The following is a 59,411-nucleotide window of genomic DNA, read 5'->3' on the forward strand; positions in this document are numbered from 1 at the left end:
TGCACCATCTATTCACGCAGTTGGCTGGACATCCCTGGACGTAAGACTTCCATTTTGTTGAATTGAATTAAAAATTTCAGGTCACTTTCACAATCTGCTCAGATAACACTAAGTCCAGCTTCATTCCTTCAGTAACTCCTCCACCTCCGTGGAATTTTGAAAGCCTGTTGCACAAACCCTTTATTCACCCAAGCTGCGGATGAAAATGCAGATGGGTCCCCTGTCCCAGCAAGACTCCTCTGAAACTGTGACTGATGCATACAATCCTTTGGGCAATTGACGTACTGACAGCTGCTGATCTCCACACCAGACTCGATAGAATCATAGAGTATTTTAGGATGGAAGGGACATTAATGATCATCTAGTTCCAACCCCCCTGCCATGGGAAGGAACACCTTCCACTAGATGAGGCTGGTCAAAGCCCCATCCAGCCTGGCCTGGAACACTGCCAGGGATGGGGTATCCACGGCTTCTCTGGGCAACCTGGGCCAGGGGCTCACCACCCTCACAAGAAAGAATTTCTTCCTAATACCTAATCTAAATCTACCCTCTTGCAGTTTAAAGCTGTTGCCCATTGTCTTATCACTACATGCCCTTGTAAAAAGCCCCTCTCCAGCTTTCCTGTAGGCCCCCTTTAGGTACTGGGAGGCTGCTGTAAGGCCTCCCCGGAGCCTTCTCTTCTCCAGGCTGAACAACCCCAACTCTTAGCTTGTCTTCATAGGAGAGGTGCTCCCGCCCTGTGATCATCCTCTGGACTCTCTCCAACAGGTCCATGTCCTCCTCCTGCTGGGGGCCTCAGAGCTGGACACAGTCCTCCAGGTGGGGTCTCACCAGGGTGGAGTAGAGGGGGGGAATCACCTCCTCTGACCTGCTGGCCACTCTCCTTTTGATGCAGCCCAGGATGCAGTTGGCTTTCTGGGCTGCAAGCACACATTGCCGGGTCATGCTGAGCTTCTTGTCAACCAACACCCTGAAGTCCTTCTCAGAGCTGCTTTCAATCCATTCCCTGCCCAGCCTGTATTTATGCTTGGGATTGCCCCGACCCATGTGCAGGACCTCGCACTTGGCCTTATTGAACTGGAATTCCTTTGTGCTGCTCTTCAGGTCCTCTTCTGCTGCCCTGCGATCCCTCTCCAGGCTCTGGGCATCTCTTGCTGGCATTGGCACCAAACTGGTAAGAGTGGGATGGACTGAGGTTCCCCTCCCCTGGCAACTTCAGTTTAAAGCCGTTTTCACCAGCTTGGCAAAGCAAAGTGTGAAGAAAAACTTAGTGAAGAAGCAAAGATGCTCTTCCCCTTCTCTGTCAGGTGGACCCTATTAGCACCCAGTAAACCAGGTTTCTCAGAGCGAGTCCCATGGTCTAAGTAGTGCCCCTGGCTGCGGCACCAGTCCTGTAACCATTTGTTGATTTGCCAGATTCAGCTGGCCCCTTCCCTTTGACCGAGTGGATTGTGCTCACCCTCAGCTTTTTCTAGGCATTATCCAATGAAAATCTCATGTAAGATGGTATCAAAACCAGCAATACACATTGTTAGTGTATGACAGGTCTACAGGGGCTATTACTTATATATTGAAGCTCTTACAAATAGGACATACATTTGTTCCACTACTACTTCTGGGAATCAGAATTGAGCTGAACAATGCATTTACTGGAGCTTCCTTCTGCCCTTTCTTAGCCAGAGATACAATTTCGTTTTATGAAGTTTCTTGGTTCCTCACTGGCTACTGTGAAATTGTACAGCCAGTTCTGAAGTATCCTTGGAGACCGTCCAACTCTCAAATTCAGCTCCAACAATTTCAAAATGTTTTAGGTATTTCTGTACATTCTAACATTTTTCACTTTCCTGGTATTTCCTTTAAGTCTGAATTTGTACCATTTCTCCTCTGTTACGTTAGCTGTTTGATCATTACCAATATGCCACTAGTGAAAACTGAGTCAAAAACGTATTCTGCAGTTCAGCCTCCTCAGTACTGCTTGACATTAGCTTCCCTTCTGCAGTGAGTAGTGGACCAATGTGTCCTCTGATATTTCTCATTCCAATAATGCCTCTATAGACTCTGGTTTGCTGATTTTCCTTTTTTACTTTAATTTGATTTTCTCCCCTCCAGCGCATGCTGTCCTTTGATATTCATCCTTACTCACTTGACCTCATGCCCGTTTTCTATGTACTTCTTCCTTATATGAGTTCACTGAAGAGCTGAAATTTATCCAGACTGGTCTCCTGCTGCAATTTCCAGCCTGCCTGCATGCTGGTAGAGTTTCAATTTGTATTATAGTATCAGTTTCTACAAGGAACTGACAATTCTCCTAAACTATTTCTTCTTTAAATTATTTTCCCGCAAACTGTTATCTATTATCTTTCATTGGTTACTGAAATCTGTTTCTTGAAGCCAATTGACATAATTCTCATTTTAGTTCTCCCACTTTCTTTGTCTAAGAGAATATTCTGTCCCTTAGTAGTTACCATCAGCCTATCAGCTGCACACTCACAATGCTTTAAGCGCTCTAGGAGGGAAACAACAATGAAATGAAAACAGCCATATTTGTTTGAATTATGAAAAGGAAACCTAAAAGATTTCAGAAGTACATGAACTGTTAACTGACCTCCCACACCTACCTTGGGTTTATGTGGCCTTCATGATGCACTTTTTCTCCCTGACATTTCACTGACACAGCAGGAGGTAAATTAAAACTTAACCTACTTGCACAAGATACGTTCAGGTAATTAATGGTAACAACTGCAGCTTTAGCTTCTACTGACATTAAGGGGGGGAAGGCAGTATCTCTAGGCCGTCTCCAAGAGCCGTGCCTCCCAACGGCGGTGCAGAACAGCTTTAGCAATCAAACCCAACAGCAGCTCGCTATTCAAAGCACTGGAGCAAAATCCCTCCGTGGAGTGATCCCCACCTCCCCCCTGGCAGTGGTGCAAGCAGTGGTACCACCTGTTCTGGTGGCAGAGGACACATCAGGCCCCAGAGCCTGACATGTCACCTGTGGTAAGGCCACACTCTCTTCATCAGAACAGCAATGGAGAGGTTGCCCAGGGAGGCAGAGGCAGCACCATCCATGGAGGTCCTCAAGATTCAAGTAGACAAAGAGCTGACAGGCCTGACTTTGTCTTGTCCCGCTTGTTCTTGAGGGTGGGCTGGACATCTCCAGAAGTCCTTTCTGACCAGCACACCTATGAAGCTCCTAAGCCAGTTTCCCACGCTCTCCGAGCCAGCACAAGACTGGGATTTAAGCGGAGAGAGGTGTTATCAGCTTCCTCCCTCCAGAAACACTAGAAGCTAGTAGTGATACGTTTGCCCTTGGGAATAACTCATGCTTCCAAAATTGGCGTGACGCTGTGGTTCTTCTTCCTCCTCCTCCCTGCACAGCCTTGCTTAAGCCCCTTTTTGAAATTTATTCTTCACTGATTAGGTGTGATTTTGTGGCTGAGACTTCTAGAGGTCAAGTCAGCACTGAAGAGAACTTTGTTGAGAAGCTTCTCTGGAAAACGGGGCATGATCTGAGCTGCCATCAATCAGGACTTAGCATAAAGGTGATATATATACATAAGGTGGTCCCAGAAGGTGCAGGGTTGTACCTGGTCACCGAGAAACATCTTTGGGAGGTCACGTACAGCTAAGGCAAAGACAAGCTCTGGGTTTCTCCCTTGCTGTTGCAGGGCATGGGGGATGCTTGAGCCCCTGAGACAACCTCACTGACTGGCATAGCACCCTCTGAGCCCCTTCTTTCTTGACACCTTTCCCTTCCTGCTGCTGTCCCTCTCCTCTTGAGACGCTCTGTCCTTGGCAGGCTGCAACGGTGAGCATGTGTCCCAGGATCTCTGAAAGCAAGGCAAAGCCTGGCCTTTCTCCTTTCCGTACCTCTATAATCACTGTACAAACCCATTCTTCAGCTACCACCAACCCTTTGGACCCAGCCCTTTCCCAGCTAAACCAATTCCCATTTCAAATGGCATCACAACAACGCAGAGGCAGAAACACTGCTAGGAAGAGCTCTGTCATTAACTCACCAAATATTAAATGGCATCAAAGCAGCACAGATAAAATTATTTCAAGGACTAATTACTATACCAACCCTTCTGGCTTTAATTCTAGACCTGAAATATTGCAGTGCTAATAAAATAGGATTCATAGTACATGAGACATGTGAGAGAAGATTCAATTTGTAATATAATTTGAAACATTTTAATAGGATTTCACCAGCAATATGAAGATTGGCAGTTTAATAATTTGTGGAAATTAAGAAGTAAAGCTCTGGCAACATATACAAAGCCTTCCTAAAACACCCAGAAGACAGTGCAGAATAAGCCAAATACCTGGCAAATTCCTGATCTCCCTTTTCAGAGTAAGGCCTACCCCAATTCCAGCATTGTGGCTCTTGCTGCAAGAGCACAGAACCTGAAGTTGACAGGGGAAAGGAACTGTAAGTTTAAACTCTGTAAAGGCTGCCTACAAAAAACCACTCAGCGTTCTGCCGTACCTGCAGCAGGTTTAAGCTGGTGTTTGAAGGAGCTGCTTGGGTACTGGACTGAAAACCTTACAGGAGATGGGCAGTAATTCTCCTTAAAGACATCCTCACTTCAACAGAAGAGCAGCTGAAATTATCACATCAACAACCTGAACTTGCAAGGGAAGTGTCTTGAAAAGCCTTTAGTTTAAGGAAAACTTTACAAATTGCATGTGAGGAATAAGCTGGGCCTGGACATTATTTCCTATCATCTGCAAGAGTCCTGTGTGCCACCGAGCCCCATGCTGGCGCTGCGATCTGCTCGCAGGGTACCTTAAATTTCAAGAGGGACCCTTCTCTACCCCAACCACTTTGCAGATGCAAAGAGGGATGAGGATTTCTCCTTCTATGTTTAGCCAAGTCAGGACACCTGACTGCTGCCTTGCAAACTGGTGCAAGCACCAGCTTCACCCTGACAAGCTGGTCACTCAAACTAGGCAGCTGGGATCAGTGGTACCCCAGGAATCAACAGTGGTAGGAATAATGTAAGCATGATCATAGGCACTGCCAGCCACTCAATTCTAGTTAAATTTTGTTTTCTGATGGCAGCATACACGCCTGTTTACATTCTAATAAGAGGCAGCAAGAAAGAGAGTGCAATCCTACTTTCTGCCATACTTACCAATAAAAAAGCACAGTAGTTTTTTGCCTGTATTGCATTAAAAGATGTAAATGAAAAAGACAGTCTGGATCTATGACAGGTGCAACAAAAGTACAGGGCATGACCTTGCTGCTGTAAAAGGATATTATTCATCAGTGTGCTGGGTTTGGCTGGGACAGCGTTGATTTCCTTCACAGTAGCCAGTGTGGGGCTGTGCTTTGGATTTGTGCTGGAAACTGTTGATAACGCAGGGATGTTTTCGGTGCCGCTGAGCAGCGCTTGCACAGAGCCAAGGGCTTTTCTGCCCCTCACCCCACCCCACCAGCGGGTGGGCTGGGGGGGCACGAGGAGCTGGGAGGGGACACGGCTGGGACAGCTGGTCCCAGCTGACCAAGGGATAGTCCAGACCATATGATGATGCTGTGCCCAGCATATAAAGCTGGGGGCAGAAAAAGGAAGGGGGGGCGGTGGGGGGGGTGGGGGGAGGCATTCGGAGTGATGGTGTTTGTCTGCCTGAGTAACTATCACGGGTGATGGAGCCCTGCGTGCCTGGAGGTGGCTGAACCTGCCTGCCCGTTGGAAGCGGTGAATGAGTTCCTTATTTTGCTTTGCTTGCGTCTGCAGCTTTTGCTTTACCTGTTAAATTGTCTTTGTCTCAACCCATGAGTTTTCTCACTTTTCCTCTTCTGATTTTCTCCCCCATCCCACTGGGCAGGGAGTGAGCGAGCAGCTGCATGGGGCTTAGTTGCAGCTGGGGTTAAATGATAACACAGAGGAAAACCAAGCATTTGAAGAAATCCCCTAACTCTGTACACTTTGCCAGCCTAACAGGAAAAAGGTACTGTGTGAGCGAGACTGTAGTTCAGCTGGTGATACGATACAGGCTTTTAGGAAAGAAAAGGGAAGAAATGTCTGGAACTAAAATTGTTAAGAAGTTACACAAGAAGGTTGATAAGAAGCTATGCTACATGCTGCTCATCTGGTACCAGTAGGTTTGGTAAATTTGCTGGGGGGAAGAAAGTTTCCCATCTCTGTTTTGACATTTTCTAAAAGTGAGTGTAACAAAATTATAGCCTTGCTGAAATGCATCCACCACCTTTCAGTTCTGGCTTTTCAAACTATACAACATGAGAGACACCCAGCTTAATTTATGCAAAACGCCCTATGTGAAGCTATCTTTTCATACACAGAAGTTAGAAAATAACCTTACCTAAGAAACTGTATTTTCTGATTAGTTTTTCAGATGTTGTTGGCACTGATTAAGAGCTTATTCCATGCAGCTGGGAGACAAGGAGCACGAAAAAGCCTGCTCCACTTGTGAGAAGCAGGAGGAAAGAGTGGATCAGGCTTGGCTGGGGTTTGCTGGGGTTGTTCGTGCTCAGTACACATTTGCAGCCCATCAGTTGTGTGGTAGAATTAAGAGCTTTGTGTCTGCAGCTAGCAGTAGCCCAGCAGTGGCCACCACCTCCCACAGATGCCCGAACACATTCCTTGTGCTGGAGAACGGATGGAAAGTCCACAGGTACCCCACAGCGAGCTGCTGAGACTTGGCATTCACACCAAAGCTCTTGCGAAGGATGGGACTGTGATTTGATTTGTAAGCCTAATCAGATAGTAAAATAAAACCAGAGAATCAGCATAATTAATTCAAATCTATGTTTGGCATACAGGTTCTCTGTATGAGCCATCTTTCAAGTCAGCATAAATTGAAGGTTAAGCTGGCCTGCCCTGTTGTAATCAAAGCAACCTATGGTCGGCTTAATTTTAATTACAGCTCCTGGGGACCATTTAGGTGCTACTCTGGATGCTGCCTGGGCTTCATAAAGAAGATTATTACAGTTGTCAGTCATAGATCATGAAAGTTCATAAGCACCGAAAGAACTGATTGATACTGGTTTAGTCCCTAACCAGAGTGTAAGGAGGATTAAATAAAAAGCAATGTAAATAGGCATCTTGGATCTGTAAAGCATTTTACACTTCTGCCTGAAAGTTGCTACATAAATGCAAGTGATTATTCTTGATTTGGCTGAATGAAGAGGAAGAATGCTTGAAAATGAGGCACTAAAAATATTGCATTTCAGATGTGGAGGTTAAATGACAAAAGTAAGCTTCCTTCCCCCGCCTTGCCCTGATTTCCAGGCTCAGGGACAGCAAGTGATCTTCTACATACTTACAGAGGCTACCCTGTAGGTGTGAGGGTGGCCTTCCTCTGCACAGCCTAACCTTCATGCTAGATCACTTAGATACCTAAAAAGTTAGACATCTCTCCTGAGCTAGTCAGTGAAGTCGTCTTTGTTATCACCAAGAAAGACTGGAGAGCAGCTCCGCCCTCCATCTAATAGATTAATAAATAATCTATTTACTAACTATTCAGCCAGGCAGGATGGAGGAGGGATGTAGGCAATCAGATTAAGATGTCTAAATTGTAGGTGTCCAAACTTGCCGAGATGAACCCTGCCCCATGTCCCAAGCTACCCGCAAGCCAGGACAGAAATCCCCTGTTGGGGATGGGAGTGGGGCTGCCCCCACAGCGGTGGGGCAAGGGAGCCATTGCACCCCTTCCTGATCCCCGTGCCCACATGCCCAGCCCTATGGAACTGAACGGGGACCTTTTTATTACCTGGTGCCCCTCAAAGCCTGTTCAAACAAAAATCCAAGACTGCTGCATCGTTGATGGAGGGAAACATTTCCACAGGAGCAAGGGCTGTAACACGCGAGAGGGATGCAGCATATGCCTCTCTCTGCAGTCTAAAAATCAATTATTAATGGCAAATCGGAATCAAATAATGTACATGATATGCAATATATATTAAAAGCTGTACACGCATGAGATGGCAAATGGATAACGTTTGTGATTCTTTGAGAAGATGATTGCCTGGCACTCTCATTTGACATTGCCGTGGTTTTGCACAGCCCTCCAACGGGAGGAGGTTGTTTGTTCTTTGTGCTTCAAGGAAAGGAGAGGAATATTTTTCTGATACTTTCTGCTCACTGGGTTTCCTCACAAATTTCAGACACTCAATAATTTCAGGTTAATAGGAAGTGATAACTCAGAGCCCAAGTCATTCCTCTTGAAAATGCTAACGTTAATCTATAAATAAAACATACATTGTAAAGAAACAACTCATGTGTGGTGGAGGGTAGCAGCCAGCCTGCTCTTAAATCTTTGTAGCTGGAATGTGGTGCTGCGTGAAACCCTTAGGGATGATTTGCACAGGAAGGATGCCATACCTCAGTTGTCCCCATGCCAGCATGGGGAAGGGGCTCCATCACCCCATGCCCACATTCCTTTGAAGCACAAGGAGAGATGGCCTTCTTTTCTCACTAGCTTTCTGGGTGCCTACCACTCCCGCAGTACTGGAAGCAGCTGGTTAACCATCGCGGGTAGAGAAGGGTGGCTGAGGGCCTTCTTGTGGCCAGGGTTCAGCCAGGCAGATCACCCCAGGCTCTGAGCCCAGAGCCAGAGGAGCAGCTCACTGTGTCTCCCAAACACCCTGACCCCCTCTCCAGGCAGGAGGTACCACCGCTGGCTCCAGCCCCCATGTGCACAACTGTGTGGCCTCAGCCAATGCTGCCTTGGCTGCCAAGGTGGGCAGAGCAGGCAGGAGAAGATACCCAATGCTGTTTCCCTCTGCCTCCCTGGTGTCTTACTTCAGTGCCTGGTCTGGCTGTCCTGGTGGAGAGGGAGGTTGCTGGCAGTGGGTGAAGACAGGGATGCTGCCATCAGAAGAGAGGAACAAGGGGTTTTAGACACATTTTTCCCAATGCTGAGCAGCAGAGGAGTTCAGACACCCAGACCCCAACTTGCAAAGTGGCTTGGCTGGCATTTTACCTTTTCAGGTTGCCTTTAAAGATTTAGAAAAAGTAATAAAATGTAGGTAGCAAAATGTAAGGTGCATGATAAATTGATGAGAACTAGTTCTGAGAAAGAGCAAAGTGATAAATGTTTAAACAATACATGGGCATTACTAAATGAAGCTTTTTTTCTTTTTTCACCATGAAACAGAAATTTGCATTACTGCCTTTTCCCTAATGGCCACATAAATGCTGCGAGATGAAATAAGCAAGTTCAGCTGCAAAACCAGACCCTAGCTTATATGTAATGCTATTGAGGAGAAAACAGCATCTAAGAGCTTTAGGTGCTCAGGCCATGAATCAACATTATATAAGCATTGTCGCTGGTATAGAGAGGCTAAGAGCTGTCTTTGGACCTGAGCATTACACTGCAGGTGGACATTGTCAAATTAATAAAAAATTCTGACACATGGTCTTGCAGGAAATTTTTTGTCTTTGTGGAAGACTGCTTTTCTTGTTGCTAGTTTAATTGCTTTAGGGAAACATCTGTGAGGTAATAGGTGGTGAACAAAGAAGAAAAGAAGAAGAAAGACGAAGAAGACTACGAGGACAACGATGATTAAGAGGAAAAAGACAAAGGCAAAGACAACAATGAAGATGAAGACAAACTAGAAGAAGAAGAAAAGAAGACGGAGGAGACTAAGGTGAAAAAAAGGCAGAGAATACGAAGAAGAATAATAAGACAAAGAAGATTAAGAATAATAAGATGAAGACAAAGTATAGGATGATGAAGAAGATGACAAAGTCAGAATAATAAGGAGAAGATGGAGATGGAGAAGACAGAAGATTAATAATAATAAGAAGACAACGAAGAAGACAAAGACAAAGTAGAAGAAGAAGATGAAGACGACAAAGAAGACGAAGAAGATTAAGAAGAAAAAGAAGTAAAGAAGATGAAGACGACTAAGAAGAAGACAAAGAAGACAAAGAAGATGATGAAGAAGAAGATAACAAAGATGAAGAAAAAGAAAGAAGAGAAAGAAAAAAAAAGAGAGTCAAACAAGGCGGACATCTCCCCACTAACATGCTCCCACTTCAACCAGTGCTTGAGGTGGCTTATTGTTATTTTCTAAGTCCCATAATGGCCATTCTACAACAATATTAAGATCATCACCTCATATTTCAGTGGGATCTTTCCTACTAAGATCCATTACTCAAATGAACAGATTTTAATTATACTATTATTGCAATCTTTGCCCCTAATGTGGATTAATTAAGGTAAGACACATTTGGAGATCTTGATTCCACAATCATTTGGGCAGCACCTCTATGAGACAAGTAGCATATGTGGGCCAAGGTCTTGAAACAGAACAAGGTCTTAAAACAAAGATAGATTAGTCAGGATGAGTTTGGTACAATATTCTGGGTGATGCTCTGTTCGTGTTGAGGAAGGAATGTACTCTGAATAATTAGAAAAGGTTCCACTGAATGTACTCTGAATAATTAGAAAAGATAAGGTGGGCACATGAAGGAGATAAGGCGACCATCAAGTCAGGAAATTGTTGAACAAAGAAAATTGAAAGGTCTACTCCACCTAGATCCCACCTATTGTGAATGGAATGATTAGGTGTCAGAATCAAATGAGTACGTATGTAAAGATGTTGTGTAACCCCTCATGAAAATTGTATAAAATACCTGACTTTTCACTGAAAACTTTGGAGCTAGTTTGTCCGGTCCGAATTGGCTAGCACCCCAATGTTGCACGAAATAAATACCTTTGCTGCTTAAAGACAAAATTTGTCTCTGAGCAGTTACTCTGTGCCGTTTTGGCATCACTCTGGAGCTTAGTTCTTGCAATGAAATTTTAAAGCAATTCATATTGTTTGTCTGCTCATGCTGTGGAAATTTTTCCCTTCATGACACAGCTGTCTCTAACATGCCAGTGCCTGCCCCAGAAGTGCTGTCAGTCACCTGCGGTAAGTCACAGGAGGGCATCAGAGAACCGTCAATTAAGTAAATGGCTCTCTGGTACCCACAGACATTGGGCACGGGGATGAACCTCTGCAGGAACCATGGCCTGGTACGTCTAAACCAAGAAACATCCTCTGACATGGGAGGCTGACTCGTTTGTGTGACACTTAACAGCTCCATCCCACTCCCCACCTGGGGGTATGTGTCATTTTGTGATTTTTCTACCTTTTGCTGAGATCTGCAGGGACAGGCCATGCGAGTGCTGCAGTCTGAAAGCCCCAGGCAGATGCAGAGTGCTGCAGGCATTGGAGCCAGCAGCCACACGGGTCACGGTGCACGCTTGGCTGAGCCACCTTACTGGGCAATCCCATACTGAACTTTACAGCAGGGAAAGGGCTACCCAGGCCAGTCTCTGCTGCGGGGCACTTAAACCGTGAACTGCAATTTTGCTCTATAATTTGAAGAGGGAGGGCAACACAGCCCATTTTTCTTTCATGTACTTTACAACTTCAGAGCATGTATCTCCTGCAACAGTGCTCCCCACTTTGGCAGCAGCATCCTGAGATCGACACAGCAACTTTCCCAGGGCACAGACAGTATTACAAGTGTAGATACAGCCCCGCTCTGTCACTAATTCTCACTTGTTAATCTAAACCTCAATGTGACCATACAAGCCCCCCAAAAGCCACCAGCTACTCTCACAGGTTGGGAGATTTACACTTACAACAGCTTCTTCATGTCTCATGGACTCCTACAAGAATCCTGCCTAGGCTAGTGTTATGGAATATCTTTATCAATAATCTGGGAAGTGAAAGAAATATTTAAAAATAAAAATATTTTAAAATACCCAAAACATGAGATGCATTCCTGGGAAAGTCTGCATTTAGCCCTAGTCTGGTGAGCAGAGGAGAGTCATACCGAGCTCGCTACACCTTCTGACAGCCCAAATTCACTTGGTAGACTACCACCATGTATACTTAGATGAATTCTGGGTTCAGTGCTTTTAAAAGCCTGCTGGAAAATTACAAATATCTTTCCAAGAACAGCCAAAAATAACCCCAGTGTATTAGTGAGAGCTTAAAATTCAGTTTTAAAAATTATTTGATATAAGTTTAAGGGAGAACATGGTCTTTGTTTACATAGACTTAAAGACTTTTTCTCCTCAGCTCCTTTCTCTTTCCCTTAGGAAAAGCCTATCGGAGAAGCTTCTGAAAACCACGGGAGGAAAACCACAGAACCTCTGACCATGATTGTCCCCTCTAGAGTGGGGAAAGACTGACTTTGGTCAAATCCCTGGAGCAGCCAAGGTTCTCTCTGAGAGGACAGCATAGCTGCCTACTCCCAGAGGAAGCCTTCAAACAGAAGACGTTGGGACATGGGAGGAATTTTCCCCAGCTCAGCAAAAACAATGAGCAGAGTGAAAGGGCCAAGGACCAGTGACATCCCTGGAGCAAAGTGATCAGTCGCAGCTCTGTCAGTACCTTGCTCCTGGCCTCAGCATCAGATATTTCCTCAGGCAAGACACCATGTGTAAATCTTTAGGTGAAAATAATTAGCCACTGGAAATGTATATCTAGGAATACTGCAACATCCCTGTCAGCAGAGATCTTTAAATCAAAAGCGAGTGTCTGTCTAGATGATATTTTCTAGTGCAACGAAGGACACGGAGCGGGCGCAGAAACACTTTGCTGAAACCCCATGGCTGCGTGTGAAGAGCACTGCACATGATAAACATGGTCCCTCGTGGTCTTGAAGGATGTCTTTCCCTGAGACCAAGTGATAAAAATTGAGCAGATCAACATGGATAGTGCTGGAGGGAAGGAGCAGAGTTCAGTGTCCAATGAGCTCATTGCATGCCACTTCTCCTATCTGCCACTCCAGCATCAGGTCAGCCTTCGGATAAAAAGGGAGCAAGGAAGTTCTTTGACCTGCTCAGTCCAAAGCCTTAGGTGACAGAGCAGCTGAGATGATGATTGGGAGATTTCAAAGCTTCCAAGACACACAGGAGAAAAAAAATCACAAATTAAAATCCTTTTGTGTGCAGCAACTACACTCTCAAAACCATCACAATGAGAAGAACTAATGTCAGAGGACAGATTTCAAAAAATATTTAAGCATCTGAAGAGACAGCGAGGCTCTTTGTGTTACTTTTTGAAAATCCCATTTAGGTCCCTGCACCCTCACAGGTTCCCCAGCACACCTGCTCATGGACAGCCAAAGCAAGCAAGCCAGTAGACATGGCCAAGCCCGATGCTAAGGGATGCACAGGGTTTGAGCCATGTTACCATATGAACTAACTAGAACTTAAAGTACAACAAATCAGCTGGACGTGGCAAGGTACCGCCAGAAAGGGACTTGACTTGAATCATCGCAGAAGGAAAGCTATGATGCGAGGGATAGATGCACATCAGCGCTGCTACTGCCTGCTAAGGAAAAACAAAGACAGAACCCAGGGTGAACACACAGATAGGTCCAGAAGCTGTAAACAAGACAGCAGCCACAATAAGAACCGAATGTATTCAGCAGAACGGGCAAATTCTCCTATATGCAATCAAAGCAATTCACTTTATGAAAAAGGTGACACTTCTACCACTTTAAAAAAAAAACCACCACCAACAAACAGAAAGATACCAGTAGGAAAAAGCTCTCATGAGAGCTTTTACCTCAATAAACTTGCAAAGCAATGTTCTCCATGAGATTGGTTTGTGACACAGGAAATAAATGAACTAATATCGTGTTTCAGAACAGATACTGGAAATGAGGACAATGTAATCATAACAACCACATATAAAAACAATTAGTGACAGCCTGATGCCAAGGCAGAGAATTCAGCTTGCTCTATACAGTGGGCACATCATAAGCTGATCTAAGAGCCATTACTTTTGAGTGGGATTTTAAACAGCAGAAGAATTCTTCTGTGCTCTGGGGTCGAGAGCAACCTACAAATGATGATACACAAATGGGTGCCTCTTCTGAGCAAAGGCAAAAGACATTCTTACAATATGCGTTAAGGTACTTAATGAGCTGAGATACATTAGGGATATAGAACATCACATTGATATTAATCCCATGGAAACACACATCATGTGAAATCCTGTAGCACTGAGAAATAGAATAAAAAGCATAGCTGGATGGGAAAGTTAGTTGATACTGTGCAACTTTTGCTAAAAAATATAGCCACCAAAACCAAAACAAATGCATTCTTAAGTGGGAAGTTTAAATGTGAGCTGTGCTGCAGAAGGACAACCGTGTCTGTCACAGCACTCTCCAAACTATCGTGCTGCAGCAAGGTCTTTTACCATGACATACCAAGATACTCTTCACACCATTCCATCTGCTGCCTTCTCCTAGTTTCTCCTCATCCAGGGCACGCACTCTCTCTTCTGTCAGCTTCTTCCCCATCTCTTCCTCGGCTGCCCTCTCTTCTTTGGCTGCCCAACCACTTAACAAACCAGCCACAGCTGCACCTTGTCTACATCAGCCAGCCCTCCGCCCCTGAAGCCAGCCCACAGCTGGATATTATCAATAATAATTAACCCAGCTTCATTCCTCTACATATGTCCAGCTTGGGGAAAAAAAAATAATATGCATTTTTGACCCTAAGGTAAAGGTTATGCAAAGTGGAGCATCTTCAGTCCCCTGCTCAGAAGACAGATGCCTGGGACTGCCACCACACTCAGCCTGGCTGTCACAGCCCCTGTCGGGGCGGTCCTAGAGAGAAAGTGGGAGGCAATGGCAGATCTGTTGACTTATGTACTGCAGAAAACATTGGCATATTTCAGGAAAGCACTTTCAGCCTACAATAAAAATTCTGCATAGATGAAATAATTCTGCAAAAGAGAAAATAGGCAGTTATACATAAATACAATTTTTTAGAAATTACAACATGATGTAATTCTGGGCTAGGCACTTTATGCTATATAACAGAGCACAGAAATAGAAGTGTATTTCACAGGCTCACCTTGTTCTGGAGGTTTGTAAAAAGAAATCACAGTTCTAACCAAGATAATTAAGGTTTCAAAAATCAAATGTTCATTAAGTGCTGGAAACAACAGCACAGCATCTTCGAGCACAGCACCAAGAAGCCTTACTTCCAAAGGATGCTCTTTGGTTCAGCTGCAAGTTAGTGACCTGCTGGTGATCAGTTATGGAGTAAGAGGAGCATTTTTATGCGTTGCTGATACTAAGTGAAATTGTGTCAAATAACAATTAGGTCGACTAACATCAGAGTGGTCCCTTCTGTCCCCAGATTTACAGGATTATTGAATCCAGTTGTCAAATTCATTAAATCCCTCTTCGCTTGACAACAGCTGGAACCGGTGGGACGTGTTGGTGTTTTGGCATTTAAAGCCCAGTGATCATACAGGTAACTGAGCAGCACACAGTAAATCACTGCAGATAGTACTCTGGGACAAGGAATGTGGAGCCCACAGTTTGAGTGTGGCTTATCTCTTAGGAACATGTCAAAGCTTCACAACACATTGCCAAATGGGTTTGCAGAAAAATTGGTGCAACACATAGCTTGATTTAAGGAAAAAGTCCATATGATGCATCATTGTTTTTCGTCATTCTGACTCATGTCTTGTGTTTGGGACCAGAGAGAAAAACCACTCTGGGCTTCATGTCATGTCACAAAAGAGAAGGACCTATTCTTGTAAAAGGTACATTCAACTGTGCCTGACGAGTCTGGGCTCCGCTCTTGGCTCACAGGGTGAGCAATAGAGTGTCATTTACTGTGTTCCACTTCAGCTCCCTTGCCTGTAACACAGGTCTCAGGCTCCCTTTGTAAAGCTTTTTGCAACACATTAATGAGCAAACTCCATACAAGTTCATCACAGATCATCTCAACTGCATTATGTGTGATTCTTCTTCAGCAGCTTTTTGGTGCCTTTTTTTTTCCACCGTAGCCTCACCATCATGTTCAGCCTTTGAATCTTGTTTTTCCCTCCATCAGAACAGTGTGTTTAGGCTTTTCTCACTTCTGCATGATGAAATGATTTGCTAGGCAAACCATATATTAAAGTGATTCTGAATGGCGCTCTCTAGTACATTGGTACTATGAAATCACTTATTAAAATTAATATCTATATAAACATTTTTCTATCAGGATGTTTGAATTAAAATGTGTGAATTACTGCTCAGGAAAACAAAATATCAATCTTTTGAAGAAATGACAAAAAGATTGTCCTATTATTTTTGTATTGTATGTAGTCCTCTCATTTTGTCACTTTTTTCATTCCAAATTAGAACAGAGGAATAAATGCATCAGACATTCCCGACAAAATGTTTTCAAATCATCGGGCATTAATCTGACTTTCCCAGTGGACATCATATTAGATATATCATAGTTTGGGATCGCATACTCTTTTTTACTCCCTTTTCACACTAGCATGCCATGGGTTTAACTCTCATGTCCCATTTCAAGATTTTCCCTGTTGCTGGGCCACTGCAGTGGAAGGGAAATGAATCAAGACTATTTCATGTTAACTGACCAAGGGATTTTGGTTTTCAGTGGAATATTACAGGGAAAGAATCATGTGGAAAATGTCCGTTTCTCTGAAACATTTTTGTAACCCCTTTTGTATTATAATGTCATTTTTACATTTTCTCCTTGCTTAAGATTTTTTCATCTATTAACTGTAACTCTCGATAGAAACACATCACAGAAACTGAGCGTTGTGCAGCACGTCTCGGCATCCCACCCGTGCTGTGCAGAGCAGGCTGGTGGAGGCTCCTGCGGTGGTGATGGTGGGCAAGGACAGCCAGAGCTCCGCGGAGCAGCCCCTCTCCTCTGGCACCTGTGCCAGCCTGCCCCTGCCCCTCTCACTGCACAAGAGTGCGGCATTCTTCATACTCAGTTATCTCCACTGTTAGGCATTTTAGTCGCTTCCTCAACTGCTTTGCTATCATATTAATTAACAGTTAAGGCATTAGCACTGCCTACATTTTCATGACAGCCCCCCAGGGCTGGAAGCAATTAGTTCAATGCAGAACTACTACAAATACCACACAGTGAAGGCAGAGGCAGAGCAGCTCCAAGACAGGAAATAATAATAATGCCAAGCAAGTTCCACCCTTCTCCTTTCCTATGGTGTTTACCGAGTGCTCTTTATGTGCACTTTTTCTTTTCTTCCAAATAATGATCTTCCTGAGGGAACACTACTGATTTAAGTTTCATATTCTGCTTCAATTCATATTCAGTTCATATTTTTATATCCTGCTTCATATTCATATTTGCAAGAACAAGAACTTCAAGTCAGCCTTCTCAGCTTTTCCTTCCAAGGCTTGGAAAACAAATTATTTTATTTCCAGAAGTGCTGAGCACCAGCGCTCCAGCTGAAGTCAGCAGAAGATATGAGATGCTTTACAGTTCTGAAATCACATCATTTATTTACTGACATCTTAAAGATTGAAGACACAATGTTAGTTTCCTGGGTTTTCTTGACCTTAAATGATAGAGCTGCAAAACTCTTTGGAGACAGTTCTCTTGGTTATTCGCCTCCAGAGTTCTTGAAAGTTCCCCAAATGTATAAGCACAAAGGGAGCCTCCCTGAACTCACTGCTCAATGCTCTTCCTTAAAATGCGCTTGCAACCTCTTCAGCTGCTGCATTTGGCTGAGGCCTGGTGTGATGCTCTAATCTACTTCCCCTGGGTGTACTCATACCTTGGACACCTGGAGGATTTCTGTAAATTGTGGGGAGCCTCCTTGTGTTTAAAAATCCACAGGAAAACACGTTGGTTTCCTGCAGGTTTTAGATTCCCAAAGGGTCATTTCCATCATTCACCCTTCCATGGCAGGCAACTAATATCTTTGCTCCCTAAGCTGCACATTGATATGAAAAATACTTTTTTTTCACAGGAAAAAATCTCTGTTGTGACTTCTTGGCCCTGGTTCACATTTATGTGGCACATGCAGAAGGCAAGGTCTGTCTCTTGGCTTCTCATCCTCCCTCTGTGGCTGAGGCTCTACCCTTCTGCCTCTGCTCTCCCAGTCCATCACTAGCTTTATCCCCAGCTCCCCTCCCTTCTGCTTCCCAAAGGCTGGGACAGCAGCAGTGGCACAGCATGGGCAAAGGGGATAGAGGTGCTGTGGGTGGACCAGAGCCCCACAACCCCATCCATCTGTCCTCCTGTGCAAGCCAGCCAGGGTGGCAGCACAGGTCAGCATCTCTGCTCTGGCCTCATTGATGGACAGGTTTCTCTTCCCTTAAGTTCGCATCCTAAATAGGAGGAGACAGATGGGGGGGGGGGGGGGGGGGGAGTGGAAACAGCTGGAAAAGGCACATGCTGGAAGATGGCTTCTGAGATGCTCATACTGCCTCTGTAACTATGGGGCTTGCCTCACAACCAAGGGCTCAGGCACCTGGTTTTTCATTAGATTAAAAAAATGTCTTATTTCAGTGTGCCACTGAAGATATTTTCTTTCACTGGGAACGTGAAAACTGAGAGGGGGGAGAGCCACTTTTCCTGACAGTGAAGCAGGGAGTGCTGTGCAGCTGACTCACCGGCAGCAGTGCCTCCACCGAAATGAGATGCAGCAGCAGAGGTGTGGAGAGGAGACTGCTGTGAAAGGGAGGCATACTGTGCATGATCCTAAAATTGGGAAAATTATTATCTTGTCAATAATGATTAAAAATCAGATTCCAGCAAAAGTTCAGTTCTACTGCATAGTTCTTATCCTGGGAAATAAATGATAGGGGTGGGCCAAACTTCCAAATTTAATGTAAAGCATGAATAAGTTCTTAGACTTCTGTTACACTGAAGACTTTTTATGCATCCACTTCAGGCTTTCATTCCTCCATCGTTTTGTAAGTCTAGCTATATGTCCAGCTACAAGGGCTAAAATGCAGTTAAACCCATGCTAGTGAACTGCGGTAGCATCTATAACAGCGAGATAAGACAAAACTGGAGTGTTTTTATCCTCACCACTGTTGCAATCCCCAACCCTTTCTATTACCACAGATCTCTTTTTCTTAGCACTGTCATCACCACCTTGTGCAGAGAACAGTGGGAGAACAGGGGAACTGAGCAGGCTGAGTGATAGAAAAGAAAAGAAGGCTTAAGTGCCCGCAATATCCCGCAGTTTCCCTTCAAAGCCTTCTGCTATGTCAGGGCAACATGAATGTGTTAAACAGAGTGGGCAATGAGATACAAATCTGAATGCTCCAGACTAGTGGAAGTGAGAAAATAGAGGAAAAGCATCCACAGCACCTTCTTCAAGTCTTTCCATACTGATTGTTGGAACTATGTCTGCCGATATTTCCTAGCTCCCACTGAGGCCACTGGTTGCATTTACTCTCTACAGAAGGTCTTTTTCAAAAACGCTTTATTTTAATCCAAAATGGCACTTGCTGATCCTTCCTTCAAACCCATAGTGTGCTAGTTTAAGAGCAGTACTGAACCACCACAGATGCAAGTGCTGACATTTGGGTGCTGATGCTGCCTTCCTCATCTAGCATCAGTCAGCTGTTCCCTGGGCAGCACTCCCAGCATGCTGCCAAAATGCCTCTTTATCCTGCAAATTCCATGGTCATCTGCTGATTTTTAACCCCCTTAAATGAGAGCCCGTTATGGCCACGAAATCCCTCCTGTAGGAGATTAACAGCATATAAGTGATTAGCTGGGCTATATGTGCATCCTTGGACAAACACAGACATGAGCAGATGGGGAGGTCACACTCCTGGTCACAGTCACACAGCTGGACTGGAGTGGTGAGAATTTCCCCAGGGGAACCACAGGGACAGAAGAAATACAGCACCCTGGAAGTGGCCAAGCCCACCCTGAGAGCAATCAGCTGAGCATCAGTGCTTGGGGCAGCACCTGCCCCTGCTCTCCTGGCTGTTACAGCATGCAAAAATGGTTTGGATCTGATTCTCCAGCCCTTTCTCTCTTGCCTTCAGTCCATCCTGTTCCTGGTTTGTAGAAACAACAGCATCAGCTTATTTTTCCTCATGGCTAGGTTTCCTGTAAACCTGATGGGCATAATGAGCATGAGAGATCATTTATCTGATGCTGGAATCACAGCTAATGTGCTGTTCTCAAACATTGCAAATTGCTGTATTTGGTACAACTGTTTGGTGTCTGGTGTTGCAGCATACTGAAGATTTATATGCAGACTTTTGAAGCTTAGAATGCTTACAGGTTTATTTATTGTAATAGTATTTGTTAATATTAAAAAACATCGGTGCATAACCTGGATGGAAGAGGATCCAACAGCTAAGAAATGATGGTCCTTTTCAACCTCTGGTCCTGGATCTACCTCCAATTACTCCCTAGCACATCATTAATATACTTACTGTTGTTATCCTCACCATTACTATTAGTGGCCAAGATCCCTTTGCACAGTGTGAAATTTAACCACTGTAGGAGCTGTAAAAGCGGGGGGGGGGGGGGGGGGGGGGGGGGGAAGAGGATATTCTGTGGGCCACAAGCCCTAAGGTGGATGGCGAGGAGTCACAGACAGAGCCAAGAGGGGATTCCAGGATGTTATCTTGCAGGTCAGTAAGAAAAGGAGTAGTAATAGTATAGGAAAAAACCACACTAACTCGCGCGCTCACTTGCATTAGCCAGTTCTTAAATTGTTAGCAAGAGCTCAGTTGCAAGAAAGTGGAGAAACGTGCAAGCAGCAGTGGCTGCCTGTTCTTGCTTTGCCTTCCCAGAGGAATTTCACTGCTGCCAAGCCCAGGAGATACCTGAAGGCACAGAATAATTGCACCCTGCAAAGTACTGGGTCTATGTTCCAGGTTAGTTGGCCAGAGCACTGGGCTGTAATCTTCTAGTTGGCTGATGAATAATTAAACAATACAGCCCAACTTTACTAATGTTTAATAAAATAAGTAATTCCTCAATGGAGTAAACCTCTGCTTTATTAAAACACTCACTCTTTTCCATTAAGCCATCTGTATATTTTTATGTTTTTCATTTTAAGAGCAATTTTACTGTCAGTAAAAGTATGTATAGAATTTGTTCAGCAAATGAATTGTTCTCTATTTGTTACTGATTAAGATTTTATTTACAATAAATACAGTCTCCCCTAGCAATATTTCCCAGGCAAATTTCTCACTGACAGAACAAGAAAATCTAGAGGGGGTGATCCTGTCTTGAAACAAAAAGAAAATATAAAGTTAATTTCATCAAATTTACAGCTGTTTCACCAGCTACCTTAAGCAGCTCTTTTGCAGCCATCGCACTAGGCAGCATGGCACAACCCAGACCACTGCCCTCGTAGGCACAACGTTCCCAGTGGTTTCAGTACAGGGGACTGGGGACCAGCGATACAAGCAGATCTCACAATTGTTTTACCCCAATCAATAATGTCTTCCTCTGCGGCCAAAACCTGTTCCTGAAAAGGAAGTCAAGGAGTCATCTGAACACAGTTTCATGTACTTAGATGTCGGTGCGGGCTATAGTACCTTTCTCACCGTAACAGGGATGGACTGTTTTGTGTGTTGTTATTATTACAGATTCTGCACTTCAAAACTTCTTCAAAAGCCTCTGTGATAGTGTACTCCAATGTCCCAGAGAGCAAAGCAAACCTCTTGGGAGCAGAAGCCTAAAAACTCCAACTCTGAGGGGTCTTCAAAGTATTTCATACCCACCTGGCAAATGAACTGACACCAAATTTCTGATTATGGCAGTGACCATGTCCAGCTGGGACACCTCCCACCCAGTCCCAGCGCCTGAGGCAAAGCCCATGCACTTTACATCCTGACCTGCTGTTTGTCCCTGAGGGGGAGCCTCTGTGGAAACCTCTCAAGAATGGGGTGGTTTGCTGTGTTATAAAACACCTTTTTAGAGTGGGATTTGAGATCTTGTATGTGCGCACTTATTACTGATGCTGATAGGCTGCCATGTTTTCCAACGAGACATACTGCTTCTTTGGAAAAATGAGTCTGCCACATAACTAGAGCAGGGCTTACAGGCAGCTCAGGAGCAGATGTTGTGCCAAGGAGGAGGTGCAGTACTGAGCAACGATGGCAGGAGAGGTAAATAAGCAACGATGGCAGGAGAGGTAAATGAAAACATGTTGCACCCTTTGGCTTTGACTCCCGGGTGTTGAACCACAAACCTGGGCCTACCTCCCTGTTTTGCCTCAGAGTAACATATAGAAAAGGCACTACATGCTATAAAGGCCCCCATTGCGTGAGTTTGCATGAATGGGCTCTATAGGTACCTGTGAACATTTGTGGAGAAATAGGAACCACAAAACAAGAGGCTGAAGAAAGGACAAGGAGGACAAGTCTGCGGAGGTTTCCCAAGGACCGATGGGCTCTGGAAACCGGCAGACATGCTGAATCCACAAAACCAATGAACTCAGGACACTCAGCATCCACCAGTCCATAGAAGTCCACCAGCACATGCTGGCATCACCAATGGGCTGCATCCCTTGGTCTGTACCCAGAAGGGTGGTGGATCCTTAACGTGGGCAAAATCCACAGGATCACATATATACTTGATGATGAAAAGGGCCTGCTGAGGTGATCCACCAAAAGCAGCCCAGAAGCTGGCAATGCCTCTGTGTGACACCTCGGTCTTGAGGACACGGCTGGGTTGGTGTCCCATCAGACCGCAACTTCCATCACTGCCCATGAGGATGGGCACTTGCTGGGTGAAAGCCAACAGCTGCTAACAGCAGCACCTCCATGGCCAAAGAGGACTCTAAGAAATGCTGGCTGCAGCCTACATCCCCCATCACGTAAGGGGAAAGGGATTATACAATAATTTTTATCTTGTTTGAACATAGAATTCTGAAAATATTGAATTGTTAATGGCATGGCCTACTTGCCCTCCTAAAGGTAATCACATCGTGCAAAAGGCATATGCTGCCTCAGCAAACACATCGGCTAGAAAAAAAAAAAATGGTTCCACTTCAGTGGGGAAGAGGAAAACCATATGTTACTCCTCAAATTAAGAAAACATTGTATTATTTATTAAGGTCAAGCTCAAGAATCCCAAGACAGCTGCGGAATAGCTGCTTGTTGTCTGTCAGTGCAAAAATGAATCTTTTAAAATTAATTACAGGGAAAGCAAGACATTTGTTTAAAAAGTCAACATGTTTCTAATCGGCAAAATGTCCTGAAGTGGTCTGAAATCTGTTAGCATTTTCATTTTTGTAATTACATTTTAAAATGACTGGAAGAAAAAAAAAAATAATTTCAAGAGCACAGATGGGGAGAGAGGCAAGTTTCTGAGAAAACTGGAACGCCCCATGCAGAAAACCCCATAGCAATAGTCTCTCTTGACTCAGTAAAAGCTGACAGCAAGCTGTGCCCTCCTGTTTTAACATATCTTGATGAAGTGTTTAGTACAGTGTTTAGTCTTGGTTCAGATACTGCAGGCCGCTCTCTTTGTTGCTCGATATCAGACTTCCATTTTAAATGCATCCTGACAAGTTTCCTTCAGCTTGTGAGCTATATTTAGCACACAGCTTTATTTTTGGGAATGGACATTTATACTTCTTCAGAAATAAGCATCAACCCTGTGGTATTAAATTTCGACCTTGGGGATTTGGGATGAAAAAGATGGGGAAATTACAAATATTTATATAACTGAGGTTTTAGGAAGCCTTTTGCCAGAATTTTTGCATAAAGAAGGGAAATCTGTTTTTTCACAGATGATATACAAGAGGCCCTCAAGGCAGCTTGGTAATGTGCACTGCTGTGCAGCGTTTTCAGTGAGGATGGGTAGCGCTAGCAGCCGTTTGAATGACGTATTTCCCCTAATGCAAACTAAGCATAGGCATGGATTTTTAACCAAGTGCTCATAATTAACAAAACTGTGGTTTCTAGATAGAAGGATAAAGGGACTAAATCTTATTCTGAACAGAAATAGTAATGAGCAACTGGAGAGTGTCTTCTGGACGTGGAGTATGTCCACCCTGAGCCCATGTCCAAGTGCTGGGCATATACAAGAGTGTTGCAGCCCTGTCCTGGGACTCAGGGGCCCACAGGACGGTGCCAGCCTCTCTGGGTTCAGAACAAAGCGAAGATGAGCTGGTGTTCTCCTCACTCATGTCCCCAGAGAAGGTGTGGCTGTGCTGGCATCACTGTGCTTTGCAACCAGGGGATGGCCATGAGGTGCCATCTCAGCTAGGACCACTACTTATTGGGGGGGGGGGGGGAGGGCGGGGGCAACAGCAGAAATGCCGTTACTGCTCCAGGTTCTCTCTGTGCCATACCCTTCTGAGAGCAAGGTGAGGTGACCAACATGCTGTCAGTTGCTTGTTCTTCTATCTTCTCCCCAGGAGAGAGGGATGTTTCAGTTTAAGTTGTTCGTTTACCTGGTTGAGTTGTTTATTTTCCAAGTGCTTGTTAATGGTATTTATTACTGTTATTTGTGTATGTGCTGTGCTGAGGAGGACAGGTCAGAGAAGCGTGCTCTGAATTTGTAATGGCAAGCAGTGTGATCAGCATGGTCTTTTCCACTTTCCAGCAGCCCCTGAAAAATTGTGTTTGGTTCTGTGATAAGCTTTATCCTTCCTGCACAGAGCAGGGTTGTCTAAATGACTGATTTTTTAGGTCAATAGTGGAAACTTAATGTTAACAAAAAAATCACTTCAGGACAACTCAAGATTGAAATCTTCCAAGTTTGCATCACATTTAGAAAATTTATTCCAGGGCAGCTTGGAAATTTTTGATTAGTTCCATTTTTCTAAAGAATTCATAAAAGCACGAAGCAGCTTGGCAGGCGGAGCAGAGCCCAGCTTTCCTCCCTTCAGCTCCTGATGATGGCAGCTTTGCAGCGGCATGCTGGGTCCAGGGGTGCACCCCTCTGCCATGGACCTGGGCAGCTGCCCACCATGCACAAACTTGCCACTCAGCAGAGGAGACAGCAATAAATGCCCCTGTAAAACACACAGATCGTGCAACTCCAGGCACAAGTAAAAGTCATTATTAAATATACTTAAATCTGCATTTTAAGATGCTCTTCAGGCTCCACTGAGTCCCATGCTAGGGCCGTCCCCATGGCAGCGGGCTGGCTGCGGGACATGCAGGGCTAATAGCCCCTCCTGGGCAAAGGACCTCCCACCGCAGGGGCTGCTTGGACATGCCCCATCTGCAGGACCCCTGTGCAGCAAAGCGAGCTCGCAGGAGACCACGCTTGGTCGTGGCCATGCTCATTCCTTGTTGCATGCTGACCGTGTTGCAGGAGGTGAGAATCTCCATGCCCTCGGGTCAGCTGGAGAGGGGACTCAGGTGGTCAATGGAGAGGATGCTCCTCCTGCATGCCCAGGTTTCCTCAACAAGGGCACTAGCCAGATCATTGCCAGGTGGAGGTTAGTTAGCAGTCACGTGTGCCATGTGGCTGATCAGGAAGCTGAGGTCCTGATGTAAACCAGGTGTCGGCCAGGCTGGTAGTGTAGGTACCCGTGGGCAGGAGTTGGGGGGCAAGGTGCTGAGCCCACTTTGGCTATGAGCCATGTGCTGAGGCCACAAGGAGTTCAGCAGGACCCAGCAAAGAGACCTTTGCCTTCAATGCAAGCTTGGTGCTTGGGCTTTTGGCACAGCAAGGCCGCCCCGGTCAGCTGTAAGGCATTATAGAAAACACATCTCATTTTGCCAACATGATTTGCTCAGTCAGGACCATTCTCAGATCTCACCCCACCCCCCAGTACACTCATGACTCTTCCTAGCTTTCTGCTATTTGAATATTGAATAAACCTGATTCTTAGATTATCCTCCAAGTCATCAGCAAAAATACCAAGTCACATGGGGCCCAGGAAAGGTGCCCATGGAAACCACAGCTGGTGTGGGAGCACCAGCTACGGAGCTTGGACGAAGGTCCTGCAGCCAGCTTGTGAAACTGTAGAAACAGGTGGCCAGTGTCACAGCCTTTCTGAAACTCAGTGCCTACCTCCTTCCCATGGTCCACGGTGCAATTGGAAATGACCTTTGTTAAAGATCGTATGTTCCCAGGAAATCCCTGCTAGCTGTTACTTACCCTTCATTATCTTCTAGATGTTTACCGATGGTTGGATTATTTTTTCCCATTCTGGGAGGACAAGGTAAGCTGGCAAGTCTGCAGTTCCCCAGTTCACCCTGTTCCCCACTGTAAAGCCTCCTAACCTTACTGATCCTCCTCAGTTTTCAGTGATAAGCTTCTAATTGCTTTCAGATTTGCATCATCTGCTTTTCAAAATTCCCTGTGGAATTTCATTGGTTCCAGAGAAATTTTTTTGGAAAAAACACAGGTTTGTGCTCTCAGCTGATTTTCTCTTCTAATCTGAATTTATACCCTTTCTCACTGGCCTTCCAGGGAATGCTGAAGCAAAAAGAAACAAAATGCTTGAGTCTTCTCAGTATCATTTATAAATAGATTTTTCTCCCTCTGAATAGAAGACCAACAATTCCTTTTGTAATCCTCTCACTATTAATCTAAACATAGGTATTTTCTTGTTACTTTTCATGTCCCTTGCTAGCTGTATGACATTTTATGCATGGGTTTTCTAATTTTCTCCTTGTATGCTTGTGCTATTCTTGTATCCAGCTCCCTAGACATGTGACCTAATATCTAGTTCTGTATACTTTCAATATGCCATCTATATAAGGCCACTGAAAAGCTCACTGTTTAATTGCATTGTCTTTATGATGCTTTCTATTTCTCATCCTTTTTTTTTAATATGCAGATTTATCTGGTGCACTGATTAGTAAGCACATACCCACATTAACTCTTTGCTAAAGTATTGGCTAAAATAGACTTCATAGTCTGAGTGGAGTACAAACTGTTTACACAGTGGTAAATATGTTAACAAGGTCAACAAAGTGGTAAATATGAACATCTGCTGAAAAGGCAAGTAATGGAGAAAATCTTTCTAAGGCTTGCACAGTGCTCGTCTGGTAAGGGTGGAATGTGACCATATAGATAGAAAAGTAATAAGTTGCTTGTTTTGGTCAATGTATTAAAAGGAATTGAAAAACTTCATACATTTGTATTGACCATGAATATGCTGGTTTTTTGGAGACAACGATATCCAGATGATGCTGCATGGCTTCCCCTTGAATCTGGGCTGTGTTGCAGACTCTGTGCCATTGCAGTAAGATTCAGAGGTACAGAGACAACATCACATCCACTCATGTGAATTATGCCCCTCCAGATTCGCAATTAATGATCGTCATGATTGCAAATTAAGCCTTCAGTGCCTCCTGGCCATTCCTCACAAGTTCTGCCTCAGTGGTTCAACAGCTCCAGCACCAGCACCAAGCCTCCTCACGCTTCCTCCTCCCATGAGCTTAGTGAGAGCAAGCCCATGTGTCCCAGTTGATAAACCATTCCTTGGCCCATGCTTGTTCACACCGGCAGCACAGCATCTCTCTGCCCAGCTGAAGGCACAGAAGAAAATGTTAAGGAGAAATAATCTTCCTTAGCTTTTACCCTGTAGTTCTAGCTACTAGTTATAGTTGTTAGTTGTAACTGTTATATATGTGCATATCTTTTATATATATATTAAATATATATATGTATATGAGCCTCTTTTGTCTGGCTGTACATTTCCATCACAACACCACAGGTCTCCCTGGGCAGTGTGCTTGCTGATTTGCACCCATGCTCTACAAACTCATTCCCCAGGTACAGTACAGGGAAACAAGGTGCCCAGCCCAGGGCAGGGCTCCACACCAGGGTCGAGACAGATGCAAATTCACATGGGTTATGTTCAGTAATAAGCCATGATCACCCAGTTAATGGAGGAATAACTGGATTGTTTGACTCATCTTCATTCATCAGTGGGAATAACCCATTAAGGAAAAAACATTTGTCTATACTTCTGATATGAGACATTCATCGCACTACCTAAAATTAGCAAAGTGATTATTTTACTGTCATTTGCCCAGGTAACTGAAATGCATTATTCTTTTACTCTGCTGTAAGCAAAATAAAGCTTTAAAATATCCCACTTCTCCTTATCCATTATTATGCCTTGTCACCATTAAATTGTACTCAATAAAAGGGCCTAACAAGGATAATCTTGATGCTTTCTACTACGCTGAAGATATTTGACCTCCCATTCAGCTCAACAGAAAGTAATCTTGGAAGGAAAGCTCGAGACTGTATTAACTGTATTCATTATTCAGCTTGCTTCCATTACTCCCTAAGTGAAGACCTAAAGTAACAAAAAGAAATGCAGAATAAGAGCACTCAGAAGTTTTCTGTCTGGATTTTTAATGGTGTCCTGTCGTTATGAATCTGCTCATTTAATTAGATGGTGGCTTACACTGACTCAGTGGGTTTTATGTTTCATTTCTAAGGATTTCCCATGCCATCTAGCAGTATATATGGATAATAAAAGCTCTTCTTTTTTGAAGAGCATTTAAAATTATCTTCAGATCTTCTTAGAATCTCTCAGAAGTGTAGGAACAAGCATAGGGGTTAAAATCCAAATCTATTTTCACATCTTCCTTTTAAATATGTATAGTTTTTCTTTATTTCAAGAGTCACAATGGATTCAGAGGTTATAGAGAAAGTGAAAAGGGTTGTAAAGAGGTTTGCCTCAAAACGTACAGAGCATAGTAAAAAACCAGACACTGTCTTTGTAAACATCTCCGAAACTGTGTAAAATGGTTGAAAAAAATGTATAGGGAGTATATATAATCTCCTACATCATATAAAGCTTTTCTGTCAGGTCAATAGATCAAACTGTGATCCCTCTGATCCCATTGCCGGCTGGATATAAGCCAACTGATAGCTGTGCTTCGCTGCATCCACCTGTTAAATTGGCATGTATTCTCCCTCCTCCTTGCACTCTATTTCAGGCCAAAGTCTTCTGTCTCACAGACCTAAAACTCAGATGACTGGAACCTGGTCTGGCATTGTCCCACATGACTGGAACACAAGAGTAAGTCATCTCCTTGGTCCCATCCTCTAGGAACTCAGCTTCTTCAGTCTGGGACACTAAGACTGCAGACAGAACCATGTTTAGCCCTGAAATCAACAGTGTTCTGCTGACCTTACAATAAAGGATCCAAAGGAAGCAGTTCTGCACTTAGTATCAGTCTGATAGTTATTGCAAGATTTATAAAACTCTCAAGAAGACAAGCAGGCAGATTTTAAGGGGAAATGATACCAGGTAATTACATCAGAAGTCAATTAAATTCAATGGAAACAGCACAGCTGTAAGATGTCCTTTGGAAAATCACTTCTACTCCAGCAGCTCACAATATTTAATCTATTTAGTTGCATCCAGGCCTGCCCCTCCACTGATCTGTTTTGTGAGGGTCAAGTAGATTGTGTTGTAAAGCTACAGAAAGACGAGATGCCGTGTGGTAGGGAGCACAAAAGAATGTTCACATTGGTCAGCCTAAACTGAGAACCAGGCAAATCAAATAACACACACAGCACAAGCTGGCCACAGGACCGCTTTTCCAGTCTTTCCAAGGCTGGCTCAACCACAGACATTTGAGCATTTTCATATTCCTTCTCTTCTCTGTGCCCAAAATCTGTGTTTTTCCTAGCACCCCAACAGCCAAATCCATTTTTATTATATGCCCTGCTACCAGTACCAAATGTCTCCTCCCTAGAGTCACAGACACACTTAGTTCCCATATCCTCCAGCACTGACAAAGGGTAGGAGCACAGTGTTACACTTGTTCATAGAAAGGACATGCATTTTCCTACCCTATCATTTAAAAATATTCCAACTGAAATGAAGATTAAGTTTGGTATTAACCTTATTTGCCTAACTGATTTCCCTATTTTTTTATACTAGCCTTAGAAGTCAGCATTATGGCTTCAGTATTTGAATCCAGGAGGTCTACTAATTCAGACCTAAAAGTTCAGGGGATCTGCAGTGCCCACAACTGGTGTGAGAAAACCCAGATTTGCAAGGTGGAGTCAAATTTAAAAAAGCAAAATAGTAAAATGTAAAAAACAATAGAAGAAACAAATTCCAAAACAATAAAGAAAGCCCATATCGCTTGCTGGGAGGCTTTCTAACAAGTTTTGAATCTGGGGAACACACTTGTTTTATCTTTCTGCAGCCTCTCTCCACCTACCCTTCCTGGCAGAGTCCCCCTGGATTGTATCAGGCTGTTGAGAGTTCAGATAGATTTGCATCAGTTGCATCCATATACTCCCTTATACAGACAATTTCCCTTCACTTAGGTGGGAATAACCAGCTGCACAGGATGGGGAAGAAGTGTCGGGGTAACAGCCCTGCAGAGAGAGTCCAGGGTGAATCAGAGCACAGCATGAGTCAGTTGTGCTGACCCACTGCAGAGAAGGACAGACACCCTGTGGGGGTAGACAGATGATTTAGCCTGCAAGGCATAAAGATTAACCCATCCAAGGTCCCCAGTGCTGCCGGTGACTCTGCTGCAGCCCCGTGTTCAGCTGTGAGTAACGTGCCCCCCGGAATACGTGGTGCAGATGAGGGGGAGTTCAGAGGATGGAGATGAAAGGTCTAAGGTCCTGTCCTGTGAAGAAAAATTGAAAAAATTGGAATCGTGTAGCCTGGAGGAGAGGAGCATTAGTAACACGCCTCAAGGACAGAAAAGGCTGTTGTGAAGAAGAACGTAATAAACTGGATTTTGTGTCCTAAAAATATCTGTACTGCATCAGACCGAAAGCTTGCCTCCCAGGATCACATCTCAAACAGCAAAAGTGGATGTCTGGGGAAGTAAGGAAACAGGGTAAGCATATTAAAAATACTTTCCCCGAACACTCCAGCCTTCAGTCATCTTCAGCTTCGAGAGTTCCCAACCGGCACCTTCATGTTTGCTGTGAGTAGAACAAGTAGCCACAGACCTGCCCTGAGGAAGGGCATTTTGGGCTGGTATCAGGAAATCTTTCCAACACAAGGACAGCAAGGCATGGAGGCAGGCTGTCTTGGGGAGAGATATATTTCTTCATCAATGCAAAGCAGAGCTGTATCATATCTTGAAAAGCCAACAAGCCTCCATTTAAAAATTAATGTCACCAAATTAAAAAAAGAAAAAAAAATGACAGCAGAATAACATGGCACTTTCTTTTCCCCTAATAATCTGATTTTTGGCCAGAATGTGGCTTGGCCTCTGAATTTACCGACCTGGCACCCCTGTTCTGGAGGAAAGGAGCACAGCCACAAACACAGAGCAGGCTGTCGGGTGTTTACACACTGCCAGCTGTGCCACAATTTGGGGCAGGAACAAAATTAAACTTGCTGCTGTTTTGGCAAGAGACAGAAGGAATGAAGCTTAGACAATCTGTTTACTGAAAGAAGATGCCATGAAAATAACCACTGAAAAAATATGTACAAGGTGGGTCTGAGTGATATGTCATCATAGTTTAAGCCCAGCTGCAACTAAGCCCCGTGCAGCCGCTCGCTCACTCCCTGCCCAGTGGGATAGGGGAGAGAATCAGAAGAGGAAAAGTGAGAAAACTCATGGGTTGAGATCGTTAAACACGTAAAGCAAAAGCTGCAGACGCAAGCAAAGCAAAATAAGGAACTCATTCACTGCTTCCAACGGGCAGGCAGGTTCAGCCACCTCCAGGCATGCAGGGCTCCATCACCCGTGATAGTTACTCAGGCAGACAAACACCATCACTCCGAATGCCTCCCCCCACCCTTCCTTTTTCTGCCCCCAGCTTTATATGCTGGGCACAGCATCATCATATGGTCTGGGCTATCCCCTTGGTCAGCTGGGACCAGCTGTCCCAGCCGTGTCCCCTCCCAGCTCCTCGTGCCCCCCCAGCCCACCCGCTGGTGGGGTGGGGTGAGGGGCAGAAAAGCCCTTGGCTCTGTGCAAGCGCTGCTCAGCGGCACCGAAAACATCCCTGCGTTATCAACAGTTTCCAGCACAAATCCAAAGCACAGCCCCACACTGGCTACTGTGAAGGAAATCAACGCTGTCCCAGCCAAACCCAGCATATATGTGTAAAATTTTACATGAATTCTTATATAATATGTATAATATTTTAACATGTTTATGTTTTGCATTAATTGTTATTACATTCCAATTTGACCTTACCATAAAAAATAGTATTAGCTATTCATCCTTTTAAAAAACATGATACGTGACAGTATCAGTCACTGAGGTGATGATTCTTGAACAGCTTTGGGAAGCTTTTTTAGTTGCATAGATGAAAACCAATAGTCAAAAATGCATGTATATTATGTGTATGCTATACAGAGTTAAATATCAAAGGGAGCTGCCTGTCCTTTTGATAAATCAGAATTCACAAAGAAACTCAGAAGAAAACATTAAAGCAAGGCTTGAATTCTCAGCTCACTGCTCCCCGTTATTTCCACTAGCAGCGTTTGAGCTGGGCTACCACTTTTCTGTACGGTCCCAAAGTTACATAGTCATTACTGGAGCTGACATTTGCTCTCACTCCATCCATTTCCTTAAGATTATTAACGTCAAACAAAAAGTCGGTTTTACACAGTTGATCCTTGACCTTCGCTCACGTTCCCTTGGAGCAGGCTCCTTTTTCAGCAGCTCCAGCCCCTGCTTCTCTCTGTGAGTCATCCAGCAAAGAAACACTTGCGTTACTGAAGTTATCCTTTGGATCACACTGCGATGATTGTTTCTGTGGCATATTGTTTGCTCCTCTGTGCTTCTAATTATCTCCTGGAATTGCTGTGTCTGAGGTACAGCATTTGATTGCTTGACACTCAAATAATTAAAACACTTTTGGTTTGGGAAAAAACTGGTGAGAAACAACTGAGATCAATTTATTCTCACGGATCTGTAAAATTCACATACTAGCTTCCCATTGCTAGTGATCAAACCTGCTCCCACTCAAACGGAGAGAGATGGGGGGGAGGTTCAGCCCATGCATTGCTGATATTGCTTTGACAGGACCACACATCTGAAATGTACCTGGGAAGGAATTACGTGCATGCTTTTTTTCTAATGGTTTATAAAGACACCTGTAGTAAACAAACACACTTCAAAAAGGAGCCTTGTTCTGATGGTTCAGTTGGTCTGTGGTCCAGTAGCCTTGGGAGCTCAGAGGCAGTTGAGTGAGGCTAAGGGTCCAGCTGAGCTGCTAAAAGCATCAACATTTCCTGTCCCCACCCTGGAATACTTCTTGATTATGATTTTTTTCTCTGCTTAGTCACATAGCCTGAACAGCACAGAAGAGGGACAGAATCATCCTAGTCTTCAGCGTATTTGGACTTTGCTTTGCCACCTACGTGTCAGTTTATTGTGGAAAACATCTTAGGGGGTTTGAAACAATTCACAGAGGACACAGGGGTTTTCACTGCATACCACAGTAAAGAAACAGCTTTCATAGTTGGCAGTGGAATCAGTGGTGAACAGAGTCAGGTAACCGCAACGGCTGAATCTCCCCCTTATCATCTGGTGGCACGACATGATGGAAGAGGCATGTGCTCAGTTCCCACATGCTGAGACCACCTGGGGTCTTGCTTTTTTCTAAGCCTCATAACAAAACCAAAGCATTCAAACAAGAAATCTATGGATTCTTGTTTAGGAAGACAGCAGAGAGGACTCAATCAAAATGAGGCATAGGTACCACAGCACTGTAAGATCGAATCATCTCAAAAGAGATCTGACCCAATGCTGAACCCAGCCACCCTCTTCAAATATTGGACAACAAATTATAGGGACCTGTGATATGTGAAAATGCACCTGAAGAGTCTTTATGTAACTTGTTTGTGTGTCACACCAGTATCAAGGTCAATAGGGCTTATATATATGCCAGAAGAAAAAGAAAGGTGTGTGGCAACAAACGCCAGACATGCTGCTAATGGAATCAAGTGGCCCAGGGGAGAGAGAAGGGCTATCGAGCGATGGAGAGGTACTGACAGCAGCACCGAGGTGCCAGGATATGCCACCACCAACACCTCGTCTTTCATATCCAGCACCTTGGAAGTCCCTCAGGAGGAGCTTTCTGTGAAACAGTGGGGGACACGGTGATGACTGTGCAGACTGTTCCCCCCTGGATAACCACACAGTCCCCAGGTGCTGGGCACTCCTGACCTTCCCCCTCAGGGTTTATTCTGTTATTTTTTCTTACGGAGTCCCAGGGCAGGATCACGCTTTTTTTCCAGTAGCCAGTGTGGATGTGGAAACAGTACTTTTACATTTCCTTTCAGCTCAGGGTGAGACCCTGAGAGGTGTTTTTTCACTTGTATGTTTTCTATAGGTACTAAAGTGTTTTCTCCTTGTAATCACATCTTCTAAGGATCAACTGCTGCCTGCAGAACTCAGAGAAGGAAGAGAGAGTAAATTTTAAAATATCCCAAAAAGTAGATTTGTGAGAAGCCAAACCAGTAGAACATATTTTCCTATTAATACAAATCCTTTGTCCCCTAAATCTCCATTCCTCCCTTTGTCCTCCATGGCATTCCCACTTGGCAGGACACAACACATGCTATGGTTAGTCCAAACTGAAGTGGGTACTGTGGCCTCACACTTACTGCTTGGCTGGCTAGGAGCTGACAAGCTACGGGTGATGCTCGAGCTTTCTGTGCTCTTTCCTTGATGGCAGAACAAAAAGGTGGTGGGTTTTTTTAAAAAAGCAAAGCTCTGTAAAAACCTCCCCACCAGCTCTCACGGAGTCCATAGGGAAGACTGACCTTTGAGGCTTCTACTGTCTGTCTCATGGGGGTTAAACCAGTTGATGGGCTCAGTAGTTCTGAGGAAAGGGAAAGAAAAAGAACATGCTCGGATGGTTTTGTTTCCACAGGAAACTGGGCTAAAGTCACTAAAAGGAACTAAATAAATGCCTTCAGGCGAGGTACATTATGTTGTGTTTTTCTAGGAGAGCTAGGATGGCATGGACCAGGGAACCTGGGCACTGCCCATGGATGGTGATCACACTGAGGGTTGCTGGTAACAAAACCATGGACCCAAATGACTTGGTATTACAAGCAGGTATTTTTAAGGTCCACTTTTTCTGGGATTTCCATGAAATGCATAATCTTATGGCACCAAAATCAATCATTAAATATAAAACTAAAAAAAACCAAACCATTAAATAAATAGAAGATAATTAAGTAAAAAGACAATTAGCTGTGGTAATATAGAAAGTCCTCCCTTCTGGCTATTTATCAGTGCAAAGCTTTTTCAAATAATTTGTACAGTAAGTCAGCTTGTCTCCCCACCAAAACCCCTCTTGCAGTATGAAGTGAAGGGCAAAGTGACTCATGTTGCACCACAGGAGGAGAGAAAGCAGAGAAATTCCAGAGTCACGGGCCTTTCATCAAAAGTTGCGACCTTCCAGGTAAACAAGGTAGCATCATTGCAGATGCAGCAGCTCCTCTTCATTTGCTGCTTGTTGAGAGAAAATATCCCATTTTCCTGACCATTTACTAGACCGGCTCCACTTCAGGCAATGCCTGTGCATGTTTTTTCATACGGGGGCAGTGGGGCATGGCAGGTAATGGTTTACAGGTGGTTCTATTTACCTCTGCAACTCAAGCTCTGAGATCAGAAATAAATCTTTCACTAGTGAACATAAGTGGCTATTTCAGAGTTATTTTCTGCTGTATGCCTCAAAGTGTAGTGGGCAGGTAATTTTTCAGTTTGTTTAGATTCAGTTGGCAGGGCTAAATGAAATGTGGCTGACGATTTCAGCCTCCCTTTCGGGGGGTGTTCCAAAACCCTGCAACGGGATGCAGCAGGCAGCCCTCGTGCAGAGAAGCTGCAGCGATTAAGGCAGCATATTGACTGAATTTCCTATTACCCTTTAGGCAGGTAAAACTGAACATGTACACGGCACAGAGTGTAGAAAAGCTCAGGCTTTGGCACTTACACTGTTTGTCTGGCTGTCTGCTGGAATAGTCTCTTGGCTTTTGTGAAAACAAATATTTTCTCAATTTGTCATTTTCTCCTATGAGCTGTGAACACATGCAAAATTAAGATAAACATCAGAGGGCAAAGCAAATTCTCTTTGCATGTTGCAGCGCAAAGTAAACTGAAAAATGTTGCTGCCAGACTCAGGGGGACTTCTGTTAGTGCAATTCAGTTGCTGCAGCACCGACCATGTCAGGGTTCACTTTACCATACACCAAAAACCTGCAAGCTGAGGTTAACACCCCAGCTACATTAGCAGGACCAACCTTTGGCATGAAGGCTTCTGGTGGGATTGGTATCACTTTTCACTTCCCCGTACAGAAACGTGTAAGTCAGCCGATCTGTCACAGCTCCCTTCAGCTGAAAAGCATTTTATTGACATCGATATATTTGCTTTGGGACACCATAGCGCAGGGCTCGACTGGCTCCTTGGTAGGATGGGATGGTGGTTCGGTCTCCCACGTCCCCAGGATGGCCACGGCTCTTACCTCCCTCTCCCCAGCGTCTCCCCAGAATGCACTACCTGCATTACGGTTATGTCTCAAAGCCTCTTTCTCTCTCTACTTTTTTTTGCTTGTTTAAATTTTCCTGGGCTCCTTAGTTGGGCTGCTCCTTGGAACAACTCGTTCTGATCCGTTTTTCAGCCAATAAGCCAGTATTTCTTCACCTCTACATTTTTAGCCATTTTCCCTACTGAAGCTTCCCTTGTTCAGGAGAGCGACTCATTGCAGATCTTCCATCCTCAGTATAGAAACAGCCTGTGTTTTCCATGCTGAGAAAAGGGAAGATGTTTGCTCTTTTCTCATCTCAGATCTCTCGCTATGGTGCTCCCTCAACCCATCTCCCATGAAGTCTGAGGACATAAGTATTTATTTCAAGTCCTTACTTGGTTCTTCTCATTGCAGTACCTAATCTGCTTCCAGAAAGAGAGGAAACAAAGTGACTGGCACCTGTCACATCTCCACACTTCCCTGCTCTACCCTGGGGAAGAATTGTGTGCAAAGGAGTATCTTGGCTTTGAGCCTGTTTATTTTAAGCTCAGTTTTTGTAACACAGGGCTTATGCATGTCATTTCCCCACCCCAGACTCTACCAGACCATCTGCTCACTTTCAGTCTATCTTGGCAGAAAGTCTTGACAACAAGGTGCTAACTCAAGAGGCAGGCAGAAGAGAGAGACACGAGTGTCTCTTGCCTCTGGTGTCAGGGAGAATCTGCAGCAGGACTTCATCCCTGTTCAGATGGTGGAACCCTGGCTCCAGGATGCCAACTGTTGGTAAAGAAACTTCATAGATCACCTTACCGAGGTCTATAACAGCCCTTATTCCTAGGAAAACCCTGTCTACAGTTTGCCACACAGATGAGTCCTTTTATTGCTGCCATGGACTGCCTCAGCTCAGCGGGGTCACTGTGGTCTTCATCCGGGTCCTCTAGGTCATCTGGTGTCCACATGGACCTCCTCATGGAGCAGCCTGAGGCTTAGATACTAGGAAGCTGATGAGCAATTCCGTGGGAAGGCATGTCAGGGATAATGGTGGCAAGCCATGCCATGGCCTTCCGTGCCAGATGGCCTGCAGGGATTGCTTTAGGCTTCATACCAGGGACGTTGCATTGCTATAGGCGAGCAAAGAGGCCCGAGTTACTGAGGCCAGGTCACTGCTGTGTAAAGTCATTTGCTAATGAAAGAGGAGGGTGTTGCTCCTAGGCACTGCTACAGTGCTGGACAAGGACAGCAAACACAAGAGAAGTGCTACAGCTGAGGCTCATACCATGAGATGTACCTTCAGACAAAAGTACTGTGTGTGGACAGATTTCTTTCAAAATACTGCCCTATGCCTGTCACTTCCATCTTGCTTAGACCTCCAAGAAGATAAATCCAATTGCGTTGGCTACCCGTGTCTCAAGACCTAAGCAACTCACTTGGGAGACTCAAGACCTAATTCCAAGCTTTTCTTCCCAATGCTGAGAAACAGAAACATACTGTTTTATGATAAAGTTGAGGCATGCAGCCAATCGCAGAGGTCTGAGCGCTCCTTCAGGAATGCACCCGGTGCTGGATGGCTCACTCGAAGTAAGGGCATTTGCCACCACCAGCGTTTTGTTTCTGGGTAGCCCTCAAAGCAAAAGTGCTGCAGTGGTAAGTGTGTGCCTTACTGGCAGCATAGGACGCAGCACGGGGACAACTTTCTCATGCCACATTTTTGGCAGCTGGATCACAGCCAATGCACAGCACACAGTGACCAGGAGCACCTCTAAGGCGGCCATAGATCAAGGCAACCGGCACAACTGACAGCTCCTCCGACTGCTCTGTTACCAACCCCAAACATTTTGGCAGCAAGCGGAGGTGGTTGCAGGAATGGGAGCAGCAGGGGGCTGCCTCTGTAACACCCCTCCTTGCCCTGCCGCAGTGGGGAGCAGCTGCGGTTCCTCCCTGGGCTGCTGGGGAAGACCCGTGGGATGTGATTTAGCTAAACGTTTTCTCTCTGATCTGTTCTCCATTCCAAGCATTACTTCTGTCAGGAAGGATTAATGAAGCATTTCATTTATTAAATGGGAGCATTTGGCTTCAGCAAACTCATCTCGTTGTTTACTATTTGCTTTTATGCACATTTTTTTTTGACAAATGTTTCTGGTTTAATCTGTACATTTGCTATAATATCTTCCTTTACCTCAACATTTTTCAAATTAAACAGCATTAATAAACATTTATATACCACATGCTGAACATAAACACCTGCCCACAAACACTATTTGCTTAATTTGCTTAAGCCAGGGAGTTATTTATTTACCTGGCAGACAGCTTTCTAGATTAACGCAGTGCTGGCCTTTTTGCCAGCACTTGACTTAAAACTTACACATAATGCGTTTGATAGGAATGAAAAGAAACTCTCTGAAATAGTTCTGAGCTCCCGAATACACTTATTACCTTATCTCACATTTTCGATCTTTTATTTGCTGGGGGGGTTGTGTCTTGGTTTTTTGGTGTGTAGAGAATGTAGAAAGAGGGAAGGAAGCCTTCTTAAAACTCCAGCTGATTGTAAAGAGCACTTAATATGTGTTTTGGGTGAGGTTTGGTTGGTTTTTTTTTCCTTTGTGGTGTCCCTAAGAGCTATTGACAAGATGGGAAAGTGAATTTATTGGATACACTGGACTGTGAATACTTGCCTATGTTTTATTTAAACAGATATAGCTTGTATTACTGATGTGAGCAGACTAAGGGGGGTTGAGATGATAAACGAGTACCTACGTTTGCACCCACCATTTAGTACTTGCTCTAAGCTTTCCTTTTTTTTTCACTGTCTTTCAAAATAGATGAGTTTTATGAGACCAAAGAGCTAAGATATTTGGGATATCTGCCTGTTGTCTGTTACAAAGAATAATGCTCCCTGAGCATAACTTCTTAAGGAAGCAAAGTGTTGTCATCATATGGATGTACTGGATCTGAATCCCATATTAAATATTTAAGAAAAAATATAAAAAAATATGTAGGAGATATCAAGAAATTAAAAGAAAGGTGGGAGTTGTACAACCAAGATGCTGAGATGTTGGGGACACATGGGGTCCTAGAGGTAAGCCACAGTTAAAAGCTACCTGTTATTCAATACATGGCAACATCTTGCCCACCTGCAAAATATCATTTATCTCCTAAGTTCTGACTGTTTCTGGCCCCAGCCATCAAGACTGTTCATGTAGTTCATACAGCACATTTGAAAAAATGTCAGGAACTGAGAAATCAAGAGCAAAGCTCAGGTCTGCCCTTCCCCAGTGAGAACTCTGCCAATGAGGTTAAAGTTTTACCCCTAACATTTTCCCATTGCACATCCTGTCGCTGGATACATAGTTTGGTCAAGCTCTTCTGAATCCACAATTTTACTTTTGCACTTGTGTCTTTCCACAGAGAGGCACAGGGAGGCCAAGGTCAGCTCTCTGAATTACCTTGCTGTACATTGTTTCATCGTGGAGAATACAAAAATATTGCGATTCATATGCAGTAAAAAAAAGGCCTCTGCATTAAGATGCCTTTTAACTATGTATCTCATGTGGTTTGCCTCTCAGCAACAAGGTAGAAAACACTTCTTTCTTGTCTGTAATATGAAGGTGCTAAAGGTTTCTCATGAAAATCAGAGCAGCTCCGTACTAATCATGGCAGAAAGTCAAAAGACGGCTCTTGCCTGAGGAGCTGGGGGAGCAGAAGGATGGAGCAAGGGAGACCAGACAGGGGAAACGGCAGAAAGAAATAAAAAAAGATGGAGCAAGAGAAATTTTGTTACCTTTTGTATGAGAACAGAGGGAGGACAGGTCAGAGGCAAGCTTTGCACACACTGTAAGCCAAAAGACGGGAGCTGAACAGAAATGATGCACCAGCAAGTCCTGGGGCAGGCTGGACACCAGACTTTCTCCCACATCGATCACGTTGCTGGCCAACAGCAACGCAACCAACTTCTGCTCCCTTTTTGGAAGCAAAGACATTGTCTGTTACCTTCTCCATTTCTCTGTTGGAGTTGGAGAATCACCTGGAAAGGCTGTGGGAGATGCTGCAGGAATGGGGTTTCAGCCCCCAGCTGAGCGGCTGCTATTACTCTCAAGGAACTCTGTGCAGGCAATGTAGGCAGTCGTGCCTCCCAGCAGAGGTATGGAAAGCCTCAGAGCATGATCCTGGGATCTGGCCATCCTCCCTATGTCTTACAGCCACAAAGATTTAGGCATCCACACCTCTTTAATCTGCCTCAGATTAGTAAAAGAAAAAAAAAAAAAGCAAAGAATTGAATTTAACACTGCAAGTGTGAATCAGACTAACTGCCTATGTCCACCTTTGAATGTCACCTACTTCCGTGACATCCAGAGATCCAGGAACCTTTTTTACATGAAATAGTGAATTCATGAAGACATTCTAATTATTTTTTCAGACAGAAATTGGCCTAACCAGACTAAAACCTTAAAAAATAAGTTTCTTTTCAATTTTTTTGTTCTAGCATGTTCTGAATTTCATTACAGAATGGCATTTCTATTCCAAGGGTGAACTGAAGTTTAAAAACACCCTTAAAAAGTTCAGTCCTCCAAAATGAACCGTTTTGTTTCCCATCAGATTGAATGGTATCTACTCAACTCTGTACCCAAATTTTGCTGATGAATCTGGGGTGCAGACTGTACTGTCACCTGCCAGAGCAAAACTTTCCATAACAATCTGATTCCCTAACACCGACAATGCTTGAAATTCTGGTGTTGAGAATTAGTTTAATTAGCTTATGTTTTCCCACTTTCTATTGCCTTAAACCAGAACTGCCCTTGTCTAATAATGAACTGAAATATTTGTTCTCTGAACTCTTTATGCAAATTTCCCTCCATTTTAAATTAAAATTTGTTTCAAGTGGAAATTAGGACACTCTTTCAGAAATGCATTGGTTTGTTTTAACAAACCGTGCCATCTGGCGAGGTAATATGTCCCTGTCACTGTGCTTTTAGTTTTATTACATCAGAAACTTTTCCAGTACCTAAGACAGAGTCTGGCTTGTATATTAATCCATGCATATTAATTAATTGCAAAGCTTTAAACATTTCTTAATATCATGGTCATAATTTCTGAAGATCTTAAACATGCACTTGGGTGAATAGATTGCTAATGAGTTACTTTATGCTGACATCATGTGGTGCCTCTTCGGTCAAAATACACCGGCACCGCTTCCATGTGCTGTAACCAATTCAGTGCTGGCACAACAGCAAAGTATTTGTGTTCCCAGCGCAGCTGAGGCAGCACTGAAAACTCACCGCGTGCTTCTGTCGGGCCAGAGCTCATCTGCTCAGCAAAGCTGGGACTCCAAAGCTGATGCAGTGCATCTTCCCTTTCCATCACCATACCAGTGTTTCCCAGCATAACCAGGCCCTGTGGTCAGCACCGGTGGTCTGAGCAGGATGTCCCCCATGCTTGTAGGATGCTCTCCTGCACAACTGGCTGACCCTGAGCGAAGCAGGGTGGGAGGGGGCCTGTCGCAGCACTCTCCAGACTATCAAGCTGCAACAAGGTCTTTTACCATCTCATACCAGCACACTCTTCACGCCAGTCCCTCTGCTGCCTTCTCCTCGTCTCGCCTCATCCAGGGCATGTGTCCTCACCCCTCTTGCTTCTTCCTCAGCTGCTCTCTCTTCACTGACTCTCGACCACTTAACAAACCAGCCACAGCTGCACATTATCTACTTTGGCCAACCCGCCAGCCCTGAAGCCAGCCCACGGCTGCATATTATCAATGATAATTAACCTGCCTTCATTCCTCTACAGGGGGCTGATGCCCGTTTACATCCCGGTTAAGACTTCTGCTGCGAAAAAAGTGCTTCACCTGGTGAAGGGAATCAGAGGAAAGGGAAGGATGGGGGTTTGCTACTCTGTGCCCACACCGCCATGTAGCTGTGCAGCGCAGGCAGCTCTGGGGCTTAGGTTTGGGGGATGGGCTCATGCTGAGGTCCAGCCTCTCACTTCAGATCATGATGAAGTTGTCATCGCTTGTTGGATGGAGAAATATGACATGCTTGAATTTTCTGTGTAGGCTTCATTTCATCAGAAGAAACTGGGTCCATTGTACTGTTTTCTAAATGGCTTGTTACATCACTCCACATCACTCTGTCTCTCTTGCAATTTAGAAAGACAGTATTTTCTACTTGCCTGAACTTTTAGACCAGTCTGGAGAAGCAGATCTTTTGCAGCACAACGATGAAAATTGGGAGCAGTGTGGGGTGTCAGCATCAGCTGTGCTGCTCCTGTACTTCGGGCTGTCCCCCCCCAACTCCCACCGCTGCAGTTCCCACCATGGCTGAGGTGGTTCGGTAGCTGTGAGGACAACCTGGCAATAAGAAAGTGACAACTGGTACCTCGTAGAAACATACTCCCTGCTTCCTTTCTTTTTTTTCCCTCGAGATGATTTATCTGTGCCTGGAAAGATTGGGCCAGGGGCAGGGTAGAGGTGGTTAATGAGGATTTCACCCAAGGCTGTGCCACTGGTTGTGAAGCCCTCTCATATCTGGCAGGTTTCCCTGTGCTCAGTTCCAGCTGCAAAGCTGGCACGAGGGCTCAGAGCCCAGTTAAGGCTGAGATGACGTGCTCAGCTGGAGGGAATCAGCTCTCAGAATGCCGTGACTCAGGCAGCCCTCAGCACGCACGGACTCGCTGAGCCACCCTGCATTCATCCAGCCTTGTTATAGCCCAACACAAAAATAAAATCATTCATCATCTGTGATTAAATTAGTGCCCCTATAAAACTTTAATATGCCTTCTGAAAATCAGCCACATTCAGAAAGCACTCTCCTAAATATTTCATCAAAATCTTCCCATGGCAGTGGCCACACAGCAAATCTTTTTTTACTTACAAGGACAATATTTTAGTTTAATTGCAGTGTTTACAGACAATGCGCGTTCTCTGCTGAATTGCCTCTCACGAGGAGGCTCACACCTGCATCCTACCCCTGCTTCCCAACAAACATTTGTGCAGAATGTGCCTCATTGTGTTTTGAAACACACATTTCTTATGTAAAGATTCATAATTTGGGGAAGTTATTTTAAGTAGTCTAAACGACACTGTGGGAGCAGTGCAGGGATGATTAAAGGCATTTGTGCATTGCACAATGCCGTTACCGAGGCACCTCGGGCAGTCACTCGGCAGCTTAGACTTATGTAGGAGGATATAATTCCTCTCTGTGTAATGATTTGGATTCATGGTTTAACACTGGGGTAAGGTCTATGGTGCAACACAATATAAAGAGAAGCATAAAGTTATTAGTGCAGTACACGTGTTACCATTAGCGCTATTTGTTAAGCGTTAATTAGACTCCAGGCTTAATGCAAGTCCTGAAACAACAGCTCCTGCTCTGAGCTGTTCGCAGACTTGGCTAATGCACGGTCTCCAGCGGGCTGGCCGGTGGGTCTTCTGCTGCTACGGGTTCTTCGCCTTCCTCTGGTAGGGTTTGCACCACTTGGCCCTCATGGCCAAGCACTGAGAGCCACACGTGTGCGATGGATCTCATGAGGAAAAAATTGCTGCTTTGGCAAGTATTTGGTAAGGGAGAGCAGGGATTTGGAGCTAGGGGTTTCATGCACTGGCAAATACCATCAGAAGCAAATTACAGGACAATTGTAAAACAGGGATGTCAGTTGTCTTATCAAATTGTAAAGAAACCTAAATTTGCCCTCATGTGGAAAGGAAATTGTGGTATTATTAATTTGTAGTGATCAGTGAGGACTCTGAGTTGGAAAGCAAAGCTTGATGTGTCTTTACACAGAGCACAGCAACAACATTTTAGGACTTGCTCTTTGTTATGCTGATAGCAGCAACCAACACTGTTTTTTCTGAAACCGGGATGTTCCCCAGGGTGCCTTGTGTTCCAGCCTTCTGAAGAACTAGTTATTCCTTTAGAGTGACTTTGAAATCTCAAACACTTTAATGCTTTCTCTTGCCTAAAATTATTAAAAATATGGCTCATTTCCTAAAAAGAAAGCTGTCTCCTGAAAGCTTTGTTATTTGTTATGCTTAGGAAAATACAAGTGATTTCTGATTCATTTTTTCTCTGGGGAACTCAGTTACAGAGCTCCAATAATGAGAGGAACTTTCCAATCTTTTAATATAAATAGATGAGTTTCTTAGGCTCAAGACACCAACCAATCCTTCAACAGACATCCCTACTGCCAGCTTTACAGGGAAGAAAAGCTCTCAGTTAAAAGGCAAAACCACATTAGCAAACATGACACATGCAGCACTTGCATTTTTAAATGAGGTTAATGTGTGCTTGGCAGTAGGATGAAAAAGCCATTTTGCAGCCTCCCATTTTCTTCTAAAAATGCTCTCAGGCTGCCGCAGTTTCTTCTTCTCACCTTCAGAAGGGGCTCCAGGCAAGACATGCCATAGCTAAGAAGAAAGAAACAAAATGCTGCTTTGCTGGTGACAAGCCTGGGCTGCCCCATTAGATGTGGGTTTACCCAGGGGACTTGGGTTTACCCGGAGACACGTCCCAGCTGCGGCAATCAGCCATCCGCATGGGCAATGAGCCCCATGCCCGATCTCTTGTGGGCACAAGCTGCCGGGCCAGATGCCATAGAGCTTTCCAAAAGCAGTGCCACACTGCTGGATGTTGGTGTAACCATGGAGAAGGGTGACGGGCCACCAGTTCACAGGAACTAGAAACATCGCTATGTGCTCATGCAGAAAAAAAAAAAAAAGTTATCGCTTTTGGGTGGTGTTATGTAAAAAAGAGCACAGCAGCAATAACTCTGAGAAGGAAGAAAGCTTTAGGGAGTTACCGAGACAGGCGCTGCAGGGCTTCATAACCCAGGAAACAGAACAGACCTTTCATCAGAAGGAAATACAAAGTGCAAAGGATTTGTGAAGCACTGATAGCACTGCTTAGGGATGATGTGCTGTAGAAAGGCCGTAGCTCCAGAATCTCCTCACCGCTCAAGCTGTTGCCATTTGTGCACCAGAAATGAAGGGGACAAAATTAATGGTGTAAAATACTGCAAAACAGATTGTCCATACTCTGAATATGCTGAAATAGAAAATGCCAAACAAGGAGTAGTTCCTAGTCATCAGAAAGCTTACTAACCCAGAGGCAGAAGGAATGATAGACCTTGCAAGACTAATAGTTGCACCTTTGAAATTACATGAACACAGTGCGATTCAGTCACGAGGGATATCTATCGTAAGGCAGATGCTCAGTTTGGAGGCCTGCTCCCCACCACACATGGATGATGCTAGGAAAAATGTTTCGGGTATGCCAGCCACTTACTATTCCTCTAGCTAACCGGCCAGCCTGCTGTAGATCGCCAGGTGCTGACAGCTGAACCAAGGGCAGCAAACAGCCCAGCCTCCAGGCAGCCCCCGCAGCGGGTGAGGAAACCTCCACGTACGGGATCGCCGTGAGTTAGCGCCTCGGCGCCCAGAGCTGCAGCAAGGTTTGATCAATATGCCTCCTTCAGGCAGACACTTCTGTATGATTTCAGCTGTACAGAAAGAAGACTGAGCTCATTAGCTAGGCTGGAACAACTGATAAACTCCTCTGCCGGGATGTAGTCTTTTCGGTTACACACGTAAGAAAAAAAAAAAAATAATAAATCTGTCCAAGTATGTTCAGGTGCCCTGTGCTTTGAAGTCATGAGCAGTTAGCGTGGATCCCATTCGAATTCTAGAGAAGCTGGGAGACTGCATACTTTGTTCAGTTGCTGAAGAAACTCATAAGGCCCTTTTCCTCCAGAAGTTAAAATGAACCTCAAACCACCATGTTTCCGGCCAGTAAAGATTCACTCCTACACGCACTAGTCTTATTTGGGGAAACATTAACAGACAAGTAGAAAAAGACTTTTTGTTGCATGTGGGTGGTATTACCCACCAGTCTGCTTTCCCTGGATCACAGGGAGATGGCTGGGCATCTACCATGTGTGACATGAAGAAGACTCTGGTGTGGACCCGCCATATTTAAACACCAAAACAAACTCACACAAGATGGGGTTCAATCAAACTCACAGCAGTATCTCGGACGCCCTGTAGACCCGCCTACAATCAAGTCCTCTTAAAAATATCTGCACCCAAAGAGACGACGCAAAGCAGCCATTGCAGGTCATGAAAATACAATACTTCCCAAAGCCCTTTTGAGGCTGACCCAGCTCTTCAGCAGGAAAGGCACAGAAAGATAACGCGTTTCAAAATCTTATTTCCAGGGCACTGGCCAGCTTGAACCAACCCGGTGCTTGACTGCTATCCAGGATTTCCTGCTTCTCTGCCCCACTCCGGTTTGCGCGGCTAAAACTTAGCCCTGCCAAACCCCTGCTAGCTCAAGGCGGCAGATGAGGCTCATGCACCAGCTCAGCCGGGCGAGCAGGGACGGCTGCACACAGAGCCCTGGGGAAGGAGCACAGCCCAGCCCAGCCCGGCAGCCTCCAAGCAGGACCTCGGCATCCTTCTGCCTGCAACTTCCCATGTTGCCAGGGCTGAGGTGTGGGACAGCTATGGGTAGGGTGCTGTGCCCTTGTCCAAGTGCTATCCAACAGATGAGGAAGGAACATCATCATAACTGTTTTGGATTGCTCTACAAGGTTTCTTATGAAGGCCTTCTTGCATTAGCATGAAAAGCATTACTTCTCTGGCTACGGGATAATTACGCTGCCAAGCATCCTATCATCGCTTGCTGGAAGAAGTGTTTAAGTATTTCAGCAAAGTTTGTGACAACATCTGCCAGGCACAATTCAACTCAATCCTTTTTAATGATTCATTTTCATGAATTGTGCATCTATTTTAAGTGCATTGCAGTTACTTCAGAGGCAGTGGTAATGAAAACTTAACATTTTGGATTCCTTACACTGGCATGGTAAACATGAGATGCGGACCATTGCAGGCACCGAGGGTAAGTGCCTTACCAGAGCTCTAATATGCTTTTTTGGGAAATGATCCAGATTATTTATGGTATAATTAAAGGTATGGTATTATTAATTTGTAATTCTTCACTTGCAGTGCATTTATCTCTTTTTTGATTAGTAAACATGTAATGCTTAAGTGCTATTATGTAAAAATATATTTATCATCAGACAGAAGGGGTGTCATCATTAAGTACATAATTAGAAATCTATAATTATAGGAAAAGCTACGTAGGCAATGTCTAGAGACACAGGCATCTTCAAAAACATCATTATAATTTGTGCTCTCAAGGGGCACAGACAGCTGAAACGTGGACCTTTGAGTGCCTGGCAAAGCACTGTGTGCCCGTCAGGAGCAGGGGATGGCCCGTGGCACACGACTGTGGTTCAGCTCCCTGTGACACCCACCTTCTCCACCAGTCCTGCCCCTGATGTAACCCCGAGCAGCTACCCAGCCCCAACCCAGCAGAGCACGGGGAAGCACCCATGAGCCACCTCCCCTTCTGCTCTTCCCAGTGGCACTGGCTGGAAATCACGCTGTGAAATGGGCTTGAAACAGAACAGCAGAAAGTGAGGACAAGTCTGCTTGGAGGGCTCACCTTGCAGGTCATGCGATGATTTACGTTCTACACCGGGGAAACAAAACTGGTGAGAACTGCTTCTTCTCGAGGCAGGTCACATTTCAGAGCAACTTTGCCCTCCTTCTAGAGAGCCATAAATCATTGTAAGGCATAAAAACCAGCATAGAATCAAGCTTTGGCTGTTTTGTTTAGATACTCAGGGTCACATTTTTTCCTCTGTAAGGTGGGTGTTGAAAGTGAGCTGTAGAGTGTGGGACAGATAGTTGAAATAAAAATGTCAGGTGCCAGACAGTCCTTCACTGTATGACACCAAACTGCTTCTCTACTCCCTTTTGCTGCTCGCACATTGGTACTTGTTCGGTGCATGCTGTTAGTACAGCTGTATAGTAACCTACTTCAGCCTTTGAGACCTGAAAACTGGACTTCAGGCACATAAAAAAAAATAATATTCAAATGCTTAAACATAAGCATGAGAGGCTTTCCAGATAAAAGACACTAGCTGCTCTCCTAAACCTTCCAGAGATTTCTGATACTTCTTTTTAACATTTTGTCTGTCCAGCCCTGCTGTTTGCGAGGAAGCAGGGATAAAGACCATAAATAAGGTCCATGGTGCGTGATCTGCATTTTGAGCTGGAAGCTATTACTCTGGCACAAAGGATCATTCGAGCTTCTCTAGCTAATATTGCAGAGCGCCATGTGTTTGACTAATGGTAACAAATGTGCTCACTCCCCTGATTTTGTAGAGCACAGAATGTATGTGAGTGTTCATCTAGAATTGGAAATGATTGATTTCTATGCAAACTTTTTAACTGGGCTTCTCTAATTGGTCCTGAAGGAGGTATCGAATATTTGTTCTTGCATCACAAGTGTTCACTCCAGATATAAAATTTTCAAATGTTTATTAAGAATAAATTCTCATTTACTGCCTACTTTTCAAGGCTAATTAGTGGAGCTGCCCTGCGGGTTCTGAAGAATAAACCTCACTTACAGTAAAGAACACCACAGAATGTCACTCCGAGGGGAACGCCTGAAGTACAGCTGGAGATGTGTGTTCCCAGCAACAAACAGCCAGAGACTGCTTTTTTGTCGGCCAGCCTCTTATAAAAAACCTGGCCTTTGCTTTTATACCCATCATAGAAGGCATTTTACAAGTAACGGGCCTTAGACCAAATGTCTAATAAATATTTCAAATTAAGTCAAGCAGCCCTGCAAAAGCGTGGGTAGAAGAAGCAGCCGCCACAGGAGCGGCGGCAGCATCTCTATCCCAGCAGAGCCGCAAGGACAGAGGACAACCAGGGGGGTCAAGGGGCTTCCTTCATCTGCAGCAAACCTCCCCCAGCAGAGACTGCAAAGGTGCTGCAACAGATTTCTGTTGCTTGCCTGCATCTCTCCCCAAGGAGAAATCTGTAGTGCACAGTTCCCCATGTTGATGCCAGGAAGGCTTTCACTCACATCCTCTGGCCCTCTGCCAGCCACCGTGGCCGAACACCACTGCACCCAAATGCATGACAAAGGGACCTTGTCGCAGCACTCTCCAGACTATCAAGCTGCAACAAGGTCTTTTACCATCTCATACCAGCACACTCTTCATGCCAGTCCCTCTGCTGCCTTCTCCCCATCTCTCCTCATCCAGGGCACATATTCTCACCCCTCTTGCTTCTTCATCTCTCTGCTTCTTCCTCAGCCGTCTCCATCGGCTCTCAACCACTTAACAGAACCAGCCACAGCTGCACATTACCCACATCAGCCAGCCCGCCGCCCCTGAAGCCAGCCCACAGCTGGATATTATCAATGATGATTAACCCAGCTTCATTCCTCTGCAGGACCCCAGCAGCTCTGGTGAGGGGTTGTGTGATTTGATCGTCCCAGCTACCTGCTGCAACTCCCTGGTGTCTTGCTGGAGTTGGGGAAGAGCATCACTTTCATGTGAAATGCTGAACAAATCTGCTTTAATTCGATTCAGTGTTGACCATAATATTGATTAAAGTTGGAAGATAGCCTGTGCAGGATTCTTCGTGCATACAGCCAAGACATATTTGGATGAAGTGAAGTCATTTACAGCTACCTAGGGGAGAATAATTCTAGCTATAAGTAATGCTTGCCAAAATACATTACCTGGCATTATAGACAAAGGGGATAAATTAATACAATTATTTTTTTTTTTTAAAGCTAATAAATTATCCAGGGCTTGTGATAAGGTTTTGTTTATGCACAGTCAGTGCAAATGAGCTCGGAGATATACAGTCCCTGACCCAGTTCTTATAGCAAAGGAACGTCCCTAGTCATAGGATACGGCTTAACATGTTTAGGGTTTTTTCCATTATTTTTCTTTCTAGGGCTATATTTAGGAGTATGTAAGAAGCAGAACTGAATTCTCTTGCTCTCACTTTAACTAAGAACAAATCTGATGCAGTTACTACTGGTATATGATAATACAAGGCTCTGGAAATGATGGGTCGATAAGAAGAGACAGGTTTCTCCCACATAATATCAACAAGCAAAACAAGTGCATTCTCAGTACTGATCTCATGGGAATACAAATTAACTCTGACGCTGCAGCTACAAATTCTGAGGTGGTTTCCACCACACATTTTGACAACTTTTTAAAGGCAGTTCAAGGAAACAGAGAGAAGTTTAAGGGCTATTATATGCTACAAGATGGTAAATGATTAAAGACTCGTGATATTTTTCTAGGTGCAGGAATAGCACTATATACTAGAGGTTATCCATTTTTCCAAGGGAGGATTAAGGTAAAAGTTAAAGTTATTGGTCATTGCCTACCTGTTTTACCAACTAGCAGCCACATTTGGACCTCATCAGTACTGGGGCTGATCCTGATGACTTTAAGTTGATATTAGGTAAGTTAAAATGATGAGTGACAATCAGTCTCAGCATGAAGATTCTTCTGGGTGGGTTCAGACTGGCTGGCAAACGTCTGGGGCTGGGAAGAGAGAAGGTTGTCAATAACATTTAGAGGCATGAGGTGGGATTCATCCCACACCATTCAAGCTTCCAAAGCTGCCAGGGCATGTTTGTATTGCTAAATAGAAGTGGGTCTGGTTCCTGGCTCCAAAGCCAAGCAACACAGATTATCTCAATTAGTTTGCTTTGGGCCAGGTCCTTCTGCTCCACATCAGCTCCACGTCACTCCAAGCCCCAAGTCTCTGCTGGACCCAGTGTCACGCACCTGTGGACCTAAGACATCGTTACTCTTGTGTCTGTGGTTTTTTCAGTTCAAAGGCTCTGAAATAATGTGAGGATTGTACTGCTGCCTGGTACACCCTAGTTGCTCTATTCCAGCACCATCAATACATACTGCATGCTCTGGGGATGCCGTAAGACATGCAGGGTATTTGAGGTTGCAAATTCCACACAGCTAGCACTGGAGAAGAGTGGAGGGTAGTGGGAGTCAGGCCTTCTGCAGTCTTGTTCAGTTTGCCACTAGGAAGCTGCTCCTGCAGGGAATTATCCAGCATCCATGTCTGGCCTGTCCAGGAAAGACCTGACAGAGTAGCCCAAAGCAGAGCCAGGGAGTGAGCCAGAAGGTTAAGGAATGTTCCTGATGGAGAGTCAGTGATCGTCTCTTTATGCCAATCAGTTGGCATCAAAGGCAGAGGATGATTCTAAGCACATTTCATTTGCTACCACGATTCATTCTCAAGTGAATCAGTCCTTATCAAGCAAGTACCTAACTCCTTGCTAGCCTCCAAAGGAAGACATTCTTCATCAAATTTCAGGCAACTAAATGGCATAAACCTGGCCCTACGCTTATAAATAATAGGAATTCTAAATAATTGTGTTTAATGTCTAATATATTTAAGTTATTAAGTTTAAAATGTTACATTTTTAATAGTTTTTAAGTTTGCAATTCCTTTTGAAGTTGCAAAATGATTAACTATGTATATGTGCATATAGAGAGAGGTACATAATTACAAATATTTTACATTTATATGCACACACACGCAATGTTGTTGTTGCTGTAGGTAAGTAAGTGTCTGAGTAAGCAGTGATAAAGCAGGTTGTAGGATACCCAACTGGCAAGCATGTGATCTACCAAAATGTCTGAATGTCTTCCAGGTCCTATTAGATCATACACAAAGAAGAAGACAAAGCAGCTCTATGCGCTGAAAGAAACAACAGATTTTCTTACTTCCAATATGTTGAGTACTGACAGCGTGCTCATCTCTGAAAACAAACATCTTACCAATGAAGGACTGTGACCAGATCTCAGTATAAGAAATAAGTCACAGGGCTAACTAGTAGTAAGACACCACTTTGACTGTGATATTTTTATTTTTTTTTTAATATGGGGAGTGCTAGACATCATTGTTTCTTGTTTTCTGTGTTTCTTGGTTACTATTCACCTGTTCTTCACAGCTAGTTTCTCGGACGCGATTTTCCGAACAGTAACTAAGACTTCAAAATGAGTGCCACGCTTTAGAAACAAATAAGCAAAGGGTGTATTCATACAGATTTCATTTGCCTTTCAATATGCAGAATTGTTCAACATGGTCTTTTTACAGGTCACCATGGGGTATGTCTCCTGTTTATTTTATTAATTAGTCTCATGTGTTCTTCTGAAAATCAAGATGAACAGTCGTCAGACAAAGCCTGAAAAAACCCTCAGATATTTCCTTAGTTCAATCTCTTCTTTTAAATGGAATGTAATTTAAATAGCATCTGGAATAAAGGTGTGCAATTGGCGGGGTGTAGGTCATGATTCACAAGCCTCTCATAAACAGCAGGGAAATAACAGCTATTCTGACTGCTATTGTATATATTTTTGGCTTTAAAAATCCATCTACCATGTCAGTTAATAGTAACTATTTGGGCCAAAAATAACTGTCACTTTTTCATTTTTAATTACTGCATATTATCCCACTCAATCTTGGCATAATAAGACAATGGGACATTACCAAAAATAACCCACAAATTATTTCCAGCCTCATGAAGGAACCGCCAGTGCATAGCAAGAAGGCAGACCCACAGAAGGGTTTGTAGTGGTAAACAATGCTTTTTCGTGTGCGTGAATGTTCCTAGTGAATTACCAGATGCTTCTCTAACTAACTATGCCTTTCTGGCATCCCTAATTTGCTGCAGTCACCACCGCTGCTCTGCTCCACGGTGGGAGGTGGGATAGGAGCTGGCAGTGTGCCTGGGCAGCTCATGGTGGCAGACGCACGGTGCTGGCATCCATCGCTAACTAGAGGCACTAATGGCACCGGTGGGATGGCCAAGCCCTTGCCTGGTTCTCCAGGAGGGAATGGTTGCATTTTTGGAATGAGTTCCATCCTGAAGTGCAACAGGCCCATTCAGCTGATGTTACATTGCATGTACGTGGAGATGGGCTGGAAAGGCTGATGGGATGGCAGAAACTGCCAGGAGTCCAACCTGCCCCGAGGTCCAACCAGCCACTGACCATGAAGAGGTGCAGGCAACATCCTCCCTTCTCCGATGGGCTGTGGGAGGGCCCCAGGAGAACTGGCAGAAGCAGGGAGAGAAATGCAAACCCTTGGGCTGGCATTGCAGCTGCATCTAGCAGCCTGTGGTAAGGCAGTGTTGAAATGCTGTACCTAAAAGCACCACAGAAACATGCCTCACCGCAGACAGACTGTGTGCACGGTGTCCTGTCCGTGGGCGAGCTGGCTGAAAACAAATGACACAATTTTAGCACAGGGCTAGGCTGGAGAGAGAAGAACCCATAACAAAAAGCAGTTCAGTGGGTTCCTCCGATTTCTCTACAGTGTTGCTATTGAAGATCTTTCTATTCGAGGAAAATTTAGGAAACCTTTCCCTTTGGTTTTCAGCACATGAAGACATAGCAGAGTGCTTGGGAAGGGTGACGGCTGTCTTTCCTGGCAACTTAAAATTCATTTTGACAGAGCAAATACCAGGAGTATTGTAAAATTTTCTAAGTACAGTTTAGTTTATCAGTATTTGCTGGGCCCTCCTTGGAGTTTTATGTCATTTTAAATGAAAAAAATTCCTAGAATAATTTATGGCACTTTTTGTTTTCATCTGCCTTGGGGTGTTTGGAAGTTAATAAAATCAACCTGCATGTCTCAGTAATTGAGTTTACAGAAAGCTGTAAATTCAGATTTCTAGCTTAATATTTTAAGATTACTGTTTTTGGTTGCTCGTTATCCATCCTAAGCATTTTCTTTTTGCTGGAGACTTTAAGTTCACAGATCGATCCGCATATATCAAATACATTAGTTAAAATGTTTATTTTCCTTCCTTTTAGGATATTAAAGTCTGTGGGGACCTGGAAGCTGTTTTTTGAGATGCAGCAGAGCAGAAGCAATAGGGGGTAGAGAAAGTAAAACACTGAGAGCACAGGGAGAAAGAGAGACTGAGCTTCATTCAAATAACTGGCTCCCAGTAGCAAAAAAATTACAAAAACCACCCAAAACAGAACACTCTTGCTGACAATTTAGTGGTAAAAGCTGGGAGAGAGTGAGTTGTGCCTTCATGCAGTCTTGATGTAGGTCCCTGGGTGCTGAAACCAGCTGAATTATATGGCCATAATCCCACACGAGCAACACAGCTGTATCTTTTGCTGAGAAGTGAACTGTAATAAGTTGATGTTGCATTTGAATGGGCTGCTGTAAGGTGGCAACATCACAGGAAAATAAAACATCCACTAGCAACCAAGGCTAGTATATCTGACCCAGTCTTGCTTTTATAAATGTTCTCCAAAAATTCTTGTCTTGATTCACAGCGATTTGAAAGCTGCATTTTCTATTCATCAAATAAATTATCAGAAGGAAACTACTTCAGCTAAATACATCACTTCAAATGCTGATGAGTGCATTTCTGGCATTCGGGGAGCATTTCAATCAGGCATGAAAAACATGACCCTTTTGGGTATATTACAGGAGAGATTACAAAACTCCTCTACCATGTCATACCAAGAAGACAACTAATATATATTGGATCATCTTTGAGGGTATTGGCAATGTTATAGACTGGAGAATAAATGGAAAAAAATTATTTGGTAAATACTAGAGGCTGTGTCTGTTTCAAGAGAACAACTTTAAAAAAAATGAGGATGCGTTATGGAAACAAGATGCTCAAAAAACTCATTAGTTTTGAGATAAATTGATCACCTGCTACACCATAGAGTAGCTGACTGGAACTATGCCATGGATCACATCCTGGCACCCTCAAAGCTTAGGGGAGTTTTGCAATTCATTCAGTGAACCGGGACAAGCTCTCATTTTCTTGTTGCAGCAGAGCGGTGGCATGACTGGAGAGCAGCACCCAACAGCATTGCTGGGGCAGGGGCTGGTGGCCCCAGGCTGGGCTGAATAGGGTCCTGAGCCATGGGCAGCGTGTCAGGAGGCCCCAGAGGGATAGGCAAAGACATGAGTGCCCTTGGGACTGTGACGCATACTCAAAGTCCCTGCCTGTCACCACAAGATTATGAAAACAGGATAGAAAGCATGATCTTCTGCCTTTACCATATAAGCAGTGCCTGCCCGTACTTCCAGGACAGGAGGAAGCACAGAGGGTTATGGAGGATTTTGCAGTGATGCTACCCTACCTGGTTACCTCTGTTTTCCTTCACCAACTGATCCCTTCGTAAGTTCTTACATTTCATTGATGCATCTTCACAATTCTCTCATGTGTGTCCCACTGTTTCCTTTCTTCCTTCTGGCTCAACTGTTTGATCCATTATTCTGACAGTTCAAACTAGAGGGTCCTTTGTAGCATCCGAGTCAAAAATGTGTCTGCTCACAGAAGAAGTCTTTGCCAGGCTTCATCCATCCCTATAAGCTGGCTGGGGTTTTTCTCTGCTTGCTAGTCTGTGTAAGAACGACTTTCATCTGCATAATAGTTACTAATCCTAACCCATTTCCTACCTGGAAAAACAACAAGACTTAAAAGCCACAAGTTGCTTCCACAGCATTTGCGGGGAGATTAAAGAGCCCAGGCAGGTGGGTCCCTCTGCTACAAGACAGTTTCTCAATAAATTGATGACAACTCTGGGAAAAGCCAAAGCTTAGAAAAGAAAGGCATTAATAAACAGCAGAGAAAGCAGGGGATTCTTGATGTAATGAAATCACTGGTTTCATTAACAGGTATTTTCCTTGGTGACATTTCCCACATTTTGTCCAATGTGACATAAATTAATCTAGAGGAGATGATTTTTTTTACAAAACCAACTAATGGTCTGAGGCATAAGAAAACAATTCATATTACTTTAAAAGGTTTAAAAAAATACTGCACTCAAAAGCTCAAACGTTGATTGAGGGGCCAAACTCCTGTTGTATCCTTACCAAGGACCTACAGTATAAATATTCTAATTACTTAAATGATGGCATTTATTTTGCGGGGAGCAGAGCTATGGAGGACATAAACATACTGCCAATTACTATGTCTATCATAGTGGAAGGACACTGAATGGTGCAAACATAGACATACAGTATATATTTTCTGGTCTTTTCACCTCCTCAGCTTCTACATGGATTCTGTCACAGAAATAATGCCAGCTTACTTTTTGCATTAGGTTTCATTCCACCTGCTTTTTTTTTTTTTTTTTTTTTGCTTTTCTCTTTTTTTCTATGACTTGTTCAACTGAATGCCATTTTGACTAGCAGCTGTGAAAGCACAGGCATATTTTCCCTCCAAGCCGACGTCACTGCTCACCCACCCAGCCAAGTCAACTGTGGCGCATCGGTGCCATCACACCACAACTGCTTGCACAAGTCACACTGTTCTCACCAGCAGTTACTGTCACAAGAAACACAAAAGGGAGCTTTGAAGTGTCTTGCACAGGCTGAGTTGATGGACAAAGCTGTCAACAAAGTATTTTATTTTCTCAGAAATATGGTGATTTCTCTCAAAATGGTGATTGTTGAAACTTCAAACTTGTTTTTCGTTAAATTGCAGAGAGGTGTTATAGCTCCAGTAAAAATAGTGTATAATACTACTGTTAACATAAAATAATTTAAATGGTAGTATTACCAGATACAGGTGTGACTAGACTGTAGTACTACTAGTACCAAGGGATTTAATTAGGTTTCAGGGGCAGCCAGACTAGAGTGCCCTCGGACTAGATGACTCCGTCAGAGTTCTCAGACACATCTTCCTGGTCATCTGGACACTACCTATTTTAACAAAAGATTGCTTTCAGAGTTTAGGTAGAGGAGAAGGAAATTAAAGGCAATAAAAGCAGAGGAGGAAAGGCAATACAAGGAAAGGGCTGATGAACAAAATGCTGATTTTCAGTCCATGCAAGTGCATCAATATGAGTCCAATTGTTGAATTTTTAGGCCAATGGGTCAAAACAAATTAAATTATTCCACTTTTCTGCATGTCCCAGAACTCAAAGATAATTTTAAGATTTCTTGGACAGACCCTTGGATAGACTTCTTGGATAGTTTTTGAATTTGTTTTAACACAAGGCGCTTACTGTAAGGTCTATGAAATCTTCGCATTGTGTACAAACATGCTTAAAGGAAATCTTCCACAGAAGCATGCTTATAGTCTCAGATGCACACTGGCTTGTCCAAAAAGTACTTGTAAAATCAAAATTCATAAAACCTTGGAGCTAGTCAAGCACAGGATGTGAAAAGTTTGAAAGCCAGTAGCTACTCAGGTTGTCGTGTTAGCGGTCACTGAGAGCCCCAAGTGGCCCAAGCACCTGTGGCTCTTTGGGAGAAAAAGGGACCAGAACACAGTAATCAGGGTGACCTTCTTCTCTTATACACCCAGAGGCAGCCAAATATTTGTACAAATACGCACCATGTGCAGCTATGCAGGGAAAAACGCAAAATGAAGGACACCCAGGTTTTCAAAGCGTTGTGATCAAGGTGAAACAATGAGCACTGCATGGGAAAGAGGAGGCGGGGGCAGCATCTTAGTGTGCTCTGCAGAATACTGGAGTCAGCTTAGAAACCGAATTTTAGTAGGATCTGGTAAACCTAGGAGATGCCAGTGACAAATGATGTCCTTTTAGGACAAAACACCCAGCTCCGAGTCACCAACTCAATTACTAAGTGATCTGTCTTAAAGCATTTGTAGTAGAACACGCTCTTAGGAGGAGATGCTGAGCAAGTAGGGAGGGAATATGAGGGAATGAAAGGAGCACACATTCGTGTCAAACACAAAGGCTCAAATTGTTCGTTATAGTTATCTTGAGGTGAGTGATTAAACCATGTTAAAAACTGTGATTTGTAAATGGATGGCTCTACAATCCCGCTGCCACTGCCTGCAAATAAACACCACCAAGTACCAACATCAGCAGGAATAAGTTTGTTTCCCTGGTCATCTTAATGGAGGATCTTCACTAGAACAATAACAAGTGGCCTCTTGGTATATTCAGCCTTCCATCCCCCATATTACTTAGAAATCTGATGCCACTCTTCAATTTGTTTATGTTTTACAAAATTTTGACATGTAGCCTTTGACTCTAACTGGAAGAGATGCCCTTCACTACAGAGAAAAGAAAAGCTGTTTTTGGAGTGCTTATTTTAGATTTGTGACTCCAGGCTCAACTAGCAAAACCCAAAAGCAGGAGGAATGGCTTTTAGCTGGCCTTGAGTAGGTACCTCATCCACAGTATTCAGCTGAGCATCATAATCAGGCAACGCATACCATCCCTAGAATAAAAGCAGCTAGATGTTCAGGGTGACACAGACAGACGGTCTTAGAAACAACATGTGTATGTTTGAAGACACTTTCAAACGTTCAGAATTTTCTGTAGTCACATAAACAAGGGCCACTAGGTTCCTGCCTAAAGCGGATCTGCTTTCCCAGGTTTGCAGAGAGAGATCACCGTTCCCAAATGCAGGTTGCCCTCTCTCTCCCCTTTTCCATCCAACTCTTCACAGTAAAATGCCACTTTCAAACTTTTTAATAATCCAGAAATGCACTCACTGACTCAAGTGTGCTCAATGGCCCCAAGGAAGGATCACCCTGTCCCTGGTGACCACACCAGAGCCCACCAAGACCATTTTTCCATCTCTTTTCCCGATTTGGGACCCTAAAGACAGAAAGCATGAAACCCCGCCTAACTGTGCTGTAGCCTCACACAAGGTATTGACTCATTTTCCCAAAATGAAGGCTATCTGTGCAAGTAGATGTTTTTCCTGATCTATTTCTGCTCTCAGTTCACTATCATCATATTTTCAAGCCAGTGCTCGGGGTCATGGCTGCGTTATTCCTGTCTCAGCCAGCAGAGAACACGAAGCGGCCTTTAGAAATGAAGCCACTAAAGTGCCAACATCAACACAGGCTTATTCCATTAGCCTGTATAAGCTGCATGATGCTATTTCAAGCTAATTTTGGCAAGATGTACAGACAACAGGCACGCTTGCAAGGGGAGGTAATTTAAAAATACACCTTCCCTGCACTCCCTCTTTCACCCAGCAATCCTGCACCAGGAAAGCCCCTGCCTCTCTCCCCTGTCCCTGCGGGGCAAAGCCAAGGTGGTCCTCAGAGCACTGGGATGAAGGCCAGGAGGGACTTTCAGCCCCCATGGCCTGGGGAGAGGACAGTGCCTTCTCCCATCCCAGCCAGGACCTCACAGGAGATACCCCCAGGGCAGGAGCCCTGGTACAGGGGCGACAGGCAGCACCTCCTGGACCGTGAGAGGAACTGGGATGCTCAGCTGGTAAACACATTAGCAAGAATGCTAAAATGAAAAGCAAACTCTTCCCTCCATCCTTATTGCAAAGATTAGGAAACAGAGATATAAAATCAGGTCTCTCTGATACAGCTGCCCACCTTATTCACACATTCCAACCAAACCCAATTCTATTTTCCTCCACTTCATGCTTTGAAAAATAGCTCTGGGAATGTGGCTTTTAAGTGTTGTA

General features: G+C 44.2%; 1 long non-coding RNA gene across 1 annotated transcript; it reads right to left on the reverse strand.

Annotated features, from left to right (window-relative positions):
- Positions 1-424: 424 nt before the first annotated feature.
- LOC119149423 lies at positions 425-10,633 on the reverse strand. The gene is made up of 3 exons (XR_005104685.1): positions 10,620-10,633; positions 8,667-8,668; positions 425-543 (listed from the first exon to the last, which is right to left on the reverse strand). It is a non-coding gene; the product is annotated as an uncharacterized LOC119149423 (long non-coding RNA).
- Positions 10,634-59,411: the final 48,778 nt, after the last annotated feature.

Source organism: Falco rusticolus, chromosome 5, assembly GCF_015220075.1.
Source record: "Falco rusticolus isolate bFalRus1 chromosome 5, bFalRus1.pri, whole genome shotgun sequence".
Classification (NCBI taxonomy): Eukaryota; Metazoa; Chordata; class Aves; order Falconiformes; family Falconidae; genus Falco; species Falco rusticolus.